General features: G+C 41.8%; 2 protein-coding genes across 2 annotated transcripts; both read right to left on the bottom strand.

Moving 5' to 3' along the window:
- Nucleotides 1-905: 905 nt before the first annotated feature.
- On the bottom strand, nt 906-21,830 carry LOC138975318 (uncharacterized). The gene is made up of 6 exons (XM_070347975.1): nt 17,775-21,830; nt 7,159-7,324; nt 6,025-6,130; nt 4,854-5,025; nt 1,945-2,081; nt 906-1,220 (listed from the first exon to the last, which is right to left on the bottom strand). Exons 1-6 carry the CDS (start codon nt 20,317-20,319, stop codon nt 1,029-1,031), a joined length of 3,318 nt encoding a protein of 1,105 aa, XP_070204076.1. The 5' UTR covers nt 20,320-21,830; the 3' UTR covers nt 906-1,028.
- A 10,330-nt stretch (nt 21,831-32,160) lies between these two features.
- LOC138975308 (M protein, serotype 6-like) lies at nt 32,161-43,395 on the bottom strand. The gene is made up of 6 exons (XM_070347965.1): nt 42,054-43,395; nt 40,679-40,739; nt 40,183-40,338; nt 39,578-39,817; nt 37,158-37,290; nt 32,161-34,799 (listed from the first exon to the last, which is right to left on the bottom strand). The coding sequence occupies exons 1-6, from the start codon at nt 42,179-42,181 to the stop codon at nt 33,883-33,885; spliced, it is 1,635 nt and encodes a 544-aa protein (XP_070204066.1). The 5' UTR covers nt 42,182-43,395; the 3' UTR covers nt 32,161-33,882.
- Nucleotides 43,396-72,089: the final 28,694 nt, after the last annotated feature.

Below are 72,089 nucleotides of genomic sequence, written 5' to 3'. Positions count from 1 at the left end.
CATAACAACTGTGAAAACTATATTAATTATCTTCTGGCGCGGTAACATTCATTTTCTGCGTGTCACGTCTTCTTCTTCTTCTTCTTCTTCTTCTTCTTCAGCGTTTGACGGTTTTCTGCGTGCCAAACGCGTGTTTTTTGTTCCCTCTCTCTCAACTGAATCATTTTAGATTCACATATTTCCGTCAGTTTTAGACGTAGCAGCATCAAAATCACAAAGTGCACTTGGCATAAGTTAGTCACGTCTGTACCACGTAAAGTGTAAACTAAGATGCACATTCTATTCATGGTTCGTGCGTGCGTGTGTGTGTGTGTGTGGTTGATTTATTTATACATCAAGGGAACACTGTAAGTTGTCAGTTCAGGTAAACATAGGTAATGCTTTGTATACAAATATTTCTTGGCAGCGAGTAGGTTGAAGAAGGGTGACAGTCACATACGTTTGTCTTCTGTGTATGTTCGTGCCCAAGATGTAGGCCTATGTGGGCTCTTTAATGTCCTTTTCTACAGAGAGTATTCTGTCATTGCTCATGCGAGGGTAAGATATGACTACCTGTCATGTGTGTGTGTGTGTGTGAGTGTGTGTGTGTGTGTGTGTGTGTGTGTGTGAGTGTGTGTGTGTGTGTGTGTGTGTGTGTTGTAAAAGCCGGTGAACTGATGGTCTGGTGGGTACATCGGATGGACACACACTCACAAACACACACACACACACACATAAACACTGGCACACACACACAAAGAGAGAGAGAGAGAGAAAAAGAGATAGATAGAGAGAGAGAGAGAGAGAGAGAGAGAGAGAGAGAGAGAGAGAGAGAGAGAGAGAGAGAGAGAGAGAGAGCCATTCATATACAGACACGCCTAAACAAGAACAACGGTGGCACTTCACCCGAAAGAAATACAACAATATCGTTTTATTATCAACAAAAGACTATTTACACCAAATGAATAATAAATACTAATATCACAATAATCATAATAATCATCAATTCATAAATAAGTTAATTAAGATCTAATTCACACAGCTGCGGGTCATTTTCTCAGTGGAAAGTCAATAGTGGAATAAGTCTGTATCACGCCTTCGATCCAATTCTGGTAAAAAGACACTCTGGAAAACACGCTAGGATAGCCTGTCGTCTGACAACCGCTGACGCCCCATGACGTCACACCGGCTAGGTAGTAATAACCGTCACGTAAACACACCAAGGGGCCGCCTGAATCGCCCTGCAACAGAAAGTCAATCAATGGTAAGTTGTAATTACAGGCAGCTAAGCAAGAAGGCGGACATATGGACGGGACTGACAGATAGACACACGCACTCACTGACATGGAGAGAGAACAAATCAAATCAAATCACATTTTGCCGTGTGAGAGAGAGAGAGAGAGAGAGAGAGAGAGAGAGAGAGAGAGAGAGAGAGAGAGAGAGAGAGAGAGAGAGAGAGAGAGAGAGAGAGAGAGAGAGAGAGAGAGAGAGAGACAATAGGGGGGGGGGGGTGGGGGAGGCAGACAGACACAGACAATCAAACACAGATAAAGAAATGCACACCCGCGGATACAAGTAGTTATGTAACGTTCCAAACTTACACATTCACGCAACGAATCGAGCGATTTGCAGAATAATTTGATTCTTTCCTAATAATCAGTGTGAAGATTAAAAAGCCCAGACACTCCTTGTTTGAAATACTGTGAAGAACAGGTAGTTGCCGAATTGCATTAAGTTCAACACAGTACGAATTGATGGACATTTCCATTACTCCTGGAAGTGGTTGTACGTCCCCAACCTTAAAAGTCAATAGTGTGTTCAAACGCCTTTATAAACTCATACAGGTGACGGTGACAGTGTTAGGAAACGATAATGATGATGGAGAAAACGACGACGACGACGACGACGATGATGATGATGATGATGATGATGATCATGATCATGATGATGATGATGATTACTTACATTGCAAGCGCCTCCATCACCATTGCCGACGCATACATGAGAGTTGAGGATCCGTTTCCATCCCCATCTTGCTGCGCATGCCTGGTTGCGCCGAATCTTCACCTCTAGTTCCTGTAGCACCGACTGTTCTTCAAATCCTGGAACATCAAACGACCATTTAAAGACATTGTCCTTCAAAGCAATCATAGGTCTTTTCTTTTACTAGTTTCTGTAGCACCGACTGTTGTTCAAATCCTGGAACATCAAACGACCATTTAAAGAAACTGTCCTTCAAAGCGATCAAAGGTCTGTCCCCTTACTAGTTCCTGTAGCACCGACTGTTTTTTTTACATCCTTCAAAAGACACTATAGATGTTTCCCCGAACTAGTTCCTATAGCACCGAGTGCGACTGTTCTTCAAACCCCGGAACATTTAACAATTTAAAGACACTGCCTTTCCGAACAATCAGAAAGCTTTCCGGTCACTAATGATTAAATTAATGGCTTTAGCGTCGGCTACTTTTCAAAGCCAGAAACTACCAGCGACAGCAACAAATGAAACAATGACAACATAGGTAGCCTATCTTTTTACTTTGTGTAAGAGTATGTTACTATTTTCTGTAGCATCGGCTTCTCGTCAAAGGCAGAGACAGTCAACAACAGTGTAAACACACTCCTCAACCATCACCCCCCCCCCCCCCCCGTTACCCCCAACCCCCCAACTTGATTTTGTTTTTCCATTTCATTTTCATAACTTTATTGGCTGGGAAAATCGGATTGCTTCCTCCTCGAGTGAATGGATCAAGACCAGTCGAGTCACACATTTGCTGGTCTTGAGCTCAAGCTGCCCCCCCCCCAAAAAAAAAATTTTTTTTTTTTTTTAAAAACCCACCAAAACCAACAACAACACCAAACAAACAACAAACTCTCTTTCTTTGCAAATAATGACAGCCACGTCTTGGATTTTGCATGAACATAGCAATTCCAGACAGAACAGTGTTTGAGAATATTGAAAAAATTGGTGGCGCTTGCGGCTGTTGTTAAGACACAATATTGTTTGCTTATTCCAAAATCAGCCGAGAAAATGAACTCTTGGCTCATACACACTAGTCTGCAAGATATGAACTGCATATCTTTTAATCTCCAATCGCACCGACATCAGAACATGACCTTTGACTCTGTTTCTGCACTTCTTCATCAGTCAACACAAACCGCTATGTGCAAACATAACCTTGCCACATCAACACAATAGGGTCACTCGGGTTTCGTGTGTGCATGCATGCCTTATTCCAAGAGATACCGGTCAGGCCGAAACTGAGAATGTGACAGGACCTAATTGAGACGTGTGACTCAAGAATGCCTAGGAAACGTGTCGAATTTCTTCATCGTTCTGCTCTCAGCCACACCATGGCCGAAACATACTGCTACGAAAAAAAGATAACAGGGCCTAATTTATAGACGCGTGAGTCAAAAATGTCGGAGAAACATGTGTTGAATTCTTCATCGCACTATTTTCAACCCTGCCACTGACGAGACATTCTTTTTACGAGTTGAACGAGAGCATACGCATATTTTGTGTGTGTGTGTGAGTGTGTGGTTAAACATGGCATATTTCTGCTACGGTGGACATTGGACTGATTTTTTAGCTTTGTGTCAAATCGGGATGCTGTCCAAACCATAGTTGGCAACACTGACCTGTGTGTTTGTTGCGTGAAGTGCTGGTCTTCTGTTAGTTGTGTGCGCTTCTGAGCTTGTGGACCAATTTGCCATCTTCATCCAGATGACAACATCTCTCTCTCTCTCTCTCTCTCTCTCTCTCTCTCTCTCTCTCTCTCTCTCTCTCTCTCTCTGTTTATTTGCCCGTCTGTCTGTCATGTTGTCCGCCTGTCTGTCTCTCTGCCCATTGTCTCTGTGCGTTCCTTACTCTTTTTCTCACTCTGTGTCGCCACTTCGTCTGCCCCCTCCCCTCCTTCCCTCTCTCTCCCTCTCTCTTGGTCTCTCTCTCTGTCTCCTGTTAACTCTGTAGTTCTCTCTCTGTCTCTGTCTCGCTCTTTCCATTATCATTTGAAATATGCGAGCGTCCGTTATACAGGGGACACAATATGTGTTTGCCACGGCTGTGCTGTTGGACGTGCACGGTGCGAGTCAACAGATGGCACGTTTTGGCCAGTGATTGCTATGTTTATTTCTATCGTCCAGTGATTGCAAAGTGTGTTGCTTTCTTTTTATGTTAGCTTCTTTCTTTCATCTCGGTGTCGCCACTTTTTCGGCTAAATGGGAGATTATTGGGGCAGGATTTGACTCTGTGCCGAATGTGAGCTCTTTCCTGTTTAAAGTTCTGCTAACTGTTGGCCGTCAAGCGCTTCGTCCAATATCAAGTTAATTTTGATGGCACCCCTCTCCCAACCACCCCTTCTTTCTCGTCTTCATCTCTCTCATAATCTGCGTCCTACATGACCCCAAAGAGACACAAAACACATATTTACAAGGAACTGGCGCCTTGTGGCTGCAAGTGTAAAACTTGTTGAGTAAGTCTTACGTAACATTCAATTTTGTCACGACACTGTGCACACAAGCTATCTGCCAACATAGGCCCCTGCACGGTTTTAGTTTTGTCACAACCGTACTCTCATGAGTCTGTCTTGAACAGCATCATCTTACCGGCTTTTTTGTGTTTAATCCTTCCTTATGGATTTGACGGAATGTTCTACGGCTTATCTATCTATTTTTATCTTGTCTTATCTGACAGAATGCTCTCTCGTCATCCCCTTTCCTCCGCGCTTGTTGAACTTGAATAGAAAACGACTTCATTATTTTTAGATTTTTGTTCTGTGCCCGATGAACTATTCTGACATTATTTCACAATGTCCTTTCTGTACAATCGTGAGATGCTATACATAAATTCATTACAACCATCTACAGTAACGCACCTTTCGTTTCGCCCCATCCCATGATCCAACACTCGCTGTTGGACAGGAAGGGCTTGTCACGTGACGGGAGACAAGCATGGCGGACACCGAAGCCTGCCACGTCCACGGGTTTTTCCAGGCGCATCATGGCGATGTCGTTGGGGTAGTTGCCGCCGTTCACAAACTCTGGATGCTGTAAAGAGAGATAAGTTGATTTAATCAGTTGGTGCAATCATTCAAACACGAAGTCATTTGGTCCCACAAGTATAGAGCGGAGACCATTTACAGGACTTTAGGTGTTTAGATACTCTCTTCTTCTTCTTCTTCTTGACGTTCGCAGAGGTTACACGATCAGTCCAGCACTGGTGATAAATGTTGTCGTTTTCTCCAACTCCTGTCGACGGCCATATAGTTTGGTCTGCAAGGGAGTTGGTGACGGCCACACTTCTTTTCGTTCCTCATCTAGTAAGGGACATCGCTGTAAGATGTGTTCCGCTGTTTGGTCTTCTTGGCCGCAGGCACAGGTTGGTGATGGCGTCAGCTTGAACTTTCGGTTCATGTGAGCATTGAGCCTGTTGTGGCCAGTACGCAGCCTGATGAGGTTGACTTTCTGCTCTCTGGACATTGTGTGGTAGTCATCTCTGTTTGTCCTTGGCCTCATCAATGCCTTGATGATTGTCTTCTGCTCACTAAAGCTGACACTGTTCTCAGGTTGGTCTTCCACGGCTCCTTCTTTCGCCAGCTCATCTGCCCTTTCATTTCCTGGTATCCCACAGTGTGCTGGTATCCACTGGAGGACAACTCTTCTGGTTTGTCTGACCATCTGTAATGCTTTGGCCAGCTGTGGGAGTTTGTCGTTCTCTAGGGCCTGAAGGACTGAAAGGGCGTCCGAGAGGAAGACAACTTGGTAGCAAGGGTCTGCGGAGTCCTGAACCAAGGAGGCGGAGTCCTGAACCAAGGAGGCGGCCTGCATGAGAGCTTCTGCTTCTGCTTTATGGTTTGGTGTTTATATACGATTAAAAGGGTGTTTAGTCAGTGCGTCACAAACGTATATACATGGAACCAACGACAAGGTCTTATCTGTCATTGGAAATGGTTCGCCGAAATGGCTCATTCTTTTTGTGCTGATTGTTCCCTCCGCCATTTGTAAACTACTGATTAATTAGTAGAATAACAGACATTGTTTGCTCACCCTGACAATGAGATCGATTTTGAGCTGGTCTTTGACATCAGAGGTGAGAGTTGGTTGCACATTACCAAACACAGCACGCCAGTCCGTTGCTTCTTCGAATTGAGAACTGCAACAGAAAGCAGAAACCGCATTTAATATTCATGTTCTTTGCTGTTACATTTAAACGGAGATGTAAAATCGCTCACAAATAATACTGCCGTGTATGGAAGAATGCAAGAGAGGAAACACATATAACTTATAAGATTACCATACAAAAAAGCAACTTAACTAGTTTCAAAAGAGGTTCAAAGAACATAACCTTATGACCCAGGGCTGGACCAAGTGCATAAGGAGTAGCTTACAAATTGAGGCAGGGATACAGGGGGTGGCCGGGCGGGAGGTCTGGATGGCCTTGTTACTCAGTCTGATGCTGTTGACATTTAGCATTTGAAAGAGGTATTTTAGGTCTCTTCTTGAGAAAAAATAACCCCGTACATTTTCCGGGTAAGGGGGGTGTCCGGAACCAAGGACCCCCCACCCCCACCCCCTTAGATCTTGCCCTGTGATCCAGGAATACAAATAAAGCGACTCTATTACATTCTCTCTCTCTCTCTCTCTCTCTCTCTCTCTCTCTCTCTCTCTCTCTCTCTCTCTCTCTCTCTCTCTCTCTCTCTCTCTCTCTAAACAAAGATTTGACGTGTCCACAGCAAATACCCACGACAGGTTGAGAGGCATGTAATGACGTGACATTTAACATCATCATCAGTCAGACTTACCCACCCTCCGCGGGTTAGGGGGAAGAATTTACCCGATGCTCCCCAGCATGTCGTAAGAGGCGACTAACGGATTCTGTTTCTCCTTTTACCCTTGTTAAGTGTTTCTTGTATAGAATATAGTCAATGTTTGTAAAGATTTTAGTCAAGCACTATGTAAGAAATGTTAAGTCCTTTGTACTGGAAACTTGCATTCTCCCAGTAAGGTCATATATTGTACTACGTTGCAAGCCCCTGGAGCAATTTTTTTATTAGTGCTTTTGTGAACAAGAAACAATTAACAAGTGGCTCTATCCCATCTCCCCCCTTTCCCTGTCGCGATATAACCTTGAACGGTTGAAAACGACGTTAAACACCAAATAAAGAAAAAAGTCAGACTTACCCAAAGACGCAGTGAGCAGCGGTGACGATCCACTGAGGATGCACCAGTGTTCCTCCGCACACGTGACGTCGTGCCCAAGTCAGACGAAGGGAGACAACCCACGGCCACCGTCCTTTGCTGGCCGGAAGTCCGCCTACGATCATGTTGGTGACTGCTATTCCGCATTCTGGTAACAAAAAAAAAAACCCAACAGAATAAAACCTGATTAGTGGCTGTGTTATTTCTCATCAGCTGCGATAGTGTGTGGAGGGAATTAGAGAGCTGAAAGATCACGTTTACAACTTCACTTACATGAGGACGACTTTACCTGACAACACTTACGTGACAATCTGAAAGAAAATGACATAATAACATGACATCTAACAAACAAAAAACACCTACAAAAACATCTGAGTAAAGAAATCTAACTTGTTTTTCGTTTGAGAACTACGACTTTTTTAATTTGATCATAGCCTAACTTTATACTGCTTCTGTAAGGTGATGTTTCAGGGTGGGGCAGATCTTATTTTCATCTCACAGCCACAGATGATTCATCGCAATTCATGCCCTGGGCAGTTTCTGCAGTAAGGCCAAGGTTTATGTGGATCTGAATCGTCTATCTCCGTGCTTTAGTTGATTCATCAAGTTGCCCCTGCTTGATATTCATGCCCTGTGCATGTCCTGCAACAACGCCATGCAGTTGTATCGGTTGTCTAGTTCTACGTGCAACTGCGCCGCCTATCTCGGTGTTGTAGCTGATTAATCAAGGTGCTACTGCTTGATATTGCTGCTGCTTACCATTCGTGCTGTTGGCATTTTGATTCGTAACCCAATAGCAGCAGTTGTCTGGATCTATGTGGACCAGAGAAGTCTGTCTCATTGACACAGTTGATTTATCGAGTACTTATATTGTTTTCTGCTTTTTCTCTTTTTTTTTTTTTTTTAATGTGCATGTCCGTGTATATAATTATGTGATTAGAGTAGTCATTCTCTGGGCGAGGGCTGCGGGTGGAAAAAAAACTCGTTTGTAATGCTTATGCCCCAACCCTCGTAAAATAACAGTTGATTTGATTTGATTTGATTGTTCGTGTCCTGGGCATCCAATAGCATTTGTTGTTTCAAAGTATGTTGGCCTGGCATTTCTGCTGTCTCACTATAGTTTCATTCAGCATTTTCTGCTTACTGTTCGTGCCCATGGCAATGGCATCAGTGACCCAACAGCACTAGTTGCTTGAATGCACGTTGACCTGCACATTGCGGCGACCGGCACGACTCGTTGTGTGGACACCGGACAGTGTGCAATGGTCAAACTGGATAAAGGACACACAAGGCAAACACTGACCAGACTGTGCAGCAATTAAGGACGGCGGCGTGCAAGAAATGCAAAGTTTGTGGTGCCTGTCCCAAATGCGCAGTTCGTTTTTAATTATCACTGTAACTGAAGCAAACCATTCAAAGTAGGGGATGGAGTGTGGGTGGAAGTATGGGTTGTGTGTGAGAGAGAGAGAGAAGAGAGAGAGAGAGAGAGAGAGAGAGAGAGAGAGAGAGAGAGAGAGAGAGAGAGAGAGAGAGAGAGAGAGAGAGAGAGAGAGAGATCATAATCGAAGCTGGGTCTAGGACAACAAGTCTCTTCTCCCAGCAAACAATAGTGTTCGCTTTTCAAGCAGACCTTAATGTACTTGGTACTTTTACTGCGAGCAATGTAGACAGAAGACAGAATGGTTATCAAAAATAAGTGCAAGCAATGTTAACACAAAGAGATAATAGTCAAAGACGAATGAAAGCAATTTTGACAGAGACAGGATGAAAAAAACCCACTGCAACCAGCAATGCGTGCAAATGGAGATGACTGACCAAATTGACAACAATCACAAATGTCCCCCCCCCCTTCCCTCCCTTTATACCATAAATACATCTTGAGCTGACTGCAGGTATGGCATTCCATTTGTCAAATAATTATTTGGATACTTTTTCATGTTTTTTCACCAGTTTTAGCTAAATAATCATTATTTAGAAGCTCATGTGCTAAACTAATTGTTTATAAACAATGTAAAACAATTCTAAATAATTTTTTGTTTACGTAAACCATTCATTATTTACCTAAACAATTCATTGTTTACGTAAATAATTCATTGTTTACGTAAATAATGATTTATTTAGCAACATTGCTGATTGTTTACAAACAATGTAAAATACGTCTAAATAATATATTGTTTACGTAAACAATATATTATTTAGACTTATATTACATTGTTTATAAACAATCAGCAATGTTACTAAATAAATCATTATTTACGTAAACAATGAATTATTTACGTAAACAATGAATTGTTTAGCCAACACATTTTCCATTATTTAGGGGTTTCTAGGATTCGCTTCTGAACTAAGTTTTATGTCCTTTTCGTACGGCAATTTCAGCTTGTAAAATAAACAAATTTACGAACATTTTCTGATAAATAATGTTTGGAGATACCTTGTATTGAATTATAGTATATACACAAAGAAAAAAAATGAAGCTTAGAAGTCAATTCTTGATTCCCCTAAATAATGAAAACTGCTTTCCCTAAACAATTCATTGTTTAGGGAAAGCAGTTTTCATTATTTAGCGAATCTGCTAAATAATGCATTATATAGGTAAACAATGATTTATTTAGCAACTGCTCACTTTATCCACCCAAAAAATATTATTTTGTGAAATAAGTGATTATTTGTGTAAACAATGAATTATTTACGTGAACAATGAATTATTTACGTAAACAATGAATTGTTTAGGTAAACAATGAATGGTTTACGTAAACAAAACATTATTTAGAATTTTTTTACATTGTTTATAAACAATTACTTATTTAGCACATGAGCTTCTAAATAATGATTATTTAGCTAAAACTGGTGAAAAAAAACATGGAAAAGTATCCAAATAATTATTTGACAAACGGAATGCCATATGCAGGCCTTTGCCAATTCAAACAAGACTTTTCATTATTTAAACATTTTAACCACGTCACATAACGAGCTACAGAAGTCTAAAAATCGCGTGATCGAAGAGCCAACATAATTATAAAGTTTTTGCACCAAAGACCAGAAACCCACACGGAGAAAGCGACAGAACACAAACACATGCACAAGTTTGCAGATTCTATGACGTAAGCAGGCCAGACACTACAGCAAAAGGTGTTTGCTCAACTTGCCCTTGACAGTGAGCTAGTTGCACGAGCCACACGTTCGGCAAATGACCCCTTTGCTTTGCTCGCTGTCCGCGACACAATTAATGAGACAGACAGGTTGAGGGGGGGGGGGGGGGGCGGCTGTGGTGATCAAAGCTTCGTGGCAACACAAACTGCATGGTTTGTCTGTCAAAGAAACACTGCACACAAGTTGCGGGTTTCTCACCATGGAAGAAAGAGAAAAAGGTGGTTTTGTTGTCGCTTTATCTGTGTCTGCTTTGCGGTGACCTTCGCAAAGGACGGCGTTTCTGAGTCCAGGTTTCACTGGACTCTGACAATTTTACGCAGCTCTGTGATTTTCTTTTTCGTGGGTAAGGGGGGGGGGGGGAGGAGGAGGGGAGAGGGATGCCCACGCATTCACAATGTGTGTTCAATGCGTAGCACATCACCTCATTTTGCTTTCTTTCTCGCCTCATACCGTAATGTTATTTTAAGTTTTACCATTTCATTAGTTTGTCGTTCTATTGTTGCTCCTACCACAACAGCTGCTTCTACTACTGTTAATAAGAAGACGACGTATAGCAGAAACGTCAGTAGATGTTAAATGGTTAAAACTGTCTGTTTATCATAAGCCACGATGTTTGGGAATATTCGGTCTGCACGTATTCGGATGGACTCCTGAGCTGCTTTGGGTAAACCATATTATTCGATTGTATCAAACTGGAAATGAAGCTTATATGACACAGAGTCCTATACTTTAAGGTTCAGTGCTAGATTTGCACACTGCACATTTAGTTTTGCCACGTCCAATTTTCTTTCAAATAAAGAGAGGAAAGAGCCGGGATGTGATGTTGGTTACCTTCAACCTTCAGATTCCTTCAAGCCAAATTTAAAGTTTCTTTGCCCGCGTTTTACTGCTATAATATAATAATAATGGACATTTATTAATCGCCGTTTCTCACAAGAGCTCACGGCGATTTACATATGATTTGTAGACAAGCCAATTTATATCAAAAGATATTCAAGTTAGATAGATATCACAGACTTCAATTTTCATATTTATACTGTCCATGTTTTATGGATCTTCTCACTTACAAAACAAAAACGCATATGAAGTTGACATTATTGGTCGTGATCCCCGACATTCGCAACCTCCTTAGAAGGCAAACCCGTATGAAGATGGGACTGCAGAAATGTAGCATTCGCATACGTAAGGGATATGTGCACGCGTCACCAAATCGTTGCTGAAATCCTTAGAGATAACAGGAGCAATACCACCAGTGTGCTGTATTCGGAACGAGATCGAAAGCATCGAAAGTATTCGGACACGCCTCAGATCCCTCCCTCTAATGTGGATTAAGGTAAATACCAAAGACAAAAATAACTGATAGCCTAAATCTCCGACATTCCGCGAAACAAGGAAGCAACGTTTTCCAGTCACACCTTTCAGTAACAAACGTTGCTATAGGTGAATGCCATTGCCTGCTCACAGTTTCAAGGCAGAGGTTGAATGGTTCAGCCATATTTGTGCTGCTGATCAACAGAGAGAAGAATTGTGTGTGGAGAATGCAGTTCAGGCACATCGCACTACGCCTGCGATCTCTTTGGACATATTTTTTTTGTTCCTTAAACAAATGTAGCTCTTTTTTCCCCTTACAATGTACGCAGCATGTGAAGGCCAGACAGTTTTTTTCTTTTTCCTTTTTTTAAAGCTTTTTTTTGGGGGGGGGGGGGGAATGTAGGTTTGGCCAGGGCGATATATATGTATGGCCTTGGCAGCCAGAACACACAAGAGACAGTCAATGCGTGAAGGGATTTGTAATGTAAACTCCCGGCAAGATGACCACATAAGAAACGTTGACAGAGGGACACATCCACCCAAAAGGGCAAGAGCTTCTTAAAATAATATTTCTCCTTTAAAATTAATCAAACAAGCAATATGCTAACTTTTTGGGGGTGTACTTTCAGCTAGCTGGCACTTCCTTCTCTGCTCAGAGAGATGTCTGTCTTTGTTGTCTACCTTCTAGATTCTACTCCACCATTTCCAAGAAGAAGAAAAAGAAGAAGAAAAAGAAGAAGGAGAAGAAGAAGAAGAAAAAGAGGAGGAGGAGGAGGATTATAGCCTAGTGGCAGATTGAAAGGATAATAATAAAACAGAATTTACATTTGTTTAATCGCACAAGACCACGCCACGGAGCGCGCAGTACATAGATTATAATATGACACTCAAATGAGTTCTACTACCAGAAAAAAAGGATATACCCCCCCCTCCCCCTTCCTTGCATCACTGCTTTCGAAGAGCCCAAACCTAAAGTTCCTCATCAGAAAACAACACCTCAGGTGTTTAAACAAATAAAAACCAAATAAATAACAGACAATCGGGTTCTTTCAAAGCAAGTGATGTTGTTTGATTTTGCAGACCTCACATGCCTGGCATGCCAGCCTAAGCCCCGTTCTAATAGCTGGCAGGAACTAATGTTTAGTACAAACACGACACCTGAAGACGCGTTACGCTGTTTGGCACCCTTAGTTTCCGCTGCGAGAAATCAAAGCGACGAAAGTTTGCCCACCAAATGTATAAAGAACACACGCAGGTTTTCTGAGCAAGACGTGTCTGACGTCATGGTAAACACGTCGACACAGCAACAACACCGTCAGAAGTGGCTGCGTCACTGTATCCAACAGGTGTTCTCCATTTCTCACATCAGTTCCACTTCATTGAGAGAGAGAGAGAGAGAGAGAGAGAGAGAGAGAGAGAGAGAGAGAGAGAGAGAGAGAGAGAGAGAGAGAGAGAGAGAGAGAGAGAGAGAGAGAGAGAGAGAGAGAGAGAGAGAGAGAGAATATCATCCCCAAGCATGCCAAAAGTAAAATATTTGGTTTCAAGTCAAAGGTTTGCTTTCTCTTGTTTTCTTTATTGAATGAAGGTCCATTTCATTAAACAAAAATCACTCCGAAACATAGCTAAAAGAAACATTTAGTTACAAATACAACAACAACAACAACAAAAACAAACAAACACACACATTTGGTTTCTCTTATATTCTGTCATCTTTAACGTTGATTTACTACTTTTGTCATGCTTCTACCAATCTTGCATGTTTCATAAACGATCAGAGAATAATGCAAAAAGAAAATATTTAGCTACAACAAACAAGCTTGCTTTGTCTTGTACTCTTTGATGTATGATGATGACCTTATGCCTTTTTTTGGCCGAACAATCAGATGTCAGAGCTAGTACCAAAATAGGCTACACAATTTAAAACCGACAATGTTGACGTAAACATAAAGGCCTACAAACATAATAGTAAGACAAACAAGAAACAACTGCAAAAAACAAATATTAAGTTAAACAAAACCCCAACAAGTTTGCTTTTTTTCTTGTATCATATGATGCATGACGTGGCTTTACGATTTATTTTCTACCACGCGTACAGATATCATAGCTTTGACTAAAACTACAAGTTAAAACCGGATCATGTGGACGTAAACATACAAGCCTAGAAGTGTAATAGTACGAGAAAATGCACTCGTCTAATTCAAAAACTGAGGAAATAGTCACGTCACTGCCGTAAGGCTGCTTGGCACACGGGGACTTTTTTTCGTCTCACGGACATGTCAGTTGTACAAGGGTCGTGTTAAGTTCAACTCAAAGCGTGTCCTTAGCCATTAACTGGATATTGTGGACAGCTTTTGTGTCAATACGCTTAACTTTCCACTAACGGCTAAGCGGATTGTGGCTGGCTGGTAGGACTGCAGTTGACCAGTGCTGTGTCCACTGGGCTAAACTCCCCAGTGTAAGGCGATCCTCCGCCAGATTATCTCCCCTACTGTCTTTTTTCATTTCAATTTTCTCGGATTAATTGCATTTGAAAGGTGTCTGTGCAACCATGCTGGATCTATTAAAAGGTCAATCAGATAGGTGCGTGGTTGACATCAACAGTTAAACGACCGCGGTGACCCAACGGGTTAATCTGGTAAAGGGAGAACTGCCAACCAGGAAAAGAAAAGTCGCCTAATTCAAAGGAAGTGCGTCCGGTGTTATTATAGGCAAGACAGCGGTAAAAAAATAGATGGGTGGGTGTGTTTGTTTAGGTTCGTTTAAGCTTGAAATATATTTGGGTGTTTTCCTTCAATTTTCCTTGGAAGGGGTTTCAAGTGTCCTGTTTCCACTGTAAGTTTTCTCTTACCCACCCATCCTTTTTCTGACGAACAAGACTACTTGTGTCATTTAGACAGGAAATGAAGCGAGAAAAAAAGAAAGCAAAAAAATAGAAGAAATACAAGAAAAAACCTACACACAACGCGAAACAAATAACAAATGGGTGGGTCTGTCTGTTTGGGTTCGCCTACCGTTGAAGGAAGTGCCTCCAAGGTTTAGTTTTGTGTCAGTGTGTGCGTGTCTGTTTCCACATTTAAATTTTTTTCTCTCTACTAAGTAGTGATATTTTTTAACCTTGCGAGCAAACTCACTGGATTTCAATGTTTTTAATCCACGAGGTGTGTATGTGTGCTCAAGGGCTTTCCCGGTCGTATCCCCCATCTGTTCCGGGCACAGACTGTCTCATCGTTTCGCGAAGACGATTTGTATTTTCATTGTTGAGCAGGCTAAGAGGAAATATAATCGTATACGTTCCTATTAAAAAAAAATGCTGACGTTTGAAGTCTAAGAAAAAGAAAGCAAGGCATCTTTCGGTCCACGCGCCTTCCATGGTCACCAAAATGTAGCTTCTTGATTCCAAAATGTTTGTTTGATGAGTATGCCAATTGTTGATTGAATAAAACCTTGTTTAAACCAAAAGACTATTCCTTTACTTGGATTAAGACGCCCGAGCCATGGCTTACTCGAAATCAAAATTAGTACCCCACCTTATTTCATGACGTTCATGAATGACTTGCGATTCGGCAAACGAAAACCGGGTAGAAATAAAATGTTAAAGCAATCTTAAACCTTCCCCGTCACGTAGCACGATCCCTCTTGCTCAGAATCGCATGTGCATGAACAATGATATGACAGGCAGACAGAGACAGACAGACAGACAAACAAGTAAATAGATAGATATGTTGTTTATGACGACACAGGCACCCCCGCTGTTCCTAGTTGTAGAAATCCTTTGGGACAAAAGCAAGACATTCTCAAATTTCGGAGTATGCCTTCGTTTTTGGTGTTCTTTCCACGTGTAGACCTAACTTCACAGACGAACAAGGCTGGAAGGTTGAATACGTTCGTCTTACAGACAGACAGCGGCAATCGATATACCATAGAGAGAGAGAGAGAGAGAGAGAGAGACAGAGAGACAGAGACAAAGAGACAGAATCAGAGAGAGCAAGAGACAGAGACAGAGAGAGATAGCGAGAACGAGAGAGAGAGAGAAGAGAGACAGAGAGAGACAGAGAGACAGAGAGAGAAAGAAAGAGACAGTGAGAGAGACAGGGACTAAAAGACGGAATCAGAGAGAGCGAGAGACAGAGAGAGAAAGCGAGAACGAGAGAGAGAGACAGACAGACAGACAGGGAGAGAGACAGAGACAGAGACTAAAAGACAGAATCAGAGAGAGCAAGAGACAGAGGGAGTAAGCGAGAACGAGAGAGAGAGAGAGACAGAGACAAAAGAGACAGACTCAGAGAGAGAGAGAGAGAGAGACAGAGAGAGAAAACGAGAACGAGAACAAGAGAGAGAGCACCGAGAGAGAGAGAGCACCGAGAGAGAGAGAGCACAGAGAGAGAGAGAGAGAGAGAGAGAGAGAGAGAGAGAGAGAGAGAGAGAGAGAGAGAGACTGAGAGAGAGAGAGAGAGAGAGAGAGAGAGAGAGAGAGAGAGAGAGAGAGAGAGAGAGAGAGAGAGAGAGAGAGAGAGAGAACACGAGCAATGGACGGAAAAAAAGACAAAATATGTGCTCTGACGACAAAACAATGATAGAGAGAGAAAGGGAACACGTGCACCGTATTCAAATAACGTTACTTTTCCCACAACGACGCGAGACAAGATGTTCATATTTTCAATAGGCCTGATGTTATGGGCAAGAGAAAACGTGTATGATAACAATGCGGTGCGAAGAGCAGAGTATGAGTGACAGTCACGTTCGTCTGTCCGACCGGGTCCAGCTGATGATCACGTCTGTCTGCTGACCAGACCGGCCAGGCGAACCCCCACTACCAACCCCCCTCAAGACTCCCTCCCAGCTTCCTGGCTTCCCCTTCCCTCCCCCCAGGACTCTCACTCAGCCGTTGGGTGGTGGCGACATTTAACACAAGGGGGCTTTGGAGGGGCAAGACCAGGGATTTCCTACAGTTGTCCATAGGCTTTGACGCCGCTTCTTTTCCGCGTGGAATTTCAGTCGGAACTGTGTCATAGTTTTGGGCGGATTAGAACCAGGGAGCAAATGGGAGGTCCTTCTTGAGTATAGCGAGCAAATATAACTTTGTGGCGTTGTGCGGGGTTAGGGGGCTTTCCGCGGCTCCCTTAATGAAGTGTTTGCTATGATGGGAGCACGGTTTTTTAGACTTACCGACTTTTCTAATCTCTTCCGCTAAGGACGGCCGGCGTGGCATCCGTTTAATCTCGACATTTATGATCCTCATAATACCGGTAAAAAGTGCAAATGTTCATGGAGCTTCAATCACCACAGAACTGGTGACGTTGCTTCGCCCGGAGTGCAACTGACCTTAAAGTATACAAACAATGATGTACGTTGTATACCTTTTCAAGAGGGAGGCACTGAGTGTAGAGAATTCGCAAAGAGTGATTGAAGGTTGGTGAGGGGAGAGAGGAGGGCTGGAATTAAAGGATAGGGATGTGGTTGGCTTGTTTCAAAGTACATTGGGCAAAGCATTACACAGATTTCTTTTTCTCTCTCAAGTATTTCAAAGAAAAACGAGAAAGAGCCAAAACATACAAGGTCATCTCACCTCCTCCTCCCTTCCCCTGTCATTATAGCGGTCTCGAATAGCAGCTAGCATCTGCTGAAGGGACATTAAAACCCAAAAACCAACCAACCAACCCCTCTGTGATTATGAAGATGCACAATGATATTGAAAAATTACCCTGTTGATATAAAAATATGTTGAATGTTGAAGATGCCTTCTTTACCGTGTAAAGAATCAAGCGCACTTACATACACCTGCCCATGCTTTTATGCTGGACAAGGGCACCCTCCCCATGAATACATACCAAATAATCAACGGCCTGTCTGCTTTCACCGCAGATTACACTTTTATTTTTAATAGAATTAATTTCACAACTTAATGTGGGTGTCAGGGACAAAAATCAATTCAGCAAAATATTCCCAGTCAGCACAGAAAACAGCTAGACCCGTAGATATTTGGTATGTGTTTGAGTGAAAGGATGCTCTTATCCCATGAAAGAGCCAGGACAAATATGTGGGGATTTACCAGGTGGTTTACACGGGAAGCAAGCAAGGTATCCTGGCTGAGTATATACGCAGTGAAGCGTTGTGTGCACGTGCAATGAACTAACCTGGGTGATAGGCTGGGGTAGCGTTGCTGTTCTGCCAATCCATGTCCTCGATGATAGGGGACGGTGTTGTTGACTGTATCACGGCGGTGGTCGGCTTCCTCCTTGTGGTCGTTGGCTTGTCCGTCCAGCTGCCCATGTCCTTCTCGTCGTAGTAGTCGTTTGCCGGTGGCGACCAGGAGATAATGGTGGGGGACACGTTCACGGTTGTGGAAGCTTCAGTGTACCATTCCGTCGTTGTGGGAAGCCTGGTAGTGGTGGTGGTCGTCGTCGTTGATGGCGGTGTCGTGGTGGTGGTAGTGGTTGTCGTGGTGGTGGAAGGCGGGAAAGTCTTGGGTGGAGGGGTGGTGGGTGGCGGGGTGGTGGATATTGGGGGTGTGGAAGTGGGGATGGCCTGTGTCTCAGGCACCCACACAGAGGAAGGCGTGAGCCACGGCAGGACGTCAGGAGCCCACCAAGGCCTCGGGGTATCGCCGTCGTCGTCGGAAGGCAGCGGGGTGGGGGCAGCGGAAGGGGAGGTGGTACTGGACGACCAAGGTTTCCACCACGGAGACTTCTTCACCCAGTCCTCACTGCTCTTCTCATCCCCGCTGTCATTCTCGTTGCTGACGGCCACAGTTTTGTACCTGGGCCAAGGACGACTGCTGACCTGCAGCCCGTCCTTCAAACCGTCGTTCACCATCACAGAGCGTCTCCGCGTCGTCTTGAAGCGCGCGAAAGGAGACTTGAAGGTGGTGGTGCTCTGAGGCATCACCCTGGCTGGGGTGGTTCTCAGCCAGCGTGCAGTAGCCTCAGGGTATTCCTGCTCGGTGCTGTCGTAGTCTTCGTAGTCATCGTAGAAAGGGTAGTCATCATTAGGATACTTGTCGTCATAAAAAGGATAATTTTTGTTGTTCGTTGGATATCTGTCTTTATAAGTAGGATATTTTTCGGTAGGTGTCGGATATTTGTTCGTAGACATAGGATACGTTTTGGTGTAGGTTGGAAACTCTTCGTTCTTTGCGGGATATTCCCTTGCCTCTGTGGAGTAGTCGTTGCCGTCGTCGTCTCCGAAGTTATCCGGGTACGCCTCCAAAGGCGGCCGGGTGTACTCGTATCGTTGCCAGCGCCAGGGTGGAAGGGGGGACGTTACTCGGTTGACGGTAAAGGTGGTGGTGGTCTGAGGGGTGGAGGGGGGACCAGTGTACCCCCACCGGCTCCCCTTCTCCCTCCGGCCTCTCCACACTCCTGAGTTTCCTCCCTCGTTGTTCCAGTCTGAAGATTCAGATTGTCTTTCTATTCTGGTCTTGCTCCGTTCTGAAGCCAGTTTGATCTGGTCTCCGCTGTTCAGGTTGCCCCAGTTCCCAACTAGCTTCTGTTTATCGTAACTCTTCCACACTCTCGTCTTTTCTCTTTTGTCCTTGCCGTCGTCGTTCCATCTTTTGGCTAATTTTCTTCTGGCGGTCTTTCGGTTTGTCTCCATTCTAGCGCTTTGCGTAGTCGTACCAACTAGTCCGTTTTGATTCCAGTCTTTGTGTATGTTGCTGCTATCGCTGTTCCAGCTTGGGGCGGATTTGAGTCTTTCGGTGTTCTTTTCTGTGGCTAGGTTACGTCTGTCGTCTTTCAAGCCTGTTTCAGTCCTACTTTTGTCACCATTCCAACTTGTTTCTGTTCTGCTTCTGTCATTGTTCCAACCCGTTTCTGTTGTACTTCTGCCATGGTTCCAATTTGTTTCTGTTGTACGTTTGTCACTATTCAAACCTGTTTGTATTCTACTTCTGTCAGTACTCCAACCTTTTTCTGTTCTATTTTTATCATTGTTCCAATGTGATTCTGTTCTACCTTTGTCATTGTTCCAATCTGTATCTGCTCTACTCTTGTCATTTTTCCAATCTCTTTGTGTTGCACTTCTGGCATCGTTCCAATCCGGCGTGTCCGTTTTACTTCTGTCGTCGTATTCCGCTCTGTTCCACTCTGTCGATAACGTGGTCCTCTCTACGTATCTGTCATCTGATCTCCTCCAGTTTGAATGTGCTCTATTTTCCGCGTTATTATTGTCACTGTTCCAATTCGATGCTTCTTGATCTTTTCCATTGTTATCATTTTTATCGTTCCAGTTTGTCTCTCCAATGGCTTTTCTGTTCCAGTTCGTATCGTCTGTGTTCCAACTGCTGACGGTGGTTGTTGCTGGACGTTCGTCGCTCTGGGTAGTGGACGCTGTGACGACGTGTTGCCGATTGTTCTCGTAGTACTCGGCGTCAGCCAAGTCAACCTCGTGGTCCCAGATGGTTCCCGAACAGTCGTCCCACCTGGACCCTCGAGGCACACAGTTCTTCACCTGCACGGACCACAGCAAGGAGCTCGGACACAGCATGGTGGCCATGGGGAGGCCGAAGCCACACACCACATACTTGGAACAGCTGTCTGGAGACCGAACCCACTCCACGCCCTGAGACGTACATGGTAACTGGGGACTGTTCCGCCTGGACCTCTCGGCACGGGTCAGACTGTCACTCAACAGCACGAGCACCACGGCTTGCAGGAATTGTGCTACGTGTCTCATTTCCATGATGGCTGCTGTTTCACGGAGACGTTCGACGTATGAGAAAAATGTATATGATGTCCTTACAGTGAGATTCAACAAGGAGCAGATGCAGACGGCGCTTGAGGAGAAGTATTATACAGGAGAGATGACGTGATGAATAACAATGAACAAGCGTCGACGATTGCACCAAAGCAATTATGCAGGAACGATTTTGAACAGGTTTATTTTACAGGAATAAGTTAGGGCTTAGTTTCTCGTGAGGTTTAATTGTGTTTGTTCTGGCTTAGGTTTTGGATTGGTTTAGCTCAGTTTGTTCTATTATGTCTTCTGGTCAAGGCAAAGGTTTGCTCTTAGTGGTTTGTCAAAGTCCAGTTTTGTGCAAGTAATCCTTGAAGACAATGAAAACAGTTCCAACCTCTGGGAGAATCTTCCATTTCCTTCCGAATCAATTATGCTGAAAGTATTATACAGGAAGTTGTCTGGTACATGCTACGTTCTCGTTATTTACATTAAACTCAGCTTGTGTGATTGGTTTCAGATGTTCGTTTTGATCGTAACTTCGGTCAGGAGACACGCGCACGTATTGTGTCAAACTGTCAATCAGATATTCAGGCAAATGTCGGGTTGTCTTCAAAATGACAAGTACACAACAGTACACAGGATGCAGACAACTTTGAGCGGTAATGTCAAAATATTCTTCGCGAAAAGATGAAAATGAGAAGAAAAAGTTCAGACAGTACCTGACGATGGACAAGCCAGTTTGGCAGAGGGGCTTCCCCTTTCTTCACTTGCACGAGCTTACCCCTGGTCGGTTTTTTTGGCAGAGAACGGTCTTTGTGCTTCACAGAGGGCTAAAACACCACAAACACTCAGCCACACACACCGTCCTCAGGCTTCGGCCATAACACGATCAGCATGTCACCATGGCCAGCTGACAGATTGTTTTTGTCTTAACCCGCTTTTTTCTCTCTGCCTCTTGTCTTGCTTTTCTTTTTTAGTCCTCGCCGCTTGAGTCTTCTCCTGATCTGCTGTACAGTTCTAGACTAACAAAGTATAGCTTCTATGGCGCAGTTCGCGGTCATTTACACATTGTGGAATCCAAGTGTTAGACACTCATAGTCGTCGTTTGACACAAGACTTTCTCTGCCTAAGTTAGAACCCTATGGCCAGCACAGGGTGAAAAACGTTCCGTTGGTTAGTGTTAAGATCACTTCTTACCGTCGGTAGGCTTAACGATCTTTCCACGTACATTTCCATGATGAGACGTTCTTTGTCAAAGTCAGTTACTGCATTGAATCACTGTATTCACTCACTTTTGTTCTCTTCTTTACATCGTGTGGGTCATTAATCCCAGAGGGAGTTGTTAGCAAGAGTGCTCGAGTGGAAAGTGAACAAGGGGTCCATGCTCACTCAGTCCCACAGCGAAGACCGAGTCATGTCTGGATTGCAAGCTACTGTAGGAAAAGTGTGAGAGAGTAAAGAATACACCACGTTGTATGGCCTTGTGGACCAACCGGCTCTGCTAAGACAGTTGTTCTGCTTGTGCCTTTCCTCACTCTTTCCTCCCGTTGGCCCTTCATCAACTGAGCTGTCGGGACGCTCGCCGCCGCTTTTACATGGGACCCCATCGCCTCGGAGTTTGCTTGCTCGCTGGTCAGTGCTGCTGGCTTTGCCCTCTTCGGGATGCTGCTTGGCTTTGTCTGCTGTGTTGGCGGTGTGTTGTGTAATACTTTTTGTGTTAGGTTGTCTTGTTGCTGCTGTTGGTTTTTTGTGCGCTGTAGAATGTCATCATCTTATTTTTCGCTGTAGAGTGTCATTTTTTTTTCTTCTTTGCTGTAGAATGTCAAGTTCATGTGCGTTTTTCCCCCTTAGAAGGAGTGTCCAAGACTGAGAGAGAGAGAGAGAGAGAGAGAGAGAGAGAGAGAGAGAGAGAGAGAGAGAGAGAGAGAGAGAGAGAGAGAGAGAGAGAGAGAGAGAGAGAGAGAGACGTAAGACGTAAGACATTTTATTGATTAAACACACAAGGTTCATTTCAACGGGGTGTGGGGAGGGGGGGGGTCAGTAATACATGCCGTGTGTTTGTATTTATGGACAATCACCCGGTTTTATCTCTTTCTCTCTAACATATACTCACACGAACGCACGCACGCTCTCACTCTCTCTCACTCTCTCTCTCTTAAACCTAAAGACATATCATCCAGCGCATGAATTAACAATATGGGTAGGTGCAACGACAAACAAGTTTACAGTGCTAACATACAGTATCGGCTTTCAATCATGCTCTATCGTTCCACGGCACAAACTCTCTCTCTCTCTCTCTCTCTCTCTCTCTCTCTCTCTCTCTCTCTCTCTCTCTCTCTCTCTCTCTCTTAACACATCACCGTCTCGTTCACCTGTTCCACATTGGGTAACTAGTCCAAAAAACTTTTCCTTTTTTGAAAAACACGATATAAGAATCTGGCCACATGCACCACTGAATCCCCTTTATCTACAGACATAACACGTATAATACTGTTCGCATCTGATTGATTGATTGATTGATTGATCTTCACTCTGGTTTTTTTCTCTTAATATTTTGACATCATGCAAACAATACATGTTTCTCGTCTTCCACGTCCTCTCTGCATACAGGGCAAATCAAAAGGCCCGGTACAACGTCAGTTCGATAGCGGCATTTGTGAGTGTTTGTGGGTGAAATACCAAATCGAAATTGTATGTATGCATCTCGAAAACAGCGGAGCCGAATATGGTCTATATACACTTCAGCGCGAATTTCTTGTTTAAAGAGCGAATACAATTCAAATCGCTCCGAGTTCATGATGCTGTCGTGCCAGTCTTGCTGGAAGCAATCAAACAATCGTTGTCTGAATACTGCTATAAATCGATTCAAATCGCCTACACCTTGTTGCAGCCAGACATCTCCAAAGCCGTACATGCATAACATTTCTTTCAAATAATGAGACCATGTTTTCTTGCCATAACCCTGTAAATGTTTCATCATGTCATATGCTTTCCTTGGGAGTCTTTCGCTTTGCAAATGTAACACTCTCAGCCAATACTTAATACAGCGAACCGACGAAGTGACATAAAGTGGGTAGCGGCCTAAGTCACCATATACCATCTTGTTTGGTGTTTGTCGTCCTACACACAAAAACTTCTTGCATGCAAACAAATGGGCTTTCTCAAGAGCTTCAAACCTTTGGAATCCCCACAGCTCAGATCCAAACATTAAGATCGGGAGGACCTGTGCGTCATATATATTTTAAAAAACACGTTTCTAGGTATGTTGCCTAGCCTCCACAAACATCTTAGGATTTGGCCAGTCCTTATCTTTGCGTTTTTCCCCCATAGAAGGAGTGTCCAAGAGAGAGAGAGAGAGAGAGAGAGAGAGAGAGAGAGAGAGAGAGAGAGAGAGAGAGAGAGAGAGAGAGAGAGAGAGAGAGAGAGAGAGAGAGAGAGAGAGAGAGAGAGAGAGAGAGAGAGAGAGAGAGAGAGAGAGAGAGCTTTCAACTGCTGTCTCATGTTTTGTGAAGAACGGATGGTGTCCTCATATTTTTATAACTTCAGCAACCCCCCCCCCTCCCTCCACACACACACACACACCCCGCATAGCATCCCTGACACTCTGACTAACTGCCAAGGAAAAAAACTCAGACTGAACCTGTTGACATCTGACCGACAAAATATATATACATTCTGTTTTTGTGTGTTTTTTTCCTTTTTTTCTGCCTCTCCTTTCTTTTCTATCTTTTTTTGCAAGTCAGCGACATCACTTAACAAGTAGCAGAGAGTGAGTCAAGACATCTATTTGTCAATGATTTGGTGGCATTATTTTAAGGATAATAAGTACACCGAAATCGAAAATGATCGATTCATTTCAGTAAAAATCTGACTTCTGATTTGTGTTACACAGAGATGAATATGCATTGACACATGGCGTGTGTGGACATAAAAGAACTTCGGGCCAAACACTGTCTAGATACTCTGAAGGTTTTATCCCTCCACCGCCCCCACCTCCTCGCCCAGACAAGATTTTACCTTTTGAAGAAGATCAAGACTTGTTAACCAGATTTTAAGTAAAAAGTGTGAAAAGTCGACAAGAGCTTTTTAGATCCTTCTCATTTGACCTTAATCTAAGTACATGTAGTTTCAGAGATTGCCACGTAAACTGAGAAAAGAAACAAACTTGCATCGGTCCTGCATAGCCATATCGATGGAACAGACGTTAAAAAACAACCAACAACCATGAATTGAAACGCGCGTACAGGCATGTGATTTGTTTCTTCAAAAAGTATATTTTTGGTGATCTAACTGGGTAACTCGATACAATTGACATGTTGTTTTAACTCAGTAACATCAAATATGATATTTTATCAAATATTTTAGACCAAACAAGATATGGTTTTGATACCAGGTGTTATCAGATACTACATTTAGACGCAATAAAAGAGGGTAGTTCGTAACAAATGCGAACATTTGTTTGTGGGCAAAATGAAAAACAAAAATTGGGGAGGGGGTATCTTGTATTTTTGTCGTTGTCGTTGTCGTTCGTCTCCAGATATTCTATTTATTTTTATATCAACTTCTACTAAAAGCTTTGTGTATTTCATGTTATACGTACCCATTCCATTGAAAATATTTTCAACTTTAAGAGAAAGTTTTCATTGAGGCAAAGTGTTTTGATTCGCAAATGATCATCCGTTACGGGCACAACAAATTCAGTTACTGATGTGCGCACAAAGACGCTAACGGATATGCACATGTAATTTCACATTTTGCACCCAGAGGGGTTGGACTGTGGTGCAAACGGGCATTGCAGTGCAATGCATTGCCTAACCCACATAACCTCCACTCTTTGTCAATATCATAGTGTGGTCGTTTTTGACTGTTCAAAATTAGCACATTTCTGCAAGTCTGTTTGACATGTTGTCGACGCACAAACAAAAGAAAGAAAGATAGAAAAGAATGTGGTCACTTTTGGATACCTCAGAGTCAAAATCTCGTTTTCCCCCCATTTCTGTTTTTCTGTCTGTGTTTTGTTTTTATCTCTTTGTGCCGGTTGGGGGTTTGAGGGGGGGGGGGGGGTGGTGGTGGATGGTGGACGGTGTCTTCTTTGTCATTTCTGTCGTTATTTTGCATCTGTGTGTGTTTGCACTTCAGTTAGTATATGTTTTGCTTGCATCTCCCGTGTCTGTCACAGTCTCTCCACCCCCCCCCCCCCGTCCCAAACGCTCACCCTCTCTGCATTTGCATAATACAGAATATTTGCGTTAGTTTGTCCACTGCCAGATGAAGCGTGTCCTTGTGGTGAGTGAGACAGTTAGGAGCCTGCGCGGGATGGCAATACTTGGGAGCAGGCTTAATTTCAATACCTCATAATCAAACTTTCTGTCTGTTTTTTACATTTAGTCAAGTTTTGACTAAATGTTTTAACATAGAATGGGAATCGAGACGAGGGTCGTGGTGTGTGTGTGTGTGTGTGTGTGTGTGTGTGTGTGTGTGTGTGTGTCTGTCTGTCTGTCTGTCTGTCTGTGTGTGTGTAGAGCGATTCAGACTAAACTACTGGACCGATCTTTATCAAATTTGACATGAGAGTTCCTGGAAATGATATCCCCGGACTTTTTTTTCTTTTTTTCGATAAATACCTTTGATGACGTCATACCCGGCTTTTTGTAAAAGTTGAGGCGGCACTGTCACACCCTCATTTTTCAATCAAATTGATTGAAATTTTGGCAAAGCAATCTTCGACGAAGGCCGGACTTTGGTATTGCATTTCAACTTGGTGGCTTAAAAAATAATAAATGAGTTTGGTCATTAAAAATCGGAAACTTGTAATTAAATTTTTTTTTAAACGATCCAAAAATAATTTCATCTTATTCTTCATCATTTTCTGATTCCAAAAACATATACATATGTTATATTTGGATTACAAACAAGCTCTGAAAATTAAAAATATAAAAATTATGATAAAATTAATTTTCCAAAATCGATTTGAAAAAAATTTCATCTTATTCCTTGTCGGTCCCTGATTCCAAAAACATATAGATATGATATGTTTGGATTAAAAACAAACTCAGTAAGCTAAAAAGAATAGACATACAGAAAAGCGTGTTATCCTGCTCAGCGCGACCACTACCGCACTATTCTGCATGGCTTGTCGATTTCACTGCCTTTGCCACGAGCGGTGGACTGACGAAACTACGAGTATGTGGTCTTGGTGAAAAAAGCAGTGCGTTCAGTGTCATTCTGTGAGTTCGACAGCTTGACTAAATGTTGTTATTTCGCCTTACGCGACTTGTTCTTCTCTCTCCCCATATAGAAAGGAAAGGGGACGAGGGTGGGCGCTATGCTTTGTCTTCTTTGGCCTTTCCCCCCGCGTTTTAATTCTCGCCGTTCTTTCTTTTCTGTCTGAATCATCCCGGCATCCTCACACCCCCACCTACCGGCACGGTTGGCCTAGTGGTAAGGCGTCCGCCCCGTGATCGGGAGGTCGTGGGTTCGAACCCCGGCCGGGTCATACCTAAGACTTTAAAATTGGCAATCTAGTGGCTGCTCCGCCTGGCGTCTGGCATTATGGGGTTAGTGCTAGGACTGCATGGTTGGTCCGGTGTCAGAATAATGTGACTGGGTGAGACATGAAGCCTGTGCTGCGACTTCTGTCTTGTGTGTGGCGCACGTTAAATGTCAAAGCAGCACCGCCCTGATATGGCCCTTCGTGGTCGGCTGGGCGTTAAGCAAACAAACAAACAAACAAACACCCCCACCTCCTCTCCGTTTTCTTTTCACTCACGGGACTCTGTTTTTGCGCATCGTGGAGGATTTTTCATGGCAATTTTGTCGGTCTTGTGTGATATACAGTGGAACCCCTGTAAAAAAACAAACAACGTCACAGTTTTAAGACTTCCCCCTTTTTAAGACCCTAATTTTTCATACGTAGGGGAGAGTTACTGATATCGTACCACTTAAGGACAAACAGCTCTATAACGCAACCATTTTATGCTAGGCACTTCAAATTGTCCATAAACACTCATCTCCTGTGCCTTCAACGTTCCGTATATTGTTTGCAATGAAAAAATTGCAAACTTGGTTTCAGTACGGATTTAAAAAAATCATCCAAATGGTACGAATTACAAGACCAGTTCTGTAATGCGTACCTGTCAGTCACTTATAACGTACTAGGGGTACGATATTAGTGACCTTGTGGTACAATATCAATAACTCTTGAAGCAGCGTGGAAGCCCATTCCGTTTGCAATGTCTGCCAGACATTTTTTCATGTCCACTGATGTCCAGTTCGAGGGGGAAAGCATTTTTCTGAAACAACTTCAGGCTTCAGACTTCTTAATAAGTACTCCTAAATGGATCATTTGGCAATTAATAGGAGGTTGTGTCATCCTGCATATCGTACCAGAAGTCATTGTTATCGTACCACCGGTACTATATCAAGACTCTGGCTGGTACGATATGCGTGACTTCGGTAGGCTAATAAGTAGATCTAGCCTTCCACATGTAAAGCAAAGGCCAATGTTTTGATCCAAATGCAGCCTACACTCAACAAGGTATTAATGTATAGTCAAGTTAATTTGCTCAGTGGTGTAGTCTTTGCATAGTCACACAAATTTGTCACAACAAAAATAACATCAAAATGCGAAAAAAGTGAATTTTTCTTTCTTGCTGGTGGTTTTCTCGCTAGCTGCCATGTTGACACCTGAAGAAAGCTTCTTTCCTACGGGGTTCTCCCCACACTTCAGCAGGGGCTTCAGGCATTCGTCATTTCGCGGGAATGGGGGTGGTACGATATGGATAACAGACCTGTACGCAATCAGTAACTCTCCCCTACTGTTGATTACATTTGCTAACCGACCTCCATTTTAAGACTCCCTTTCAACACGACCTAGATTTCGCAGATTTTCGACGGTCATATAAGTGGGTCCAACCGTACAGTCAGTGTATGTATTTGGTCAGACAGTGAGACTACCAGAAGCTTGTATATAGTGTGGCGAGAATGTTTTTACCAGGCTTAGCGTTGTGGACACTCAGTGAGCGGACAGCACACGGTAACAGTGGTCAGCACTGACCACACACGCCGGTTAACCAACTTCCACAGTGGCCTGACACAACCAGGGCAAATTGGGTCCAATGAGGACTAATTTACTTTGGACCACAAAAAATGAATTATTTGCCTGCATTCCCCATGGGTTTCAATATGAACAAGCACGGTGACGTGCGGCGTCGTATAGCCAACCAACCATCGTCCCCTGTCTGACCACTGTGGCATTCTATCTTTTTACATTTAGTCAAGTTTTGACTAAATGTTTTAACATAGAGGGGGGAATCGAGACGAGGGTCGTGGTGTATGTATGTCTGTCTGTCTGTCTGTCTGTCTGTCTGTGTGTGTGTGTGAAGAGCGATTCAGACTAAACTACTGGGCCGATCTTTATGAAATTTGACATGAGAGTTCCTGGGTATGATATCCCCGGACTTTTTTTTCTTTTTTTCGATAAATACCTTTGATGACGTCATACCCGGCTTTTTGTAAAAGTTGAGGCGGCACTGTCACACCCTCATTTTTCAATCAAATTGATTGAAATTTTGGCAAAGCAATCTTCGACGAAGCCCGGGGTTTGGTATTGCATTTCAGCTTGGTGGCTTAAAAACTAATGAGTGAGTTTGGTCATTAAAAATCGGAAACTTGTAATTAAATTTTTTTTTTTATTAAACGATCCAAAAACAATTTTATCTTATTCTTCGTCATTTTCTGATTCCAAAAACATAATACATATGTTATATTTGGATTAAAAACAAGCTCTGAAAATTAAAAATATAAAAATTATGATCAAAATTAAATTTCAGAAATCGTTTTAAAAACTATTTCATCTTATTCCTTGTCGGTTCCTGATTCCAAAAACATATAGATATGATATGTTTGGATTAAAAACACGCTTAGAAAGTTAAAACGAAGAGAGGTAGGGGAAGGGCTCCTAATATGGACCGGCTCCTAATATGGACCACCACCAACTAACGGCGCTAGAGCGCTCAAAAAAGTTTTATTCGCTGTATTCACCCTCTTTGGATAACTTGCACATGTCAAAACAGTTGCAGAAACACAAATCTCAAAACCGTTAGGCTTTTTCTCTTTTTTCACTTTTGGCAGCGTTCACTCTAAATTTGCCGCCTAAAACGGACTCCTTTCTGTCTACAGCCAAAGCTTTTATCAAACAGAAATGGCTATATATGACAGCTAAAACCGTATTTGTTACATTTTAGCAGTGTTGACCCCGAGTTTCTACTGCAAACAAAAAATAATAGCAAAATCTCAAAGTATGTGCGACTGAGTCCCCTAATATGGACCACCTTCAACAAATCGAAGAAAATAAAAGCTAAAGGCTATTTTCATTAATTCATTAAGAAGCTTGCTGGTAATAACCTATAACTAGCCCTCGAGATTTAAATAAAATGCAACGAAAAGTCTTCTTTTCGTGGAAGTTGATAATTTCACTTATTTTCACTCTGTTTTTGATAAGCTTCTTTAGTTTCCTGGTGTGCTTCAAATAATGCTCTCATCAACCCGAAACAGATAAATCTAGAGCATATTTTAATTAGGCTGACTTGTACACTAAGTTGTATCATGTTATTTTGAAATATAGGGGGCTTTTTACAGTGATTCGTGAAGGCCGCTTCACTGGTCCATATTAGGCGCCCAGGCTCCTAATATGGACCCTTTGTGATTTTTTCTGTATTTAATTTTTGCTGAATGTGTATCAAAGCTATTTTACTCTAATTAGGCCTAACGGTTAACCTAAGAAAGAAGGACTACCAAGCACAAAATGAAACTTCTTTGCACGAAAACAAGCTAGTTATCAGCAATAAACAAAAAGTGGTCCATATTAGGGGCCCTTCCCCTACAGTAAAACGTGCTATGAAGCACAGCGCAATCGCTACCGCGCCAAACAGGCTCGTCACTTTCACTGCCTTTTGCACTAGCGGCGGACTACGTTCAGTTTCATTCTGTGAGTTCCACAGCTTGACTAAATGTAGTAATTTCGCCTTACGCGACTTGTTTTCTCATTCTCTTTGTGTGTGTCTCTCCCCCCTCGTGTTTCTCTCAGCATGCCGACAAAAATGAATGTAACTATTTCAACAAATCCTTTTTATATTTAGTCAAGTTTTGACTAAATATTTTAACATCGAGGGGGAATCGAAACGAGGGTCGTGGTGTATGTGCGTATGTGTGTGCGTGCGTGTGTGTGTGTGTGTGTGTAGAGCGATTCAGACTAAACTACTGGACCGATCTTTATGAAATTTGACATGAGAGTTCCTGGGTATGAAATCCCCGAACGTTTTTTTCATTTTTTTGATAAATGTCTCTGATGACGTCATATCCGGCTTTTCGTGAAAGTTGAGGCGGCACTGTCACGCCCTCATTTTTCAACCAAATTGGTTGAAATTTTGGTCAAGTAATCTTCGACAAAGCCCGGACTTCGGTATTGCATTTCAGCTTGGTGGCTTAAAAATTAATTAATGACTTTGGTCATTAAAAATCGGAAAATTGTAAAAAAAAAATAAATTTATAAAACGATCCAAATTTACGTTTATCTTATTCTCCATCATTTGCTGATTCCAAAAACATATAAATATGTTATATTCGGATTAAAAACAAGCTCTGAAAATTAAATATATAAAAATTATTATCAAAATTAAATTGTCCAAATCAATTTAAAAACACTTTCATCTTATTCCTTGTCGGTTTCTGATTCCAAAAACATATAGATATGATATGTTTGGATTAAAAACACGCTCAGAAAGTTAAAACAAAGAGAGGTACAGAAAAGCGTGCTATCCTTCTTAGCGCAACTACTACCCCGCTCTTCTTGTCAATTTCACTGCCTTTGCCATGAGCGGTGGACTGAGTCGACGATGCTACGAGTATACGGTCTTGCTGAAAAAATGGCATTGCGTTCAGTTTCATTCTGTGAGTTCGACAGCTACTTGACTAAATATTGTATTTTCGCCTTACGCGACTTGTTTCTTCTTTCTTTCTTTCTTTATTGTGTTAGGCTGCACGTTGACCCCCTATTTTGTGTGACGCAAATAATGAGTTTGTCTTCCAAATTGATCATTGTGAGCAATCTCGATGCCTTGATAAAGTGTGATACAGCAAGACCGATTTATTTTTCTCTCACACAAACTGTGCGTGTGAACACAGGTGTGGGTGATGGACAGAGTTTTGTGATGTGTTGTTTATCACATTGTGAGTGCATGTGTGTGGGTGTACACGCGGGCATGTGTGTAATATGTGTGTGTGTGAGAGAGAGAGAGAGAGAGAGAGAGAGAGAGAGAGAGAGAGAGAGAGAGAGAGAGAGAGAGAGAGAGCGCGGCGGTTCTCCATTGAGAACCGTATGAGCTGACGTGGATCTCTCTAAATTGGCCTTGGGGTCCGCAATAGTTCAGCGGCCAGCTCTGTGACGTGCTTGTTGTATGAACTGAGATTTCTCTGTAGGGGCATGTCAAGAGACCGTGAGAATGCCAAAATTATGAAGTCATGGAGTCTCTTTTGCCTTTCTATCGTATCATTTTCCAGATACTCTTTCACCCTGCTGCATGCTCTTCTTTGTTTTTGCTTCAGCCAACCCGAACAACCCTATGTTATGCTTACCTGATTTCATTTGTTCCCAAATTGATAAAAAAAAAAGCGCATAACGTCTAAAAAAACCTTGGAGTTTGGAGTACAGTGGAAATTCTTGTCTTAAAAAAAAAGGGGAGTTCTGCTGTATACCTGAAAGTTCCAAAGACCCTTAACAAGGAACATTACTTGCATGATCTGCAGTCACTTCAAAGTCAAAAACAAAACAAAAGACTGGACAAACTACATTCTCTTTTTATTTGGGTCATGTGTTTATCAACCACAAATACTCTTTTTTTTTGCCTTGTGCATATTGATTTGATTGTTTTGTCAGCACTTAAGACTGTCAGGGCCATGATCAGACCAGGCTCACAACACACACAAAACAACAATTCATATTTTTCAAATTTGTGTTGCATCACAACTCCCATGTTAGCTTGCTCACAACAATGTCATGTACACTCACACAACCGACAGTCTGGCTTGTGCCCAAACAAAACACACTGACTTGTACATGTTGGGGAAACAGGTTTGTCCAAAGCACACACAAATACACTGGCAGAGAAACATATTCAATACTTGTCTTTGATACTGATGAGGTATATACACAAAATCGACTCACTTGGTCACGGTGGTGGAAAACACAAAATAAAACAAAAAAGAATTCACATCTGTTTAAACAGTTCTCATTCAAAACTTACCTATACCGGTATTATGCTTCTAAAACTTTGCTTCTTCTTTTAAAATGCCTTGATGAGTGGTACGTCCAAAGAACATATTCTGCTGTTTGTTGGTCTACTGATTTAAAAAAAAACTCATCCTTTTTGGTAAAGGACATTTACACTGCAGGGGCAGTTTTGGTGCGTCTTAAAACAGAACAAGCTCATCAAAACTAAGCAATTAACTTTTCAAAATGAGGGTATGCCATTCTGCCTTGGTACATTGTGACTACCAGCTCTCTGTATTTTATGCCACCACATAAACCTTGGCCATTTTGAACCACACTCAAAATTAAAATAATCATGAGAAAAGAATAAACCAAATTCTTATGTCAGGAACTGACCAAACAATGTGTGTGTGTGTGTGTGTGTGTGTGTGTGTGTGTGTGTGTGTGTGTGTGTGTGTGTGTGTGTGTGTGTGTTTGTGTGTTTTCCACAATAATTAAGTAGATATCGTAACAGCACGAAGAATCTAAAAAAAGTTGGTTATACCTAACATATATGTCTATACCTGAAGCTACTTTTACATTAATTTGGTCAGTACAAGTTCTGTCAGAAAATGAAAGTCCAAAGTGTGGAGAAAAGCTGATCTACTAGCTTAATTTGTGGCATTGGTGACTCCCACCAATTTTCCTGATGTTCCAAACACCAGACACAACCAAGGTTCAGGATGAAAAAATACATTAATTTTGTAAATACATGTACAAGATCCCATCATTTTCCCCCAAATGGTTCCGTCTTCCAATAATACTGTTAGAAGAAAACAATAATGTAGAAGAGAAAAATAATATTGGCCATTTGTAATTAATATTCCAGAAACAATCAAGGTAAAATGCTAAACATTAATTCTGAGTTCATATTGGAAAGCGGGCCATAGTTGCTTCCCGAAAATAGAGAGAAAAGTAATGACTGTTTTAAAGTCGTGAGACACATTGAAGACAACAATTCTGAATATGATAATACTGAAAATGTACACAAATGAGTGAGCAGAAAAATGTAAACAGTATCACATCTCTCTTATATGTACAATTAGTTTTGACATCACATTTAAATGCTGATATAACATAAAATAATTCTTCTTGCAGAGATCTTTAATTTACTCTTGGCCTCAGTTTGAAATTCTCTGTCTTTTGCCCATCGTTGAGCAAGCCTATTAGTCAAACAGTCAATTTCATGCTGATCATGCCTGCCAGAGGCAAACTGAATCACGAGAGATAAAAACACTTCTGTAGAAAAACTGTGTCCATCAAACGGCGAAAGTCATACCATCTGTGCTGGAGAAGTGAAAAGCTTTGTCCATAGCACGGGGTGTTGCTGTGTTATTACAGCTAGTGTCCGTCAGCTGTTCACCATCTTGCTGTGCGAACGCCAGTGAAGGTCCCATCAATTCCCTTGCACGCTCATTTCTCACTCGCTCCTGTTTGGTTTTTAGGGCTGACCTTCTCTTCTGACGGCCACTCTGACCTCTTGTGGGTCTAACCTCTCCGGTCATCATCAGGTCATTGTCATCTGTGGCCAGACTCCATTTGTCATCCAGGTCAAAGTTGTCGCGTGTCTTCTCCTCGGCTGCAATTGCGGCAGACTTGACACGCACACGGGCAGGTGCACTGTGAATCTTGGACGACAGCCCTTCCATCTCCCAATCAGAATCAGAGTCAGACAGAGCTGTAGACTGTCGCTCCAGAATAAGCTCAAGGCCCGGCCTCCTTGGGTTACTTGGCCGCGGACCTATTTTTGATATTGGCCTCTGACCTTGCTGGGAATTCTGCCGACTGCTGTCATTGTAGGCTCCAGACTCTACAGGTGTGAAACTTGGCTTTGACCTGTTCCCTGAACCAGAAAATATCCCAGATCGGTCATTGTGACCTTGAGAATCTGAGGTCTGGCTTGCAATTTTTTTCAAGCTGTTTCTATGATCACTCTGACTCTGAGATTGTTCAGACAATTCAGACTGCTTCTTTTGCTTTGCACTCTGAGCAGAGAGCAGAGTAGCATGTCTCAGCTCTTCTATTTCTTTATCTTTTTTCTTCACCAGCCTCTCTAGTGAGGCAATCTTTTCTGCTTGTTCAGACACTTCTGCTGACAGATCCAGGATGACCTTGAACTTTGACTCCTTGTCATCTTCCTCTCCATCTGGACTGGCAGCTCCTTTCGCTGTTTGATCTGCAGAAAAAAAATGAAGAAAAAAATACTGATGAAATAGATTAAGCTGAGTTTTTTCTTCACAGACCTTGCACTATAGTGGACAGGTACTTAACACATCATAACTTTCTCATCACAGCAAAAGCCTTAACCAGTCTTAGACGTTTTCTGGAAATAAGTCTGTCAGGATTTTCAAAACTCTACCATCACATTCCCAATAAAGACCCCTCCTGTTTACTACCAATTTTTCTGGACATTTTCAAGGTCGTTTGTGGGAGGTTTTACTGTATCAGGATTTTAAAGCGATGTGGCAGAGTAAGCGCCCCAGACAATGGGTGCAAGCTTTGCAAAGCAAGGCGAAGCAACAGCACGCTGCTGACCGGCTTTAACCTGCCATCACGATGAACCTCGCCGTAACTGGGTTGCTGCAACCTAGCGGTAAGCTTGCAGCACCTGGGTTGCAGCAACCTCACCCATCATATTGATCACACACTGCATAACATACATATCAGGTCTTAACCGGTCAGCAGTGCGCTGTTGCTTCGCCCTGCTTTTCAAAGCTTGCCCCCCATGTCATGAGTGCTTACTCTGGCACACCGCTTTAAAATCCTGACACAGTAAAACCTCCCAGGAACGACCTTAAATATGTCCAGTTTCAGGAACTACCTTGTAAATGTTGGCAGTCTCTTTGTTTTTGGACTTGAAAATGTCCAGAAAAATCGGTCTTAAAAAGGAGGGGTCTTTATTGGTTGGGAATGTGAGGGTAGTGTTTCCTCACAGGTGAGGCAACTTCTTTTTGAATGTTTTCTGTCAAAGATTTCTCTGCTTTCCCACCTACTGCTAATAGGCGCCTGGTCTTTGATTATTGACTTTAATCTGGGTTTTTCCCACTCCCAGACATTTTGCGATTCTCTTTTCAGTGTCACCTTTGTTGCTTCTACTATGACTTACACTATCTTCTAGCGTCAACAGTTTCTGTTGTTTAGTTTGAGTTGCCATGTTAACACCACCTCTGAACGATTTAAAATGAAATTGAACAAAGACAGGCAACACCTAATAAACTCAAGTCAAGAGAAGTGTTGTAAATGTATATTTAGGATAATACATTCACTCAGTAGGCAAGCACACAATCACAGAATACAGAATACGTACATAAACAAACATGCCAAACAGAGCAGCATCCACTCTTTCAGTATCGAGTTGTTGTTCAAACTCCCACCCCCTTCCCTCCCCCCACCCTGTAAAAGCAAAAGGTAAGATGGGGACAGCCGCAGGCCATTAGATTTGCATGCACTAATGACTACTGACTATCACACCTGGCTCACTTGCATGACTAAGGAGGGGCGCATGTGCTGGATAATTACAAACTTTGACACTCACTGGTAATAAGGTAAAAGTCTTGAACCTTTGTAGCTAGGTTGGTCATCTGAAAAAGGAGGGCCTCGCCATTCGGAGGTTAGTTACAGTGTAAAAGGCAGCCATGCCCAGAAAGTCGGTCGGCAAACAGAGGGGGTCGTTTTTAGGAGGGGTCGTTATGGGAGGTTCCACTGTATATATATAGTTATTTCCGAACACCGTCTATTTTAACATCCATGCAACTTTTAAGACTGAAATTTGAAAACACCAGACATGAAATCCTCAAGTTATCACACTTACCTGTTGACATTTAATTTTGTCATGCCTTGTTTACCAGAAGAGCTTGACAGTTGTAAGATTTTTACTACAGTATAGCAAAATATGTCCCTAAGAGGCCCTTGATGCTTTCAGTGACATTAAGCAAGATTATTCAGTCTTGCCAGATAATATTGTGCTTACTGGGACTGGTATTTGTTGCTTATGAAAGATGACTGAAGCTCCATATTGTTAACATCTGTATCTATATACGGCGCCTTGTCTGTGTCTGTCTGTCTGTCTGTCGGTCACTTTGCGATGCACGGCCAAAGTTCTCGATGGATCTGCTTCAAATTTGGTGGGCATATTCAGGTAGACCCAAAACACAATCTGGTCGATGAAAATTTTCAACACGTGCTCTCAGCGCGCAGCGCTGAACCGATTTTGGTTTTTCTGTACATCCATTCCCAGTAACTCTTCCTTATCTTCTCCAGTGTTTTGCGCGTTTATCTCCCTTCCTTCGTACGGTGCGACGGCGAAGCCGGCGTATACCCGGCAAAGCCGGGTCCCTGGAAAAGCCGGGTATTCGGGTCTACTTCTTCTGGCGAAGCGGGTATTCATCTAGTGTGATATATGTGGTTTTGGAAGCGCATACACACAAACACACACACATGCAAGCATGCACGCACATGATTTATCAAGCACCATCATTTTGCCTGATTTACTACCTGACCAAATTGATCAATGGTTTGTGAAATCTCTGCTTACCTTTAGAGTTGCGAAGCTTGTCTTGTAGTTGTGAATTACGGTCCTTTAACTCCAGGTGTGTTATGGAGGATTCTTGTTTTGCTTCTGTGAGCTGTGCTGTGAGGTTTTTGATTTTTTTCTTTAACCGCACTCTCTGCAAAGGATAGACACTGTGTGAATGTGATAAGGACAGCTAGCACATTCACAACTACAGCAAAATCAGCTTAAAATAATATGTTGTATCTGATGTAGAATAATAATTGTATACAGTTTTTTTTAAATCCTGTCATGATGCTAGGACAAGTCATCATGTATAAGTTCACAACCATAAAATATGTCCCAAGGGAGGCAATTTAGGCTTTTTTGTACAGGTACACTTTCACTGCAGTCTGTTTTACAGTTAGCGTGTGCTGAGGAAATAAAAGTAAAAAAAAACCACAGCTTATAATCAACATTTGTAAGAGGTAAAGAAGAAACATAATCATAATTTGGTATGTAAAAATGAAGTGGTGTTTGGATAAACTGTATAATTTGTATAAAGTTGTGCTAATAGCTATACTACAGAAATAAAACAATACACAAAAGTAGAAGGCAATTTAGTTGGGCTGGGAACAAACACACAACTCAGATACCCAGGGGAACCAATAGAGGCTTCATGCCCCACAGGCTACAAACCTATTAAGGATTATAGTTATAAATAGTTGATACTGGGAAGGTAAGGAGGGGAACCTGGCCACAGGGAGGGAGATGACGGGGCCGGGAGTTTGCTACAACCCAGGGGAGACAACTTGGTTACTTTACAAGCCACATTTTACTTCTAGGTATTTTATTCACACACCGTCTCTCTCAAACACACACTCCCATGCTAACGCAATATGATGGGTGGTTATGACACAGGAAATGTTTATGATCACTTGATTGTACTTTTTTCGACAACTGCTCTCAGTGCAATTTCACATCATACGTCATTCCCACAGGTCAGTGGATACATTCCTCATGCTGATAATAAACAACTTTTTTGTTTCCCCTCCATCTTCTTTTCATACCTTTTTCGTTCCGTGCTGCTTTTGCTTTAGTTACATTTAGTCAAGTTTTGACTAAATGTTCTAACATAGACGGGGAATCGAGACGAGGGTTGTGGTGTGTGAATGTATGTGTGTGTGTGCGTGTGTGTGTGTGTGTGTGTGTGTGTGTGTGTGTGTGTGTGTGTGTAAAGCGATTCCGAGAAAACTACTGGACCGATCTTCATGAAACTTCACATCAGAGCTCCTGAATATGATATCCCCAGACGGTTTTTTTTCATTTTTTCGAAAGATGTATTTGATGACGTCATATCCGGATTTTCGTGAAAGTTGAGGCAGCACTATCACACCCTCATTTTTCAACCAAATATATTGAAATTTTGGTGAAGCAATCTTCGACAAAGTCCGGACTATGGGATTGCATTTCAGCTTGGAAGATTAAAAATTAGTTAATTAGTTTGCTCATTAAAGTTCTCATTAAAATCGAATTTTCAGAAACAGATTAAAAAATGATTGCATTGTATTCCTTATCTTCTCCCGAGTTCAAAAATATATAGATATGTTGTGTTTACTCTAAAAATGTGCTCAGAATGAAAGAAAATAGGTTCGGTAAGTACTAAGGACAAGTGCTTCGCGGCGGCGAGCGTGACCCGTCTCGGTCTTCGGTATGGTTAGCCGAGACTATCTGAATTTAGTCTTGGCGATGATTGGTTTGTGGTGTTGATCTTGACTAAATGTTTTTATATCGCATCATGCGACTTGTTTCCCTTTGTGTTTATTTGTTTGTTGGTCCTGAAGAAGCTTCTATAAGCGAAAATTTGATTTAGTATTGTATGTGCTGTCCTTGTATTGGTGAGTACAGAATTCTTTTGTTTTTTAACTTTTTACTTTACAAGCAACCACTTCACCAGACTTTCCAGACTTCGAACGATGATTTCTCCATGACTAAAACTTAGGGAGACAAAATTAGGTAGAAATTTAAGTCATTCTGCAAACATACAATTTGTATGTATTTGTTTTCACCTCTGAATTCAATCATGAAATTTTACTATATTCATTTTTTTGGTTAGACTGACCTGAGTTTGAAATACGAATTTGTTCATAATACTTAAGTTGTGCGTTCCTTCCAGGCAGACAAACCATGTCTTTAAAGCTTTTACTTTGTCACAGTCAAAGCTGCACTTGCAACCACCTCTCGAAAGTGACCACCTGCCCACAACGACAACTCCCAGATGAGTTTTTCTTCTGTATGATTCACCTTTCAATAGTGACCACCTGTCTATAATACCCACTTTTGGTCAGTCCCTGGGTGGTGGTTATGGACAGGTTTGACTGTACTTTGCATAGAATTATCTGGATCAATTCTTGTATCACTTGTATCACTGAATAAGAAAGTCAATTTCAATGTTGAAAACGTACAATTTTTGTGGAATCCGACTGAACGGTTGCCAGCTGCTGCTCAATCTGCTGAATGTAGTGATCTTTGGCCTTGAGCGTTTCCTGCAGTTCTCCGGAACTCTGATCTGCATGTGACCTTTGACCATCCCCTTTGTCTCCACCAATGGGGATAGCAGCAGCTGATGTCAACTCTTGTAGACGCCCCTCAAGTGCCTGGATACGGTCCACAAAATCCAGTTTCTCACTTTCACTCTCGGCAAGCTGTGGATGAAAGAAACCCTGACTGTGACACAGTTTTACACAATTTTGTTGAAAACATTTAGGTAGTAGGTGCGTGATGAGTACTAAAAGAAAAGTATATGGAGGACACTGGGTACTGCAGTTAACTATTAGAAAGACACAATGTAGGGCTCTTTAAGTAACTGATTTTGGTCAAAACACATGCATCTTCAGCTACAAGGCAGTATTCATTGTCTTTATAATCTCGATTTTGAGTTCCGACAACCTATATCGATATATCGCATCAATACATGTTTGAATCATTATCTGGATAGATATCAATTTTATCGTGCAATTTAACTTATATCTGCATACAATGTTTTGTTGTGACTTTGCTTTTTCCAAACCTGTTTTTCCAGCAGAGTAAGTTTCATCTCCAGTTCTGTTTTTGAAGCAGCTGGTCGCTGGGGTTTTGTCTTGGCAGTACTGGGGAAAGCCATTACAGGCTTGGACTTGGAGGTAGATGGAACAGGCTGGGATGGTGATGGTACTGCTCTTATTTCCTGCAATCAAATACACAGTGTTTTGAATATTTAGGCAATTCAACAAATATATATATATCTCTGTCTCTGTCTGGTTTTTTTTAAAACACTGGTTTGTGGCACCCTGGACTTATAATCAAACAAATGAGTTTGGTAATAAATTTTACCTTGCTGTTATACTATGGTTTCTTGTGCTGTGTATCTGATCATTACAAAAATAAACTGACAAAGCATTGTGTTCCAAAGGAAATATTGCAGAGTGAAACCTTTACACTGACCCCTTCAGTGTAATGTGTCCTTGTTTTCTTTTGGTGCATATTAACAGATCTATGTTACATCAATTTCTTTTGCTGCCGTATACCTTTACTGTTGATAATGTTGATGATGTCCTTTGAAGTGAAGTTTCAGCATCTTTCGTACCCCTGTGAAAGAGAAAACGTCTTGTTTAGTATCATGAACACAACAACAAGAAAAACGCATCCAAAAATCATCCAAAAAACTAACAAATAGCTACAACAACTAAAGTTTACTAACAGTCTCTTTGTGATAACATCATCAATGCTTCAGATACCAGAAACGCCATCACAGTTTCAAGAACAATTTATGGACTGTATCTTGCAATATAGCAGTTAAGTGCCAAGCTATGAAGCCTTTGCAGAATTAAACCTCCCTGGCAAAACCTTCTTTGCCATAAGCATGTCAGACCCACCACAGGAACATTTGGTACCAAACTTTAAATTAGTGTGATTTTTTTTTTAATTATACCAACCATAACAACTTAATTTAACCTCTAAATTAATTTTCAAAGACCGTGGCTGGAAAACCGACAAGTCCGTTCTGGAGCCCCAAGCTACAGATTCATTCATTTTATTAAAAGATTTTCTTTTTAAGTTCAATTCAAAGAACTGTGGTCTTTGCTATATTGGAGAAAGACTAATGGAGATCAGTTTTAGACTCAGAAAGACTTATATTTTGGCAACAGCGCGAGTCACTGATGAGTGCGGCTGACCGTAGTGAGAGATCGGTTCGCAGGTCTCGGAGATTCTGTCGAAGCAGGGTCATAGGTCAAATAAACTCGATGCGAAGCAGGCTCATGTTTTGCCAAACACAATTTGGTGGTTTTTGTTTGTTTCCATGTTCATTTGTGTACTGCATTTTGTTAAACTAATGCTGCCTCTAACCTTGGGACATGTTGCTTGGATTCGCAGACGAACGGCTGCAGTGACTCGTGGCTGACTAGCTTTGTTGTTGCACTGATCACAATACGATTACCAAAATGCTTTGGAATTAAGCAGAATAGAGCAAATGAAAGGAAATGAGATTTTAAGAACAGAAAGAAAGAAGTTAAACAGATCTATAAAAAAAAAAACAATAAAAAAAAAAAAAGCAATGGCAGGGCTCGAACCAAGGACCTCAAGAACCTGAGAGCACAACACTACCAACTGAGCCATGGAGCGTATCTGCTAGGGTATGGAAAACTAAGGTTTATTTTGTGAGATACCGGTTCATGTTCTGCAAATAATTTAACTTTCGGGTCAGAGCTTGCGCAAATGGAGATTAAACTTAAATACACCACAAAGTACAGAACACAATATACATCTGATAGATTTCAATAAAAACTTTTTAAACAAGTCCTTTAACTATAGTGAAAAAACCGAAAGGCAGACAAACAGATAAACAGAAGAGTAAATCTGCAACAAGTGCAACACAAGTGAAGAACGGAAGTCTTATTTTACCTGGTCGTTTTGGCAGTTTGGCCTTTGCTGTTGGCAGTTACAGGCACGTCAGGCGGTTTACCTGCGTCGTTTGCATCTGTCTTGTCGTCACATATAGCTTTGACCTGAGTGCTAGCCCCAGAGCCCATGTTGAGCGTGGCAACTTAACGGACACTGCCTCAAGTGTTCTTCGCCGTCGCCATCTTGTCGGCATGTAAACAATTGGGGACGATAACTCTACTGCTTGGCGATAAACATGGTGGTGGTACTCTCCCTTACTCTCTCTCTCGCTCTCAGTCTCTCTCTGGCACGGTCAGAAGAATAAGTAGAGGTTACATGCCGAGTCTCAGTGATTATTAAAAATAATGGTCGAAGTTAGCGGATCATGAAAAATGCGAGCTTCAGCGAGCTTTTTCATGACCGCGAACTGAGACCATTATTTTTAATAATCACTGAGACGAGGTGTGTAACCTCTTTATTCACCCTTTCTTCAGTTATTCAAAGAAAACAGGAGTTTTTGTGCGAAAGTTTGATCGAATCCGAATCACTCAACCAGTCAACCTGCGCAGGCGATCGATTAATGCGCGGTTGTATAGTTCCGTGCAAATCATTCCATTCTGTTAACACTTCTTGTCTGTTTCCCTGTTTTAGACTAAAATCAAGTACACAGATAAGCTGTTATTCTGCTGTGGCGGTAAAGGCAGATATTGTGTGTTCTGTTTATGTTTTAGTATCGCTTAAGATAATGTTCTTTTGTCAAATGGGACTAGCAGACGAACTTTTGCACCCGTGTTCCAACGTTAATTACTGTATGAAGTTAAGTTTTCTGGGGAAAATAGTGTATGAAACCGCTTTATGTTGTTTAAATTGATGAGATGTGTGCATTTGGTTGCGTGTGATCTGTTTATAAAATGAAATATTGTTGAAAACTGACCGTCGGATTGCAGTCAGTGTTGTCGAAGAAACTGCGTTAAAAGAAGGGGAACTACTCTTGTCGGCTAGCGTATGAGTTACTTGCCTTGGGAATTTGCTTGTGATGAACGGTTTGTGCACAGCAGATCTAGATTCAGAAAACAACCGAACTCATGGATTTTATATGGAGATTCATGTGTTCAGGCCTGTAGTTGTTAATTTAAATGCGGTATGTTTGTATTGTTTGCTCCAGAAATGTATACTTCGTACATTAGAGCGTTTGGAACTTTTCAGTCGCAAAAGTAGTACCGAAACAGAACAGCTTCTCAACCCATTGCACTATCGAGGATTCAGGCTGTTGCTGGCTCGTTATTTGTTTGGTTGCTGGGTCATTATCGAAAAATAACTAGCTCTACAAGTTTACAGAGGTAAAGAAGCAGAGGGGGGAATAATATTGCATTACTAAGGCCTGGCGCTCACCTATGTAACTTCAGCAGGACAGACAACGCACTGCATATTATCTCATCCCGCTACACGTTGCGTGAAAGGTAATTAGGCCAAGTAGTCGTCATAATGCCTATCGCAGCATCAATAATATGCAGTGCGTCGTCTGTGCCGCTGAAACTGCGCAGGTATAACTGCCCGGCCAAACATACACACGCACACTGTCACTGACGCGCGGCACACACACACACACGTACACCATGGGCTCACACACACACGCACTGACACCGTGCCACACACACACACATCACACACGGCTGACACACCACACACGTCTTTGCTACACACGCACACAAAACACACTGGAGGATGTAAACTGAAAAATTCATTTGAAAAATCACGCAAACATACGCACCCCAGTAGGCCTACTGCAATGATTGACAAACAAGCAGCGACAGACAACAGATGGTGATGAAAGCTTTCACACGGAAACAGTTTTTATTTCAACAACTTCTCAAGTTATTTGTGACTTGCTACATAGGCAGGCAAACATACAGGTGGATAGGGGAAGGGCTCCTAATATGGACCACTTTTTACATTTAGTCAAGTTTTGACTAAATGTTTTAACATAGAGGGGGAATCGAGACGAGGGTCGTGGTGTATGTGTGTGTGTCTGTGCGTGTGTGTGTGTAGAGCGATTCAGACCAAACTACTGGACCGATCTTTATGAAATTTGACATGAGAGTTCCTGGGAATGACATCCCCGGATTTTTTTGGATAAATACTTTTGATGACGTCATATCCGGCATTTTGTAAAAATTGAGGCGGCACTGTCACACCCTCATTTTTCAATCAAATTGATTGAAATTTTTGTAAAGCAATCTTCGACGAAGGCCGGACTTCGGTATTGCATTTCAGCTTGGTGGCTTAAAAATTAATTAATGACCTTGGTCATTAAAAATCTGAAAATTGTAATAATTTTTTTTTATATAAAACGATCCAAATTTACGTTCATCTTATTCTACATCATTTCCTGATTCCAAAAACATATAAATATGTTATATTTGGATTAAAAACAAGCTCTGAAAATTAACAATATAAAAATTATGATCAAAATTAAATTTTTGAAATCGATTTAAAAACAATTTCATCTTATTCCTTGTCGGTTCCTGATTCCAAAAACATATAGATACTAGAGGAATACCCGCTTCGCCGGGTAGCCGGCTTCGCCGGGATGAAATACTTAGAGCCGTACGTACGCCGGCTTTGCCGGGTCCGAACAATGGACCCGCCAAGCTTAGGTCCCTCCCAGATTCGTGGAATGTGAACAGCACGAAAATGATTCAGTGGCCATAATGCCATTCCTGACCATATCGAGTCCCATCCTTGTCGACGAATGTAACCGTGTTAATCACCTTTGGAGGCGAACTCCACTCAAACAGGATTGAGCAATTTAGAGCTTATCTGTAAGCCCTTTTGAACTGTTATGGCTTTTCAAAGGAAGGCCAGTACATACAAATACACAAAAGCCGCCAGACCACATCACAAACAGAACTGAACAATCCCCAGGTGTTGCTCACATAGAGAGACACACACACACACACACACACACACACACACACACACACACACACACACACACACACACACACACACACACACACACACACAAACACAGAGAAGCCGTATCTATAGAGAGATAGATGACAGTGTATTTTTCGCGTGGCTATAAATTGGTTCGACCTTTGCACTTTTACAGTGAGGATAATTTACGGGTCCAATTTACGTTCTGGACACTGCGGTGACCTTCTAAAAATAGTAACAGAACGCCGGGAATATCCGAAGATGCCCCCCTCATACTATAGTGCACCATACGAAGGAAGGGAGGTAAACGCTGAAAACATGGAGAAGATCAGAAGATAAGGAAGAGTTACTGGGAATGGTGAAATGAACACAACAACCAAAATCGGTTCAGCGCTGCGCGCTGAGAGCACGTGTTGAAATATCTCATCGATGATATTGTGTCCGGGGTGTAGCTGAATACGGTGTCCAAATTTGAAAAAGATCCACCGAGAACTTTGGCTTTGGTGTGTCGGTATGGGGGCCCGGGTAGCTGAGGTGGAACCAACATCGGTTCAGCGCGCACAAAATCGGTTCAGCGCTGCGCGCTGAGAGCACGTGTTGAAATATCTCATCGATGAGGTTGTGTCCGGGGTCTCTGTGAATAAGCCCACCAAATTTGAAGCAGATCCATCGAGAACTTTGGCCGTGCATCGCGAAGACACAGACAGACACACAGACACAAGTCGTATATATATATATAGATGATATGTTTGAATTAAAAACACGCTCACAAAGTTAAAACGAAGAGAGGTACAGAAAAGCGTGCTATGCAGCACAGCGAAACCACTATACTTCCGCGCTGAACAGGCTCGTCAGTTTCACTCCGTTATATGACGGCTTACTAGTGCCAAAACCTGGGGTTACCCATTATCACGTGATAATTACTAATTAACGCTGTCAGTTACTGTTTTCACTCGTTAGTTACTCATTTTCACGGGATAATTAGTCATTTTCACGGGAAAATGACTAATTTTTAGTTTTGGCACTAGCAATCTGTCAGGAAGTGAGCCAAAACTAAAAATTAGTAATGAACAGGTGAAAGTTAGCAATTTTCCCGGGAAAATTAGTAATTAACACGTGAAAATGGTAATTATCAAGGGAAAATTACTAATTTTCCCTTGATAATTACAATTATGAGGTTTTGGCACTAGTAAGCCCTATGACGGCTTACTAGTGCCAAAACCTGGGGTTACCCATTATCACGTGATAATTACTAATTAACGCTGTCAGTTACTGTTTTCACCTGTTATATGACGGCTTACTAGCGCCAAAACTAACAAGTCGCGTAAGGCGAAAATACAACATTTAGTCAAGTAGCTGTCGAACTCACAGAATGAAACTGAACGCAATGCAACGCAGCAAGACCGTATACTCGTAGCATCGTCAGTCCACCGCTCATGGCAAAGGCAGTGAAATTGACAAGAAGAGCGGGGTAGTAGTTGCGCTGAGAAGGATAGCACGCTTTTCTGTACCTCTCTTAATTCGTTTTAACTTTCTGAGCGTGTTTTCAATCCAAACATATCATATCTATATGTTTTTGGAATCAGGAACCGACAAGGAATAAGATGAAAGTGTTTTTAAATTGATTTCGAAAAAAAAAATTTTGATAATAATTTTTATATATTTAATTTTCAGAGCTTGTTTTTAATCCAAATATAACATATTTATATGTTTTTGGAATCAGCAAATGATGGAGAATAAGATGAACGTAAATTTGGATAGTTTTATAAAACATTTTTTTTTTTTACAATTTTCAGATTTTTAATGACCAAAGTCATTAATTAAATTTTAAGCCACCAAGCTGAAATGCAATACCGAAGTCCGGGCTTCGTCGAACATTACTTGACCAAAATGTCTACCAATTTGGTTAAAAAACGAGGACGTGACAGTGCCGCCTCAACTTTCACGAAAAGCCGGATATGACGTCATCAAAGACATTTATCAAAAAAATGAAAAAAACGTATGGGGATATCATTCCCAGGAACTCTCATGTCAAATTTCATAAAGATCGGTCCAGTAGTTTGGTCTGAATCGCTCTACACGCACGCACGCACACACACACACACATACACACACACACACACATACACCACGACCCTCGTCTCGATTCCCCCCTCTATGTTAAAACATTTAGTCATAACTTGACTAAATGTACAAATTAGTAATTAACACGTGAAAGTTACTAATTTTCACGAGAAAATTACAATTTTCACGTGTTAATTACTAATTTTCACATGTTAATTACTCATTTTCACGCGTTAATGACTAATTTTCAGTTTTGGCTCGCTTCCTGACGGCTTACTAGCGCCAAAACTAAAAATTAGTAATTTTCGCGTGTTAATTACTAATTTTCATGTGCCTCGTGACTGTGGAGGTTCATTGCGCATGCGCGACTGTTACACCGGCCAGAGCAAAATATCCTTCGATTCGATACTTTTCTGGTCCATAGTTCTATAATCCGATGCAAATTAACAATAAGAGCTGAGCGGATGTGTAGAAAACCTTGACATACAGCTGTCTGTCCGATATCTTGTTGAATAACGAATTCTATCGAAAGATATTTGTGAAAGTGTGTGTCTCCGTCGAACAAAGCCGTCTGCTAACGGTCGGACCTTTAGCACACGTCCGGCCAGACGCCATTTTTCCTCTCTCGATTCGAACATTTTCGGATCGATTGTCCATCACTAACACACTACAGAGCAGAATAATGAGTGTGGTAGTGGAAACAAATATGAGGTACAGCTGTCTGCCCGACAACTTGTCGAATAGGGAATTATATTGAAAGATATATGTGAAAGTGTGAGACCACAGCCGATCAAAAGTCCGTCTGCTATAAACAGCTTCGATTCGAAAGTTTTTGGGGTCGATTATTCTTTTCTAAGATACCCAAAACAACGTTAAGGAAAGCGCTATTGCAGAAAACGGTAAAATGCATCATCTGTAAGATAACTTGCTCGACAAGGCCTTCTATTAAAAGATATTTCAGAAATATTATGAGAGCGATGTTTGCCGGGCGTTGTAGTCTCTCAGTGCGGACTCTTAGAGTCCGACTACTGTGACTGCAAACGAGGCCAAAATGAAAATTAGTAATTAACACTATTAATTACTAATTTTCACGTGAAAATGGTAACCCTAGGTTTTGGCACTAGTAAGCCGTCATACTGTTAGTTACTCATTTTCACGGGAAAATTACTAATTTTTAGTTTTGGCACTAGCAATCCGTCAGGAAGTGAGCCAAAACTAAAAATTAGTAATTAACAGGTGAAAGTTAGTAATTATTCCGGGAAAATTAGTAATTTTCCCGGGAAAATTAGTAATTTTCCCGGGAAAATTAGTAATAAACACGTGAAAATGGTAATTATCAAGGGAAAATTACTAATTTTCCCTTGATAATTACAATTATGAGGTTTTGGCACTAGTAAGCCGTCATACCGTTATGCACAAGCGGCGGACTTCGGTCATTGTGAAAAAATGCAGTGCGTTCAGTTTCATTCTGTGAGTTCCACAGCTTGACTAAATGTAGTAATTTCGCCTTACGCGACTTGTTGTTTCATGCTGATCACTAGCTTGTTTACTTGCGAAGAAGTTTCATTTTGTGTTTGGTAGTCCTTCTCTCTTAGGTTAAAGGTGGTCGTCTACATTTTTGCTTTTTTTCAATAATCTTATGGTTAGATTTCGATAAAAAGTTAAGTCAGATGATGAAAGAACCAAAGAGAAAAAAGTTATATAAAAAAAAACATATGTAAAAAAAGTTTTTATTTTTGGGTAGTGTCTCTGACACTTCCAATATTTTGTTTTCTGTTTGCTGAGAACATGTGTTGTGCCTAAAAATATCGACCAATCAAATTCATGTCACAATGCTGACAGTCACGCCTACACAGTCACAGCAACAGTTTGACACTGGATATTGGAGCGCCGCTGTCCACGATGTTTTTTAAACGAACGAAATGCACGGTATTCGAGAGGAGTTTTGCCCTCGGTATTTCCCAAATAAGGATATCCCACTATGCTGGAATACTACAATGAATTTTCAAACGGATACCCTTGGTTCGTCCTTCTTGATCGAAGGGGGGTGTATTTTTGATATTTGTAGGGAATAGACTCAGCATTTTAATGGTCAAATGTCTATTTATGTATAAAAATGTAGACAAGGACCTTTAACCGTTAGACCTAATTAGAGTGAAATAGCTTTGATAGAAATTCAGCAAAAATTAAATACAGAAAAAATCACAAATGGTCCATATTAGGAGCCTGGGCGCCTAATATGGACCAGTGAAGCGGCCTTCACGAATCACTGTAAAAAGCCCCCTATACTTAAAAACAATATGATACAACTTAGTGTACAAGTCAGACTAATTAAAATATGCTTTAGATTGATCTGTTTCGGATTGATGAGAGTATTATTTGAAGCACACCAGGAAACTAAAGAAGCTTATCAAAAACAGAGTGAAAATAAGTGAAATGATCTTCTTTCTTCAGCGTTCGACGATGGCTGTGTCTAGATTCTTTGGCCCGTGATGTTGACGAAGTGGGCTGTCATTTCCAGGTCCTGAGTGCTGCCCCATAGCTTGGTGTGCAGCGATGTCCCTGTGGGCCAGACATGTTTCCTCTCACTGCAGTGGAGTTGGCAGGTCTGCAGGAAGTGGTCCGGTGTCTGGTCCGCCTTTCCACAATGGCACAGGGCCGACTGTTTGATGCCGATCCTTTTTAGGTGGAGTGAAATGATCAACATCCACGAAAAGAAGACTTTTTGTAATATTTTTTTTAAATCTCGAGGGCTATTTATAGGTTTTTTCCAGCAAGCTTCTTAATGAATTAATAAAAATAGCCTGTAGCTTTTATTTTCATCGATTTGTTGAAGGTGGTCCATATTAGGGGACTCGCACACTGTGTTAGCTTTTTCTTTTCAGAGGATCTCATCTTATAGCCCTCGGGCTCTGAAACTTGAAAGCTTGAGGCAACCTCTTCCCAACAGACTCACGCTTAAACCTCGCGAATGCAGCCCCTCTGACTTTAATTCTTGATGACCCATCACCTGCAAATCACCGCGGAACCTTAAATTAACTCTAGGTGATCCCTTCGCCCGTTCTTTACATTCGAGCAATTGTAAGGTTTGGTACAGTATGTACAGAGGTAATTGTACAGAGGTTATGAATAGAAAGTCTGAGTAAACAAGGCCTTAAAGGTCCTTGTCTATATTTTTGATACAGAAATCGCCATTTGACCATTAAGATGCAGAGTCTATTATCTACAATTATCAACAATACACCCCCTTTCGATCAGGAAAGACGAAGCCAGTGTAGCCGTTTGAAAATTCATTGTAGTATTCCAGCGTAGTACTCATAGTAGGATATCCTTATTTGGAAAATGCCAAGCGCAAAACTCCTCTCAAATCCCGTGCATTTCGTGCGTTTGGGCGTGGCTATAAGCATAGTGACATGAATTTGATTGGTCAGTATTTTTAGGCAAAGCACATGTTCTCAGCAAACAGAAAACAAAATATTGAAAGCGTGAGTAACGCTACCCAAAAATAAAATCTTTTTTTTACATATATTTTTTTTCTATCACTTTTTTCCCCATGGTTCATTCATCATCTGACATAACTTTTTAGCGAAATCTAACCATAAGATTATTGAAAAAAAGCAAAAATGTAGACGACCGGTCCACTGTATCGCATCTGCCGGTGTGACGATTTCATCTTTCGCCCGTGTTCATATTTCCCCCTCGATATATACTCAAGACTGAAATGTTGTTTCCTGGTAAAATTAAGAAGTGAAATTATTTATGGACGAAAAACAAGGCAGTTTCTTGCATGTGAAGAAAATTGGTGGTGGTACTGACAAGAACATTGAATTTCTTCATAATGCCTTTATATGATCTTTTTATCGACGGTCCACTTGAGCTAATCCTTTTATCTTCAAGTAATTGCAATGTCTTTAAGATTATTGGTTTTCCCGCGTGGGGGTCCAGCGGGTAAGGAATAGGGCTCCCCCTGAAGGGGGGCGCAGGGCTGTCCAACGCCCCCTCTTTCTCTCTCTCTTTCACAATTTGACCTATATGGGTAGCTCTCTTACATCTCTCATTCTCTCACCTCTCTCTCTCTCTCTCTCTCTCTCTCTCTCTCTCTCTCTCTCTCTCTTTCACATTATTGACCTATCTAGGTCGCTCTCTTACATCTCTGACTCTCTCTCTCACTCTCTTTCTCTCTCTTTCACAATTTGACCCATATCGGGTAGCTCTCTTACATCTCACTCTCTCACCTCTCTCTCTCCTTCTCACTTTCTCTCTCTTTCAAAACTGATTGACCTATCTAGGTCGCTCTCTTACATCTCTCTCTCTCTCTCTCTCTCTCTCTCTCTCTCTCTCTCTCTCTCTCTCTCTCTCTCTCTCTCTCTCTCTCTCTCTCTCTCTCGCAATTTCGCCTATCTGGGTCGCTCTTTTACATCTTTGACCTCTTACATCTCTCACCCCCCCCCCCTCTCTCTCTCTCCCTCTCTCTTAAATTACACATACTGTACGCTAGCCTAGCCTGGGGAGATTAGGTTGGTTTCACCCGTGATTAAAAAACATACCTGTCCGTATTTGGCCGGGTTCCGGACCGGTGTGACGATTTCATCTTTCGCCGTGGTCATATTTCGATTCTCGGCCTCGTTGATCTAGTATAAACTCCACACTGAACAAAACAAAAAAACTTCGATAGTACTGATGAGCGACTATGTGTACCTTACATTCATGGGGCCAAATTTGTCCAACCAATTTGTTTGTATTTTAACTTAGAAATTTGATTCATCCTAAAATGTTTCCTTTCTTATTCAAGGGACGTAACCACTCGGTACACGTTTTCGAAGAAATCGATTTTGGGGGTGAAATCTATTAAATTTCACCACCCATTGTTATTCAGCGAATTAAGACATTTTCCGGATTACAGTGGTTTAACTGTTTTTCACACACTCTGGTGCTAATGTAAGTGATCAGAACGGTAAAATTAACGATAGAACCACAAAGAAATTGTATTTTCAGCAGAAGGGCACACTATTTTTCAAGTCTTGATGATCGTGAGTATTTTTTGAAGAAAAGATATTCAACAACAAAAACGCTACGAATTCTTCAAAATTGCGGTACACCTCGAGGCCGATGTCTGTTGTTTAATCGTAGGTTAGTTTTTAACACCAAAAACCACGCAATAGACATGTTCGAACTGCCTAACTGCACAAGGTAAAAGCATGTTATTTTGTCCCCCTGTTTTGGGGATTACCGATTTTGCGCGAGAGTGACCTTTGCTTAGCTTGGTTATGTCTACGTTATGACGTCTTTTCTTTGCAACTGCTCTCTTCTGGGCTTGATCGAAAGAGTTCAAATCCATGTACAGGGTGACCCAAAAAAAGAGTACCCAAACAAAACGTTATAAATTGAACAAAAATAAAGCAATCTTCATAAAATTTATTTACACACACAAGTAGCCTCTGCATGATTTGCACAGAAAATTTTAGCGTTCTAGCTTGTCTTTCAGGAAAGTTATGCTCATTCTACAGAACATGCTCCAAACGGCCTCCCCCGGATTTAAATCCCCCAGATTTCTATCTTTGGGGGTTCCTGAAAGACAACGTCTACGTCACAGGAACAACCCACAGACAATCAGAACTCAAGAGAGCCATCACAACAACCATTCGCGGAATCTCGCAACTGGAGTGTGTGCGGGTGATTGATAACTTTGCGCGGCGAGTTCAAGTTTGCCTGCAGCGGCGCGGAGGCCATTTGGAGCATGTTCTGTAGAATGAGCATAACTTTCCTGAAAGACAAGCTAGAACGCTAAAATTTTCTGTGCAAATCATGCAGAGGCTACTTGTGTGTGTAAATAATTTTTATGAAGATTGCTTTATTTTTGTTCAATTTATAACGTTTTGTTTGGGTACTCTTTTTTTTTGGGTCACCCTGTAAATACCGAGGTGGATGCAAAAAAACCTTGAAAATCTAAAACTAAAATCCTATAAAGCAACAAACAAATAAAAAATATATCTCACATCCTTATTAACTCCCCTCATCATAGGATTGAACATAGGGCTTTTCATTTCAAAAGCGTGATTGCATTTCATAGCCGATTCCAAGCAGTTTGGCGGCACTCGAAATCGAACAAAACATAGATGGATGATATAGATATTGTACAGATTGTTCACACATGTTGGTACATATTACCTTTAGCTAGGCCAAATGCAAGCAAGACAGCTGTGGTTGTTGCAGCAGGCTCAATCTTACAGGCACCGTTGTGATGTGAAGCAGAATCACAAGGACAATCATGTCCAAAACAATTCTGATGGTTGTATTTGTGGCAGGAAACGAGACTGCCATTGAAACTGTAGCTCTGGCACATGTGCACTTCTTCATGACTCTTGTGACGAAAGCAGCTTTAAGTCTGGTTCGCTGCACATTCAAGTCACCAGTCTTGTGTGCAAGGTACGTAGTTGCGATGGTGCTGTCCAATAGCAGCTTTTGTTGTGATGTTCTACCTGAAATCACGATTCTTGGATGAAGGATGGTTGCGGTGTTGGTGTCAAAAACAGCCGATCTGGTTTCCAGCTTCAACGATTGAGTTTGTGTCAGTGTTGAAGACCAACAAGCATAAGTGCCAGTGGCAGTGGCAGCGGTGTCATGCTGTAAGCAAGGTGAAGCCCCATCAGGAGGTCCAGTGCACCCAAGGCTTGGATCCGGTGTCCTCTAAAGACCTGAAACATTATACAAAACACATTTAAGAGTCAACTCTAGTTAGAGTATCACTCACACCCGCCATGCCACCCACTTTTTCTCTCAACAGAATTAACTGTTTAACGACTATTTAACTCACTGCAAAAAAATTTAAAAAAAACTCTCGTTATTGCCATTGCCCTTTAAAAACAAAAAAGGGTTCAAAACCCTTCAAAGTTCACTTCATTTCTAATCTAAATGTTCTATCTTTATGTTGAAACAAATGCAAAAGCATATATATAAATATGACTCTGAATTAGGCATTTTCCACATTTCCCATGTTATCGTAGCCAAAAAAAGAGTTAATTTCAAAGGTTGTTCAAGTGTGACAAAATCAGTCGCAGTGTTTCGGTCAAAAACATGTGAAATTAAACATCAGCGGTTCTTCTGCTCAAAAATGGACTCATCTGTTTACACAATATGATGGTAAACACCTTCTGCTACATGTGTGTCAATAATATGAGCAAAGAGAACATGAGAATAAACGTTGCGACAGGCTTACGCTAAATCTTTTGTAAACTTTACTAACGTCACGGAAACAAGAGCGACGATTTGGAACCTGTGCATAATTATCTCACGTAGGATAATAAGGCTCTTAATGTGTGCACTATAAAAAATATTGGCTCAAGGGCTCAAAACGTTTGGTTGTGTAAATTTGAGAGAAAAATGTGCATGCATAGGCTTAATTTTAGTGAATAAAATTTGGAACACCAAACATACTTTTGTGTTGCATTGTGTGGATCGTGAAAATAGTTAAACGTAAAAGGTTACCTCACCCATACCCTCGGACAAATTTGCCGACACATTAACTATAATTCTGAGCAGGTTTACACTCATAAATCCTGATCCTTTTAAAATAAAATTCAGTTCAGTTCTCTCTCTCTCTCTCTCTCTCTCTCTCTCTCTCTCTCTCTCTCTCTCTCTCTCTCTCTCTCTCTCTATACTTGAAAAATAAAGTTCCATCATCATCTTCATCATCTCTCTCTCTTCTCTCTCTCGTACTTTCTTTACGCAGATTGTTATTCGCATTTTCACACTTGAGCTGTTTAGCGAAACTAAAAAATATCAAAAACTGTGATTAGAGAGGAGTAAATGAAGCTAATAAATGTCATTATTATTTATTTCTGTCAAGACAACTGTGAGCTAAGTAAAGTAAGATGTGTTCATGCAGTTGCGTCCCTTGAATTACAGGTCACGACGAATAGTGTCGTGTGTGAGTTTGTGTGTGTGTGTGTGTTTGTGTGTGTGTGTGTGTCCGTGTGTGTGTGTGTGTGTGTGTGTGTGTGTGTTGGGGGGGGGGGAGAAAGAGAGAGAGAAGGGAGGAAGAGAGAGAAAGGTTGTTAGTGCACTTGTGTGTTTGAGATAGAGAGAGAGAGGGAGAGAAACTGAGAAGAGAGAGAGAGAGAGAGAGAGAGAGAGAATACGAATACGAATGTTTATTCAGTTTTAGGCCAGAGCCCCTTCTGAAGTGTATGCGTCCATATACAACATAATCATAGCAAATATTGTGTTTCATAAATGACCCAAATTTGTATACATCAAACAGTAATACATGTGTACATAGATCATGTCACAGTGATTAATCTTTTCATTCCCTGATAAATATATTGTGCTAATTTGGATATTTGACTGACATTTCCAGTAGACATAAGCAAAGTATATCGGTACATACATGGATGGTTATAATATTTTGGCTTTATCAATAATACTCTTAGGTCACGTAGTGCAGGACAGCAGAACATAAAATGTATTTCATTTTCTTCAGCCAATTTACACAGACGACACAACAAATCTTCCTCACTCCGTACACTATACCTACACCTGTGTACAGCAAGATCCGAGACACCGAACCTGAATTTAGTTAATGCACTTTTCACATAGCTGTTCATTTCCATATCTATATACGCTTCAGTACTGCTTGTGGTCTTAAACAATCTGTATGTAGAAAATCGATCACTGCTTTGCATATGGTCGTTCCAGTCTTGCCATCTGCAATCTATCAATCGCTGTCTGAAACATTTTAGAAAACCACCAATACTGTCCACCCCTTGGTTGTACCATACATCTGCAAACCCATGAGAGAACAAACACTTTCGAACATCCGTCGCCCATGTAATCTTGCCATTACAATCTAAATTATAAAGAACTTTGTATGCTTTACATGGGATCTTAGAATTTTCCATTCTTGTTAGTTTTAGCCAATATGTAATGCACTTTACATATGAGTTTAGATATATTGGGAATCTTCCCAATTCACCATACACAAGGTCGTTTGGTGTTCTCATGTCTACATGTAGGAATCGTTTCATGGCGAATAAGTGTAGTTTTTCTATTTCAGTACCTTTTTGGAAAGCCCAAATCTCAGCACCATATTGCACAATCGGTTGGACTTGAGAATCAAACAATTTTGTAAACAATGTGTAAGAACTACTTTCTAGCTTGTGCAACACACGGAGTATACCAAACACTGCCCGTTTACCCCTACTCACCAAATCTTGACAGGAAACATTAAAACTGAGTCTCGTGGAAAAAAATATTCCTAAATACTTATAAGCGTTAACAACAACAACTCTATCTGCACCATAATTCCATTTTTCACAACTAGCTAAATATCCTCCTTTACGGAAAACAATAATATTAGTTTTGTTCATGTTAACTTTCAACTCCAATCGAGAAGCTGCATTGTACATATTATTCAGCTGTCTTTGCAGGCCAACAACAGTTGTGGAGAGCAATACAATGTCATCAGCAAAAAGCAATATGAAAAATTCAACAAAATCAAATGTCACACCATGTTTTCCATTTTCCATTACTTCCAAAGCTAATTCATTAATGAATAACGAAAACAACACAGGGCTACATACATCACCTTGTTTTACCCCATATGTACAATTGATTACATCAGTAAATTTAGCGCCACATCTTATTTTAGCTTTCACATCCAAATACATGCTTTTCACACAACGATGCAATTTTCCTCTAATACCGTTTTTCATAAGTACAGGCCAGAGAGAGAGAGAGAGAGAGAGAGAGAGAGAGAGAGAGAGAGAGAGAGAGAGAGAGAGAGAGAGAGAGAGAGAGAGAGAGAGAGAGAGAGAGAGAGAGAGCTCAAATCAAACGAGCTTTTTTTCAACCAGGCCTCGGCCAGAGAGGGACAACTCTAATAACATTATAAGATGTTTGATGGGTTGTTGACAGACCAGCTTTTTTGTCTGTCCGAGGGGGAGCATATCGTCTTTTGTTTCATATTTATTGACCAAGGCCGAAGGCCGCGGTCAATAAATATGAAACAAAAGTCGATATGCCCCCCGAGGACCGACAAAAAAGCTGGTCTGTCAACAAACCATCAAACATCGTTTTTGTCATCATTTTGGTAGTGAGAAAACAAGTGCACAATCAACCCAGGGAGCCATGCTTTGAAACACGGGTCCCGTGCGGATAACCACACGGGTCCTGGTTTGATAACCACTGGCAATCAAAGATGGCGTGTGAAAGCAACTTTCTGTGTTTTTGAGTTCATTAAATGAGTTGGGATGAATATGTCAGGTTTGAGGATGCACATTTCTGTAGGTTCATCTCGGTATTCCACCCCCTCGGCTTTCTGTTGTAAATGTTAAGCTGAGCACGGTGATCGAATGTGGAAGCTACGTTTGGTCAAAGGTCACAGAAGATTTGCGTCCAGGCATGGTACTGAAGGAATGGCAATTTCAGCTGAAATAAAGCCGGGGGTCCAGGGGGCCGCTTAGGCCACCTGGCGGGGTCAAGGGGCAGCGCCCCTTGTGGGGGTCAGGGGGCAACGCCCCCTGAACTGAGCTGACGACTTTTTACTAATTCAAATGTGTTTAGTGCCCTCTCCTTGAAGCTGAGAGGGATATAAGTGAAAGATAACAAGGCTTGAGTAAGAAAAAATAATAATCTCAAGGCAATCAGCAGATTTTTTTTTTTTTTTTTTTTTTTTCTTTTTTTTTTTTTTTTCTTTTTCGGATTTTCGTTTTCGGCGGATTTCCGCCGATCGGCGGAAGAGTACCATGCCTGCCGTCGTGCAGCGAAGGAAAGAATCGCGATCTTGTTTCCGACTCGGTACCTCTTTGTTTTTCATTAGACCTGTCATTCTGCTTGCTCGGCTTTGTTAGATGTTTGCATATCGTGTTGCTATTTTCTTTGCTTTTATTATTGTTTCTTACTTGTGCTTCGTTTATCGATACAACGTCTTGTGCACGGGTCAAAATGTGTGTGTCAGGTGTCGTTTTACTTGCACTTGACGTTCGTGTTTCTCCGAACGTCTCAGTGTGTATCGAAACACAGATACACGCACTCCGTGACTTTGTAAGAAGACATAACACATCGGTAGGTTTCATTTGTTTGTGACGAATTTATTGAAGTAGTTTTGTTTTTTTGTTTACTTTTGCCAGTTTGCCAGTTGGTTTTTGGAACTTTGCAAAGCAGTGTCTTGTCGTCTGTTTAGGTCTGGGGAAACGCCAATGAAAAGAGCCGAAGAATCCTCGAGCGTTTCTATTGGGTTTGCTTTTGATTATCCATGTAATAGGGCTTTCTGCAACTATGGTAACCGGGGATTTATTCCCCGGGGAACATGAGATTTATTTCCCAGGTGCTTGTGAATGAAAACTCGTGAAAATGATGACAAATGCATATATACACCATTCTGATTACATCGCTCAACGGCTATTGCCAATTATCTCTCTGACCGGACGCGAAAGTCCTACGCGAATATATCAAAACAAGTTATCTCCCATATGTTGTTTGCGAGCCGTGTTCGCGAGACGAAAATAATTGCAGATTGGCCGACTTCGACAGTGATCTCCGTTCTGTTCTTCACAGTTATGATAAAGACATCGTTCTAAGGTCAAAACAAGTCGAAATTTTGGGACTGCTGCCGGAAGGAGACCGTAATATAGGGTTGCATCACTACAGAAAAAATCGTCTGCTTCAGCGAACGCCGAAACCAAACGGTTGATTATCACGTGACACTTTTGCCATATTTAGAGTTGTTTGCACAGTAAATACAGCCGCGAAAAAATAGCTCCCTTGAAACTGTCTTACAAATCAATTCCTTTGTAATTTAAAAATTACACAACACCATGAAAAATCATTATCGACGATCGCGAATCTGCTTATATCAATAATACATTCCAAAAAGCTCTAAATATGTAAAAAAAAATTAATTTGAGTCTTTATTTTAAAGGCAGAATCTTTAGCTTCTTATAGTCGTCAAAAACGAGATTGGATTGTTTCAATAAGACTATACAATGGTTTTAAGATATTTGCGCTGAGTCCCAGATGGTCGAACAATAATCCGTGATGGTTTGAATGTATGCGTTTAAAAACAATAACCTTGAGTGTTGATCAAGAAGATGTTTTATTCTGTTCAGCTGATATATTTTCCTCGACATGGTTTTACACAACGACTGAACATGATGGGCCCAAGATAAAATATTAACAATATTTACACCCAAAACTTTGTGATCTTCTACTTCCTCTATTGCGTTGTCAATTAATATGGAATGAGGATTATTCCTGACGTTTTGTCTTTTTTGCCTTGTTGTAATTAACATGCTCTTAGTCTTTAGGGGATGAAGACTCATGTGGTTATTTTCTGTCCAATTTATAAGACCATCTACACTGTTCGGCAATGATTGCCTTTTTTTTTTTTAAAGTTTGAATGGTCGTATCATCTGCAAAGAGTTCACAATCATCTTTAACACTAAAAGTAAGATCGTTAATATACAGGGAGAAGAGTAGTGGCCCAAGAGAGAGAGAGAGAGAGAGAGAGAGAGAGAGAGAGAGAGAGAGAGAGAGAGAGAGAGAGAGAGAGAGAGTGGGATGAGAGAAAGAGAGAGAGAGTGAGTGAGAGAGAAAGGGAGGGAGGGTGAGTGAGAGAGAGAGAGAGAGAGAGAGAGAGAGAGAGAGAGAGAGAGAGTGTGACAGACAGACATAGGGAGAAGGGAGACAGAGAGAGAAAGAGGAAGGCACAGAGAAAGAGAGACAGAGAGCTCTAAACAGCCAAATTCAGACAAAAAACCCTGCATCTGCCGCTTCCTTTAGTTGTTCGTTCTCTTCTGGATAAGAGGCTGTTAATTGTCTTAAGAGCAAATTGCCCGAAGACTTTCTTGTAAATGATGAATCACTGTACTTAGTGTAGCATAACCTGATTATTATCCACTTGGTAAATATATGTTAATTTATATTGAAAGTACCCCCCAGCATGAAAACTGCCAACAACCGATGTCTTTGTTTATTGTATTCATTAAAATAGATTTGTGAGAATCACAAAGCTGATTCGAAACTGATATGCAAAATAAACATTTGATCCTTACGCGTTTAATAAAAAAATTAATAGTTGTGCCCACAAGTAAATCGTGCATAACAATAAAGTCATGTGGGGTCGTTAAAGAAATTAAGTATGTTTTAGTGTCTTGCTCAATTTTGAATATGTCTTTTCTATTTCTCCGTGTATTTCTGTTCATATTTCTTTCTTGCTCTAAGCTCTCCCGTACGCTGCGCAAAGTAGTACTGTGGCCTAAATTATATACATGTCTCTTTATCATGTTTATGTATCTATGCGTCTTCGTTTGATGATATTCATATTTATCATGAGTCATTCTCCTCGATTGCTGCATGCTGTAGTACAGGCTGTACAAGTTGTGTTGGCTGTACTGTGTATATGTCTATGTCAAGTATATATCTATGTGTATGTCAAGCAAATCGGTATTGTGCTGACATCCCTGTCACGCCTCATTGACTCCAGGTCACACCGGGACACGCGGTGATGTAGCGAACTCCATTGTTCACACATGCACTACTACATCAATTCCATACATAGAAACTCGTGCTGCATACACATGTATGCTGCGTTTGAATAAAGATTCTTATCATGAAAGTGCGACGATTGGGGCGGACACCACTTATGAGCCAGCTCATATCCACATGACTGTTCATCGCATTTTTAAAACAAACGATGTGTAAAAACCAAATAACAGCCGCATGAAACATATCCCTTTTTTTCTTTTCTTTTTTTAATGGGGGGGTACTTTGTTTTTTCTCCTGACGACGAGGAAGAGAATGACTGAATGGGAGAAAGAGGGAGTGTTGAACCGTACCCGGCATAAGACTGTAGGGAGTGATTTTTTTCACGTCATTTAAAAAGATATTTCACATAAATGGAGAAGATATAAACTGTTCATTCAATTTTGACAAATGTGTACTTTTTAATATATTTGTTCTCTCTTAACGTCGAAGAAAAAGATAGATAGATGGAATGAACAAAAAGAGGGAGTAGTCCGGGCGCTGGGGGGGGGGGGGGGGGGGTGGAGGCGTAAGAGAGAAATAAATAACAACTGTAAGACGTACAGCACGAGTTTTCAAAACCTATATCCATTTTCAGGAGAGAGAAAAACAGTAGTTTAGTACGGACAAAAATGTAAGCCCTATATAAAACCACAGTGAAAAATTTAAACTGTGCATGCACTTTCAAAACTTGCTGTCACTTGCTTGAAAGGTCAACACATTTTTTTGAACAGATTTATCAGATGTACGATCTCAGTCTCTCTTTGTACTGTGCGAATCTCGTCAATCGGGTAGCACATCGGGTGTTTTCTTCTGGCGTTGCTTTCATCATTCATGCAAATCTCCGAGTTATGAATTCACCATTTTACCACCCACATTTTTGAATGTGTTCATAGCTAGACCAGTTCGCTCGTTCCGTCGCTTGTGGAGTAATTGAGGCTCATTGTCCTTGTGTAAAGAGCTGATGTCGCGATTGTTCTGCTACATAAGCCTACATATCTGTACGTGTTTTTGTGTGTTGAAAAGTCAGCTAGACCTGTGGGTAAAAATTCTACTGGGAGGGCTGAAGTGAGATAAGGACTGGTGTGGTGTGTCTAGAGAGTACATTTTTTGCTATATTTATATTTTTGTCCCCAGAATTAGTATCTATTTGGGACATAACGTGGTTATATGCTAGGATAGAGAGTACACCGTATATGTTGCATTATGTAGATAGAGAATACTACATGGCTTGCTGTGTCGTACCAGATTTGCACGAGTTGTTTTTTTAAATATTGAACTGCGAGCGAAAGCGAACTGTTCACTATTTGAAAAAGCAACGAGTGTAAATCTGGTACGAAACAGCAAGCCATGTAGGCTTAGTATTCTGTTTATCCTACATACTGTACTTACGTGTATTTTAAGCTGAAAATGACCTCGATCTCTTCCAAAGCCTCGTGCAATCTATTACGTCAAAGTAAAGAAACGTCACTCTGAAAGCGTGGCGTGACGTGTTAGTTCTAAAAATTCATCGAGGGTAATTAGCGAGCGCAATTTTTTTTCTATAATGACGTTTGTCTCGGTGACTTTGGCATCATAAGCAGTGGAAAAACAGGTCCTTGCCAGACTTGCTTGACATGACCTCATTTACATGATATACACACGTGTGATTTGAACGATTATTATCTCACGGGTGTCTCTCTCACGTATGTAGGATAATGTGTGGTACATGATGTTTACAATTATGTGTTATTAGTTAGTTACTCTGCAATCTTTTCTGAAGTCATGGATACGTTTCAGGGGGAAATATTACTGATCATCAGACCGCTCACCTCTGAAACACGCACGCTTAACTACGTCAACTGCTGTTGCCTATTCAGCTAATCGTTTCTGCTGGTCGTGAATTTTGAACTTTGTTTATAGTAAAACATTTAAAATGATAGTAAAAATCTGACATATAACTTCTTAAAGGAGATCAAGATTTTACAAAATAGGATTTGAAGTAACAAGTGTGAAAATATAGGCTATGAGTTAAAAAAAAAAAACTTTTTCATTTGACTATGATAGACCATACTTACTTTCAAACACGGAGACCACCATGTAAACTGAAAAAGGAAGCATACTCGAATCGGACCCAAATAGCCAAATAGGTTTAAGGGAAAGGAAAAGCTAACTACCAAGCAACCACACCATTCTGAAAAACTCCAACGTCAAATAAATTCAACAATGCTGTAAAATATCAACAGGAAAATATACCCGCAAGATCAAATTTTGCTGATGCAAGCACGCTTTCCCGTTTTGGATACCCGGAGAGAGTTTCGGACACAGACACGTTCAAGGTACATAATCACCAATACTGAAAGTAATTGAACATGACTTTGACACACTGCTGTTTACTGAGCCTGGGCTCTTACGAATGCAAAAATAAAATTTTCAACATGAACACAGATCAAAGTGTGAAAGCAAAGTAGATATCAAAGAAAGATTGTGAGAGGCGCCAGGGACTTAATTAATACATCCTTCTACCTTCCACAAAAAGCAAAAGTAAACTCAAGTCATATTGAAGAGAATACTTTAAACCCTCAGACCTGTCCGAGGCTATGCGGCAGAAGAATACAAAACCCGACGGGTTCCTAAGTTTAAGAAAATGCAAAAAATGCCTTCAATCAATTACTGACTGTTTAACCCAACGATCAAAGTTAGTCCGCGATAAGGGAACTTGCTTTTTCTTTGCGCCGACAGAAACCTTTTCTCTGCATGGCAGGTTTACAGAGACCGAGCATAAATGAGTCTCCTGCCAATGGGCAATATTGTGCGCAATGAAAAGGGAGGATAAACCAATTCACGGCCACATTCAGGCGTCTTTGTTGCTGCGGCGAATACCCCGAGTTCAGACCTTGTGTCTGTATTAAAATAACTCTTTTGACTGTCACTGAAAACGACAGTTTAGATCCCCGGCGTTTCATCTTTCCCGTCCCTTCACAGGTCCCCCTTCCCGCCCTTTTCCCCGCGCGGCATTCCCTGGCGGTTCGTTTCTTTAGCTAAACTACTGACAAACAGTATGCGCAGTGCTTAGGCCGCACAGTGGTTTTGACATATCAGAAGATTTTAGAGAGAGAGAGAGAGAGAGAGAGAGAGAGAGAGAGAGAGCATGTGTATATATTTGTGTGTGTGTGTGTGTGTGTGTGTGTGTGTGTGTGTGTGTGTGTGTGCCGTGTGTGAGAGCGTGTGTGTGTGTGTGTGTGTGTGTGTATCCTTTATTCATTCAGTCTCAGTCAACAAGAAGTTTACTTACAGGAGCCAAACTACTATTCTGGAACTTTTGTTCAGGTGTAACACGAAATTTTTACTCCACGAAAAATTTACTCCGGAGTAAACATTTCGTACGAAATTTCTTCTCCGAGTACATTTTTCGTACGAGAAAAGAACTCCTCAAGGCACGAAAAAATTACTTCCTCCACGAAATTTGTACTCCCAATTTTTTTTAATTCCAGTAAAAATCTCGTACACAAAAATGGGATGCGGGCGAAGGGATAATGCCAATAACATGTGATCTCGCGCAAACGAATGTCGCGCTACCCTCCCTCCACCCCTTCCACCACCAAGACTAACAGGGGACAAGGGAGAATAAATTTCGTACACCTGGCATGGGAAGTTAAATTGCTCGTGTTAGGGTGAAGTAATTTATTCGTTTTTTATTCGTCAGGGGAGTAACATTTGTGTACGAAATGTTAACTCGGAACTCACCTGTCGTGGGGAGTATATTTCTCGTGTAATGGGGGAGTGCTTTTTTCGTAAAGGGAGTAACACTGATTTTCGTACGAAATTTTTACTCCGGAGTGAAAATCTCGTGGGAGTAATTTTCTCGTGTTACACCGGCATCCGTCTTGTCACAATAAACCCCGTATTGGTCTGTAGTCTATTTACAATTCTGTTAATCAAATTCCGCATCAAGCAACCCAGAGAAAGAGAGAGAAAGAAGGGGGGGAGATGGAAAGAGAGAGAGAAAAAGAGAGAGAGAGAGAGAGAGAGGGAGAGAGAGAGAGAGAGAGAGGGAGAGAGAAGAGAGAGAGAGAGCGATAGAGAGAACGAGAGAGAGAGAGAGAGAAATAAAGAGAGAGAAAGAGAGAGAGAGAGCGAGAGAGAGCGAGAGAGAGAGAGACGGACAGAGACAAAGACAGAGAGAGATACAGAGACAGAATGAGAGTTAAGACACTACTGTAGTTTTAGACATACGGCACGTAATATACTATCGTGTCGTCAAATGTAACAACGATGTTTGCTTTCATTCCGAGTTCGACAAATAATCATTGGAGACTGCTTAGTGTAGACAAGCTAAAAATAAAACCCCAAAACCACTGAACTTTTAACACACTTCTAATGTTTATTTGGTTCAAACGTTACGAGTGTTTGTTGGTAAGTTATTAGTTTGTGAGCTTGTTGAATGGGATAATTGGCTGGTTTGGTCGTTACAAGCAGAAAAGTCAAGTTGCAAAATAATAATAATTCATTTTTTGGCACAATCTCATTCATATAATCATGGGCTAAAACCATGTTAGGAACTTTGGGTAGAGTTCCTGTTAAACATCAGCGTGAGTTGCCCTGTCCGTTTGTCTGGAATCAAAGAGAGGTTTGCTCCTCACAAACGTCCATCTTTACCATCATTGTGCTTCGCCCTCGTGTTGCGATATGTACGTTTGTAAAGGCTATGTTTTATACATAAGTCCTCAAACAAAATAATGCTTAAAGGCCCACTCCGCTTCGTGAAAAAAGTTTGCCACGCTGTCTCAGATGTGGCCAGGCTTTTTGATGGGATAAGACAATCCCTCCACTTGGTCTCATATAACAGAAATGAATAGCCTGGGTTCCCTCTGTGCACGTGCAGAGGTAACATTTTGTTTATGAATCACTTGCCTTTTTAGAAGAAACAAATTCATGGAACAAAAATCCAGCTCGCCACAGCAACTGTCAGTATATTGATTTTTGGTATGTAACCTAGTGGAGGGATGGTCTTATCCCATGAAACTTGCGGCCAGATATGGACGAGGCGGCGTGGGCCTTACATAGTATCAAGAGCTTGTGAGTACGCGCGCATGCGTGCGTGTATGTGTCTTGTTTGGTTGTGTTGTTGTGGTTGTGGTTGTTGTTGTTGTTGTTGTTGTTGTTATTTTGTCCCAGAATTGTTGATTCTGTGATGCTATCTGCTTCAGAAGAGTTCAAGCACGAAAGACTTATTGACTCGGATTTAAAGTAGTATTGCACATGCCTACACGAAACTTTTGCAGAACAGCAGTTTTCATGAGCCCAAATTGCTTTATTTATTTTTCAAATGACGGTGTGTCTCATAATAATACATACATTTTGTGGTTTTTTAATATAATAATGTAGTGTACTTTTTTGTAGGTGCCCCTTGTGGGGTCTGAAAGAAAAAAATGTTGCTTTGCCTTTACTTACATTCATTTTAATGTGTACTCTTCTTCGCTTAAGCATACTACTGACAACATAATTACACATAACTAGAAATAAAACTGTCCAAATCAAGCGATTTCAAGGCACATTTCACACCGAGGTCAGACCTACAAACAATTTTGGGCAAACGACAAAATGCAAGTGGTTCAATTCTGAATAAAACAAGAAATTCCTCCGAGGTAGGAAAAACACCCCCGTCCTTACCATTCTCACTGCCACCAACTGAGAAGGTTATTTCCCTTTGACCATTAATATGTCCCTCTATAAGTCCTTGTAGAATCTTAATCCACCAATAACTCCCTAACCGTGTGTTTGACTGGTCCCAATTTTTGCAAGGACCGTCTCAGGAATGTATAGAACCTGTTCACCAAGTTTGGTGACGATCGGTCCGTTCATTCTTGAGATCTATATGCGAACACAAACACACAAACAAACACATCGACCGAATCCTATACACACCCCTATACCGGGGGTGTAATAATGCCAAAAGAAGCAGCAGACCTCAACGTTCGCTGACCAGCGGGCGACATAAAGTGTCTTCAAATTGCCCTGAGAGCGGTGGACGAGTGTACGCATCACTGAGCCGTTGACTGGATCCTGTGTTTGATGGACGACTGCCTGCCTGCCTGTTCTGTTGTGTGCCGATCGACACGGAAGAATAGGGGCTATTCTGGGATCATTTTTACTATGGCCACAACACAAAGGCGTCCGTCTCTCTCTCTCTCTCTCTCTCTCTCTGCCATGATCACCGTACAGAGGGCTTATATCTGGCTCTGTCTGTTAGGCTGTCGATCTGGATTTTCTGTCGTGACCACTGAAACGAAGCGCCCCCTTCCTTCTGTGCAATGGTCACCATACAAAACATGTGTGTCAGTGTGTGTGTGTGTGTGTGTATGTGTGCGCGTGTGTGTGTGTGTGCGTGTACATGATGTGTGTGCGTGTGGGTGTGTGTGTCTGCCATGCGCGCCGTCTGAATTGCTTATGACGGGCGCAGTGGCGTGGTGGTAAGACGTCGGCCTCCTAATAGGGAGGTCGTGAGTTTGAATCCCGGTCGCTGCCGCCTGGTGGGTTAAGAGTGGAAATTTTTCCGATCTCCCAGGTCAACTTATGTGCAGACCTGCTAGTGACTTAACCCCCTTCGTGTGTACACGCAAGCACAAGACCAAGTGCGCACGGAAAAGATCCTGTAATCCATGTCAGAGTTCGGTGGGTTATAGAAACACGAAAATACCCAGCATTCCTCCCCCGAAATCGGCGTATGCTGCCTGAATGGCGGGGTAAAAACGGTCATACACGTAAAAATCCACTTTTGCTAAAGACCTGAGTGAACGTGGGAGTCTAAGCCCATGAACGAAGAAGAGGAAGAAGCTTATACTTGGACATCGACTTAATATGGTATATCTGTCTATCTGTCTGTTTGTCTTATTGTCTCTATGTGTCATATTTACCATACAAAGCCTGCGTACGTATACCCCCCCCCCCCCCCCCCTCTGCGATGGTCAACATATAAAGCGTCTCTCTCTCTCTCTCTCTCTCTCTCTCTCTCTCTCTCTCTCTCTCTCTCTGTTTATGTCTGTCTGTCTGTCTGTCTCTCTCTCAGCGTGCGTTCTCTTTCACCTGTCCGGTCTCCTTCTCCCACCCCTTCCAGCTGTCATACGAAACGGGGTGGAGCAGTGGTAAGACACACGATGCCTTCTTTCACCGTCAGTCATTTATCACCCCGTAATTAGCCAAGAGGTTACGTACCCTGCCTTCCAAATTTATTTACAGTGGGTCACCGAGCGTGACCGACTAAAGGTAACGTTTGGTGCGGAGCCACTGAACCACGAAAGAACATGATTAGCAGGATGATATTCCAGAGCTCGTTCTTTGTTGCCATTCTGAACGTTTGCCGTTCTTATACTCAATGAAAGCTCTCTCACGAAGAAGAAGAAGGAAACAACCACAACACCAGCACCACCACCACCAACAAAAGTACGGCAGCAAACAGACTGTTAGTTGCGGCGCGTGGTTTCATGTATTTGCGTACTTGTGTGCGTGTAGTGTGTCTGTCAAAGTGTTGCTGTTTCTTCTTGTCTTTCTGTGTGTGTGTGTGTGTGTGTGTGTGTGTGTGTGTGTGTGTGTGTGTGTGTGTGTGTGTGTGTGTGTGTGTGTGTGTGTGTGTGTGTGCCGCCCACGGTGTGTGTGTGTGTGTGTGTGTGTGTGATAGTCAAGCTCCCGGCTACATCAACTTTCCAAAAAAGTCAGTATCGCACTAAACCCGAAGCCAGTGGCGGAAAGAATGTCTGCGGCGATTCTAAAAAAATACGTACAGTATTCTGTTCACGGGCTTTTTTCTTCCCATTTTATTCCTACGCAGATTGAACCGCAGATGTCGTTTAAATATTATCATTGTACATATATACGCACGTATGCGTATACAATTATATCAAAACATTTAAACGATTTTAAACAGACTCTTTCGCCGCCTCAGTGTGTGTGTGGGAAATTTAAAGTCATACCTCACAGCCTAGCAGTTGAACTGAGTCTGTACATCTCTCTCTGCTGCATTCCTTCCATATCTTGGACACGATAAGGAGTCAATTGAGTTTCTGGCTCCGATAAACTTCACTAGCTTGTCATGCGATAGAGGAATATGGAGCCAAATGTCGGAGATGGGCGATTTTGATTAAAAGGGTTGGGAAGAGGAAAAAAAATGCGGCGAAGGCTGCATATAGAGGGATAAGGGAGGGGGAGGGGGGGTAAGGAGATGAGTGGGGGTGGGGGAAAGCTTATGACGTTGCCGACTGAACATATCGCTCATAAAGTCATGTCCTCCTGGCTGCTCTTGCCATGCACCATCTTGGTTCACGCTGCCGGAAACCCCGTTGCGAGTAGCTCCCCTTTCATGTCGCTCTTCCTTTGGGAGGAAAGAAGAAACTATTAGCGCGCGCGGTGCTTGCCTGTGAAGGTAAAACTAGCAGCCCATCTTCTACCAGAACTTTCCCCACCCTTCCCCTTTTCCTCCCAGTATGATTTGAAGGCGCAGGCAGTGTCGTGCCGCCTGGCTGCAAAATGAATTAAGAATCCAGGGCCTTGAGAACTTAGGAGTCAAGGGTTGTTTTTGTGTGCTGGTAAAACCACCAAGCATCGCGCCAGACCTGAGAAACATCACACTTTAGCGCTGACTTTGCTGCCTAGTAGTGCTACACAGGATAGAAAAGAGTCTGCATCAGTGCCGCTTCCTGTGCTAGAGAGACTGACAGTTTTGAGAAGCTGAGAAAAAGTGACTGAAACTAGAATCCTACATAGGGTGCCACGCTTCCGGCGATAGGAATCTAGATGATTGTACCTCTCTGGGCACTGTCATACCGGCTGTAGTGCCGGACACACTGGAAAGGTCAGTTGATAAATGTATTGATTTCTTTGTTGTTGTTTTCATTAAGATGTAGCCGATTCGCACGGATCTAGATGGGTAAATGATGTCTTTAATTGAGCCCGAAGCTCCGCAAAGTCTTTATGCCAAACTGAATCCAGTGCTCGACACTGCTTCGTCAAGTAGACTTCGCGAAGTCGACGTCGCCCTATATGATAGACCTATGATCAGATATAGGTCCCTGGCCCCAACTAATGAGAGAATTTAACAAACAGGCAAGAAGTTAAAAAAATATATTTCCGTCTTGACGTAGAGGTTCGGAAACAGAAGTACTGAAGAATTTATATTGGCAATGTTTGTGAGATGCAGGCTTGGTTTATATGAATAAAGAAATAAATATTCTCAGGAATTGTGTGTTCTCTAGTTAATCGCCTCTCACTCTCGTGGCATCAGTTAAGATTGTTTTCACTGTTTATGGAAGATTTGATCAGTTTCTGGAAACTGTGTATTGACACGAATAGCAGGAATACATTAGTCATCAGGGGAGCGGCGATGTTAGAAATGAAAGCCGCGCCAGCTCAGTGTCAAAAGCCAAGTTGCTTTTCACGTAGTAGGTGCAATGACTGCATGACTACAAATCCATTCATCCGCATGAAACGGAATACAGTGATGAGTATTTCTGTACATTCCTGCAACGCCAGTGCTGAACTCTCGAATCACATATTTGCGTTTTCTTTGTGTCCTGTCCTTTTCGGTGTGTGATTTGTTCGTGAAATATTGAATTTTGTATAAATTTAGGAAGTGCAGTGATTACAAGATTTAGTCGTCATCCATCCAACAAAAAGAGACCACATGTGCAAGCCTCCAATGCTAATCCAACCCTCTTATGTCCTTTAGCGTTTTTCTCCCTTCCTTTCGCTATTTCTTTATTTCTCAGTCGTCCTTACTACGTCCCTTCCTTCTTTGTCTTCTTTCGCACATGAGTTTGTTTTTGGAAGGCTAAAACACCAAGCTGATATAACGTACGTCCGCTCAGTCAGTCTTACTTCCTTTCTTGCAGGTGAGGTAGCATCGTGGAGGTAGTAGTATTGGTGCATACAGAGTACAAACACCATGGCGCAGGTTCCCAGAAAGCTCAGCGTGTTATGAAACTGGTCTGCAGGACTTTGACTTCATTTCAACAGTCGCCTCATACAATGTACCATCTGACCAGTCCTGACCTCAGCGAATAAAGCACGGCACAAGACTCTCTTAGAGGGCTGTCACACATGCGACTGAGTCGCGTGATTTACCCTGTCACACAGCCGACTCAGTCGTAGAAAACAGCTACGACAAGTCTGCGACTGTCTCATGCGATTCCCTCGTAGCTTTGAGGTTTAGAACATGTTCTATTCCTGCGATCCAGTCGTCGGTCAATCGCAGGGGCAGAGCCAACAGAGCCAATCAGAACGCGTTGCTGCGGCCTTGACGCCGTGACGTAAAATAATGGCGGACAGTGGCGTACAGCGTCTCTTCGTCGATTCAAAACTTTTTGGAAGAACAGTTTTTTACTCAGATATAAAGGAGACGTTTTAGGCGTGTACAGCGGTCGGAAAACATTAATTGCAGCTGTCTGGGAACTTTATTTCTTGCAAAGGCGTAATGCTGAAAGGAATTTTTCAGAAAGGTAGAGCGACGTTCGAACATTTAGCGTCTGCTCTCGCAAAGCGCGTTTGCCGTGACACGGCACTTCCGCCCCGCTCGCGTGGAGTTATCGTTCGTCAATCGTTCGTCTATCGTTCATAGTGTGACGGGTCATGGCCTACGATGTGATGTGCGATCGGCCAAAGACTGAATCGCGACGACTGAATCGCAACGACTGAGTCGCCTGTATGACAGCCCTCTTAGAGGCCCGCTTCATGTAACTTGCATTCAACTGGGTATTTACATTGACTTCGGGAGTGTTCAGTTACGAAACTTTAAAATCTGTCTGTTTGTGTGAGCAGGCAACAGGACGTTGAGAGTTTAACAAAAAATACTGTTGGTGAAAATCTGTCAGTTCGCCACATGAAGCCATTCCAATTCCCTGTCAGCATCAAAGAGAGAATAAATGAGTTTTGTCATAATGTCAAATACATGTCACAACAACGATAGCACATCTAAAAATGAGAAAAAGGAAGGCATTAGTTAAGCAAGTATTATAAATCAAGCGAGAGAAAGCGGGAAAAACGTATGTTAACAAATTAATGAGTATGCAAGAACAACAAAGACAATCATAAACAACACAGTTCATACAATTTTCTTGAAATCAAAAGCAAGATTGCATGACTCGTTTGCGACCGGACAAAATAATGCTATCTATCATGTAGATAATTCAATCAATCAATCAATCAATGACGCTTATATCGCGCATATTCCGTGGGTACAGTTCTAGGCGCTCTGCAGTGATGCCGTGTGAGATGAAATTTTATACGGCCAGTAGATTGCAGCCATGTCGGCGCATATTTACCTTTCACGGCCTTATTCCAAGTCACACGGGTATGGTAGACAATTATTAACTGTGCCTAAGCAATTTTGCCAGGAAAGACCCTTTTGTCAATCGTGGGATCTTTAACGTGCACACCCAATGTAGTATACACGGGGGGTGGTTCGGACACCGAAGAGAGTCTGCACACAAAGTTGACTCTGTGAAATAAATTTCCGCCGAACCTGGGATCGAACTCGCGCTGACAGCGGCCAACTGAACACAAATC

The sequence above is a fragment of the Littorina saxatilis genome, linkage group LG1 (genome assembly GCF_037325665.1).
Source record: "Littorina saxatilis isolate snail1 linkage group LG1, US_GU_Lsax_2.0, whole genome shotgun sequence".
NCBI lineage: Eukaryota > Metazoa > Mollusca > Gastropoda > Littorinimorpha > Littorinidae > Littorina > Littorina saxatilis.
Note: the sequence above shows the minus strand (reverse complement) of the source record. Positions and strands in the feature narration are given on the sequence as shown.

Bases quoted from the DNA above. Each gene is read 5' to 3' on its own strand.
- LOC138975318 (XM_070347975.1), bottom strand. From the start codon at position 20,319: ATGGAAATGAGACACGTAGCACAATTCCTGCAAGCCGTGGTGCTCGTG. The intron at 5,026-6,024 runs GTGAGCAAACAA...CTCTCTTTACAG, and splicing joins AAATCGATCTCATTGTCAGG to CATCCAGAGTTTGTGAACGG. The intron at 2,082-4,853 runs GTGCGTTACTGT...TTGATGTTCCAG, and splicing joins GGGATGGGGCGAAACGAAAG to GATTTGAAGAACAGTCGGTG.
- LOC138975308 (XM_070347965.1), bottom strand. From the start codon at position 42,181: ATGGGCTCTGGGGCTAGCACTCAGGTCAAAGCTATATGTGACGACAAG. The intron at 40,339-40,678 runs GTATACGGCAGC...ATTTGATTGCAG, and splicing joins CAACATTATCAACAGTAAAG to GAAATAAGAGCAGTACCATC. The intron at 34,800-37,157 runs GTAAGCAGAGAT...TTTTTTCTGCAG, and splicing joins CAAGCTTCGCAACTCTAAAG to ATCAAACAGCGAAAGGAGCT.